This window comes from Hemicordylus capensis, chromosome 2 (genome assembly GCF_027244095.1).
Source record: "Hemicordylus capensis ecotype Gifberg chromosome 2, rHemCap1.1.pri, whole genome shotgun sequence".
In the NCBI taxonomy this organism is placed as follows: Eukaryota; Metazoa; Chordata; class Lepidosauria; order Squamata; family Cordylidae; genus Hemicordylus; species Hemicordylus capensis.
Genome location: NC_069658.1, coordinates 20,808 through 82,455, shown reverse-complemented (window position 1 = coordinate 82,455; position 61,648 = coordinate 20,808). Strand labels below are relative to the sequence as shown.

The following is a 61,648-nucleotide window of genomic DNA, read 5'->3' as shown; positions in this document are numbered from 1 at the left end:
ATCTGTTGAGCGAGAATCGATACTGTCCAGGAGGGGGTCACGCTGCCCGAGCCAGGCCTCAGCATCCTGGAGGTCCTGGACCTCTTCCAGGGTGGCCAGGCGCCCCCCTCCCTGGTAGACACCCATCTGTGCGGCAAAATGGCTCGCCCGCTGCTGGGCCCTCCTCATCTGTGCGCTCTCCCTGTAGCGGGGCCTGTGGGGGGGCTCCTTCTGCCTCCTGCTCCCTCCTCTCTTTCTCCCTTCTCCCCTTCTTCCTCCTCCAGGATCGCTTGCCTGTGTATCCAGTTATCCAGGGCGCTCTCCCCCAGGTCGAGCGGGTAGCCCCCGGGTCCCCCACATCGGTGCCGCTGCCGCTCCTCCCGTTGCTGATGCTGATGCTGTTGATGCCGGGGTTGCCGGCCCTGGTGCCCCCGGCTGCCTTCTGTCTTCTTCCCGCCCACAGACTTGCACATAAGTCCTCCCTCTTGGGGCGCTCTGGCCCGCCCCCGCCGGCCCCTCGGCCGTGCCCCCCATCTCTACCTCCTGCTCTTCACCTGTGCCCGCCCTCCTTCGTGCCGTTCGTGTGGCTCTTGCCACTGCCCCTGCAGCGGTGAAGGCCTCCGCTCCCGGGCCAAGCTCTGGGGCCAAACCTCCGAGGGAGGTGCCCGCCGTGGAGCGGTCTCTCCCCCCACCCCCGTCTGCCTGAAGGTGCGCCTGCAGCCTGGCTGCCGTCACGGCCTGGACCTCTTTCTGGCGGCGAATCGCCTCATCAAAGTGCTCCTCAGCCTGTGAGCCCTGCAGCCAGGACCCCAACAACATCGGAGCTGCCTGCCCCACACTGTGCCCCTCAGTTCTAATGGACCAACGGACGCCATCCATGGCTGCCGACCGCCTGCCCTGAAATCCTCTTTCGGAGGGACCCCCGCCTCTTCCCTGGCGCCCTCTGCCACCGCCGCCACCAGGGGCAGGGGCGGGGCTGTCCCTGGCTCCCCGGTGACTTGCATGGGCTCCTCCTGGTCCGTTCCTGCCCGCCCATCACTGTCACTTGCACTGCCATCCACCGGAACCTCTTGTGCTCCCTGCTCCTCCCGGTCTTGCCCTGCACTGCTTGGCCAGGGCGCCCTGTGGACTGCCACGGCCCCTCTCAGGGAGACCTCCATGGGCACCTGCGGCTCTGCGGCGCCCTGGGCCTGCCTCTGGGCGTGCTTCTGCCGCTCCTGAAGCTGCAACTGTTGACTCTGTGTCAGCTTATATTTCCGGGAGGGGCGCTGCGGGAGCGGCTGGCGGTCTTTCGGCCATGCTCCCTGAAGCGTCCCCAACAACACCCCTTCCACGCTCTCGGCCGCAGCCAATGCTGCGATGACCCGGGGGGGGGGGGCTGCGCCCGCTGCTGCTGTTTCTGCTGCAGCTTCTGCTGCTGATCCGCTCGGACCACCTCCGCCATCCTCTCCGCTTGCCGTGCCACTTCTCTCTCATGTTCCCTCCTCTGCAACTGCCTCTCCTGTTCCCGTTCTCCATCCCTGTCTCGGCCTTTGCTCTGCTGCTCTGCCCTTCCTCTTCCTCTTCCTCCTCTCCCTGCCCCCTCGGGCATCCTGCAGACTTCTGCTGCCCTCGGAGGGAGCTCTTCCGATGAAGGCCACCGCGTGGGGGCTGTTCTCCCTAAGCCCGGGGCCGGCTCCTGTGAGGGCCCTCCCACAGGGACCGGAAGCTCTGGGGACCCCTCTTCAATCACGGGCTGTGCCTCCTGTTCTTCCCGCATATAGCGGCGCAGGCACAGGAATCCCTTCTGCGCTCGCAACCAGTCCACCCAATAACCCGCCGTCCAACATTCCCGCACCTGTGCCCCCACGGCCACCAGCGGTGCCGCCACCGGGGCCGGCAGGGGGTCTGCCCAGTGCTTGCCCCTCGCATGGCACTCCATCTTGGCCCGCCAGCTACGCTCAATCTGTCCCAGAAGGTCTGCAAAATGCCCCTCATCAGCCAGCCAGAGCGGCATGCGCATGTCTCTGGCCTGCAGGCAGGACTGCGGGCGGCCCTTCTTGGGGGGTGGTCCTGGGGCCCCTCCTGGGTATAGCCTAGCTCCTCCAGCTCGGCCTCGAGTGCTCCTGCCCCTGCTTGTCCTCTTCTCGCTGCCCCCTCGGTCATCAAACGCTCTGTGATGTCTAGAGTGGAGACTATGGATCAACTTAGAAGCCGTCATCGCCAATTTGTTATTCAAGATCTTAGCAAAAATTCTATAATCAATGTTTGTCAAAGTAATAGGCCTCCAGTTTTTCGGGAATGACGTATCCCCCTTTTTCAGGAAGAAAATCAAAAGCCCATCTGCAAAAGCCCCAATTATACCCGAGGCCAAAGCCTCCCAAGTCTGCACACACAATTCAGGCCATCGGAAGAGTACACCCACTTTTCGCCATACTTTCCTCAATCCTTTAGAAAATGAGCGTGAGTTTCTAAAAAAGGTACTTCCAAAGCGGAAGTGTTATAGGTCTCCAAAAGGTACTTCCTGCTTGCGGCTCCTTCCTCACACTTTCCTTCCAAGACCTCTGTGCTGCCCGCCCCCAGTTGTAGAAGGCCTCGTCGCACTGCCAGTAGACGTGGCCTTCCTCCATGCATAGATTGCAACGGATATTCTGTTGGCTATGTGGTCAACCTCCCTGCAGCGCGAGCAGTGGGCTCCCTGGCAGGAGGCCTTGAAATGCTTGTAGCTGCCGCACTGGTAACAGGCCAGCAGCTGGCCGCTGTAGCGGGTGGTCGCCCTTTCCACCACCAAGCAGAAGTACTTGGGCCGCCCCGGGCCCGGACGGCATGATCTGGGCGTTCTACAAGGAGACTGGCGTTCATGGTCCACGCGGACGAATACACTCTTATTCGTGTTTAATTGGGAACCCGATACTTTCCCATATTCGGTGAAAAGTTCCACCACGACTCCAATTTCTTTTTTATCAGACAGCAAAAGTGTGATGTTGTCTGCATGGGCCACAAACTTTGCCGTCTGGTAGGTCTTTCCAGAAGAAGTCGCATCCTTTTTCCCCGATTTGGACAGCGGCACTGTGATACCCGTGAGTCTAGGTTCCCTCTGGATCCTGGCCAGGATGGGATCTAGGCCCAGGACATAGAGTAGAGGTCTAAGGGGACAATCATGTCTTACCCCCGATCGAAGAGCAATTGGGTTGCCTCGCCAACCATTCACCTGGGGCGTAGCAGTCGCTGTAGCGTAAAGCAACTGAATCCAAGAGACGAGACGGGAGGGAATGCCTCTCGTTCTCAGAACTTGCCATAAGAAGTCGTGGTGGATCCTATCGAAAGCTTTCATTTGGTCAATTAGGAGGAGGGGGCCCTTCCATCTCTTCGTCTGTAGTGAGCGAAAACACTCCCTCAGAAGACAGAGAGAGTCTGTCATCTTGCGTCCCGGCACAGCGCTCGTCTGGAACCCGTGGATCAGTTTATGTGCCACGGGTGCCAGCCTTTCATTGAGTGTCTTGGCTAGTATCCTATAATCGAGTGTTATAGGCCTCCAATTTTCAGGTAGGGTGGTGTCACCCTTCTTTGGGAAAAACAACAACAAACCTTCTCCAAAAGATTGGCCCAAACAGCCAGTCTCTAAACAGAAATTATACAGTTTCACCAAAGCCGGGATCAGAATTTCTGCGAAATCCTTATCAAAAATCCATGGTAGCCCATCGGGCCCCGGGGCCGATGTCGCCTTGCCACCGGATATTACTTTCTTTAGTTCTTCCAGGATGATCGTCCGAATCAGAGCCTCGCATTCCGCTTCTGACAAGGCCTGGGATATTCTCATTCCTCCCGCCCTGCTCTCACTTTCCAAGTAAGCCTCAACTTCCTCCCCGGAAATGTCCTTCCTAGCATTTAGCTGTTCATAGAAGATGGTCATGATTCGCAACATATCCTTAGGGTCAGACTTTAGGGGGGCCCCTTCCTTCTCTCTCAGTCCTTGAAAAAGCAGGTGCGTTCTAGGCGCACCACCGTGCGGTACTCCCCTGTCCAGTACCCTTTCTCGTCTCTCACCTTCTGCGGGGTGACCAACACCTCTGCCTCCCTTTCTAGGCGCATCTCCACATCTTGCGCCGGGATGCTGGTGGTCCTCCAGGCGACCACCAGGACCCTGGTGTCCTCCTGGTGGAGGGGAATCAGCTGGGACCCCTCCAGGAGGTCGGGCCTGCAGTAGTCGACCACTTTTGTCCTTGCCCAGAAGGCATCATAGGCCTTCTGGCCCTTGAGGCTCACGTCTAGTTCCGCAGAGCCGGACTGTTGGATGATGCCAGCCACCTTCTTGGGGGCGCAGCGCCTCTTCCACCCACTGATCTCGCACGTATTCTCTAAGGAAAGGCAGGCGGCTGGGCGCCTTGGGGGTGTAGCGGAAACGTATCACCCGCCTGGCGTCCTCCTTCCGCTTGGCTCGCCTTCTGCGCCTCCTTTCCTGTTCCCCCATGTGCTCCCGATGTGGTGCCCTGCTCCTTCTCTTCCTACGCCCCTCACAGTCCTCCTCCTCCATCTCACTCTCCGAGCCCATGCCTCCCCTCTCAGAACTCTCTCCACCCGATTCCGACCCGCCACTGCTGCTGCTACTGCTGTTGTCGCTGTCTGTTGAGTGGGAATCAATACTGTCCAGGAGGGGGTCGCGCTGCCCCAGCCAGGCCTTCCCTCCTTCTGTGGGTGTTCCTGGCCCGCCCCCGACTGCCTCCTGTCTCCTTCCCACCCACAAACTTGCACATAAGTCCTCCCTCTCTGGGCGCTCCCGCCCCTGCTAGTGCTTTCGGCGCTGGCCCCGCGGCCGTGGCGCCCGTCTCCGCCTCTCGCTCTCCATCCGTGCCCGCCCTCCTCTGCGCCGTTCGTGCCGCTCTTGCTGCTGCCCCTGCAGCGGCGAAGGCCCCCGCTCCTGGGGCAAGCTCTGGGGCTAAACCCCCCAGGGACGTGCCCACAGTGGAGCGGTCTCGCCCCCCCCCCCACCTGAAGGCGCGCCTGCAGCCTGGCTGCCGTCACGGCCTGGACCTCTTTCTGTTGGCGGATCGCCTCATCGAAGCGCTCCTCCGCTTGTGAGCCGTGTAACCAAGAGCCTAGCAACATTGGTGCTGCTTCCTCCCACACCGTGCCCCTCAGTTCTCATGGGCAAAGGGACGCTGTGAAAGCTTGCTTCAGAGGGACTCCCGCCCCCTCCCCGGAGCCCTCTGCTGCCAGCTCTGGGGGCGCGGGGCCGTCCCTGTCTCCATCTCTCCAGTGACCTGCATGGGCTCCTCTCGGCCGTTCCTGCCCGCCCCTCACTGTCACTCCTGCTGCTATCCACCCGGATCCCCCCCCCCACTGCTCTTGCTCTGCACTGCTCGGCCTGGGCGCTCTGTGGATGGCCACTGCCCCTCCATGGGCACCTGCGGCTCCACGGTGCCCTGGGCCTGCCTCTGGCCCTGCTGCTGCTGCTGCTCCTGAATCTGCAACCGTTGGCTTGGCGTCAGCTTCTCTTTCGGGGGGGGGGGTGTCACTGCGGGAGCTGCTGGTGCTGGGCCGCTCGGACCGCCTTCGCCATCCTCTCCGCCTGCCTGGCCGCCTCTCTCTCAACCCCTCTCTTCTGCCCGTCCTTGTCCTCCATCTCTGTCTCTGTCTCTGCTCCGCTGCTGTTCCTCTGCCCCTCCGCCCCCTCCCTTCTCCCCCCTCCCCTCGGGTGGCGTCTTGCAGGCTTCTGCTACCCTCGGAGGGGGCGCATCCGGTGAGGGCGTCCACAAGGGGCACCCCTCTTCTGTCAGGGTCTGTGCCTCTTGCTCGTCCTGCGCGTGACGGCGCAGGCGCAGGGACCCCTGCTGCGCCCGCAGCCAGTCCACCCAGTACTCCGCTGTCCAACATTCCCGCACCTTCACTCCCACGGCCACCGGCTCAGCCAGCAGGGGGTTCTCCCGATGCAATGCGTGCCTCCCGCATGGCGCTCCAACTTAGCCCGCCAGCTACGCTCAGTCTGCCCGGAAAGGTCTGCCAGATGCCCCTCATCGGCCAGCCAGAGCGGCATGCGCACATTTCTGGCCCACAGGCGGGGCTGCGGACGACTCGTCTGGGGGGGGGTGTGTGTGTCCTGGGGCCCCTCCTGGGTGTAACCCGGCTCCCCCAACCCTGTTCCACGTCCTCCTGTCCCCGTCTGCCTCCGTTTCGCCACCCCCTCGGTCATCAGACGCTCTGCTGAGGGGGCACATCAGTGTCCCACCAGGAATCTGAAAAGCACCCGTGTGGCAGCAACCCACCCTGCCCCTCCTCGAGGAGCCCCGCCCAGCAGGGTTTCCGGAAGATCTTGCTACGGCTTCCGTGTCGTTGCTCATGCTCAGTCCCCATTTGTAGCCACTCCGTTGCCCATACCTTGAAGATGTCAACTAATTGCAACACTGCGGAGCACACAACTCTCCTCGCTAGTTCTGAAGTTCTGAACGAGCCTAAGAGCTCCTGACAGGTTTCCGAGAGAGAGTGAGCATTCTTGCCAGCACTCAAGATGTAGGAGGTAAGGGCACTGGCTTCCGCTGAAAAGATGGCGCCTCGTTTGACCGTACTGAGCATGCTCCTAGGCTTATGAGCATGCTCAGATGCACCGGGCAGGGCTCCTCGAGGGGCAGGGCAGACTGATGCCACACCGGCTCTCCGAGGCCAGGCTTAGTCCGCGCGCTGGCAGTTGGGCCCAGAGCCAGTCTGCAGGCTAGGCAGGCTAGGCGGGGAGCGGCTGGGCTGGGCTGGGCTGGGGAGCCGAGAGGGGCTGGGAGGCACAACTGCGCTCCCTTCAGTCTCCAGACCGGACCCCAGAGGAGGCTCCGCCCGCCCGCCCGCCCGCCCGCAGATGCCGGCTTGAGCCCCGGGAGGAGGCGTCTGAGCGCCCCGGCCCCTCCCACGGGCTGTGAGGCTGCCTCAAAGAGAGCAAAGAGGCCTGGGGGTGGGGTGGGGCGCTTGGCGGGAGCCCTCTTGAGACGCCTGGGTTGTCGCAAAGGCCTTCCGGGAAGATGCCTCTGGTTTTATGCCACCTGGCTGAAAAAGAAGAGACCCTCCGTGGAGACCAGGACTCGTGGCTGTGAGGGGTCTTGAAAGCAGATGGCTGCTGCCACCCCGCCTGATCCGGGGGCCCCGGCCTGGTAAGGAGCAGCACAACTTCATTCTGGCCACCTCCCGTTTCCTGCTTTCCTACAGTCTTTTCTGTGTTAGAAATCTTTTCCAAAACCCAAGACTCTTCCGTTGATGCTCCAAGGCCTTGATTAAATGAGACTCACGTGTACGTTGGGTGCTCGGGCTTCTGAAACGTCTCCTGTTCTTTAGGCTCACTGCCCATGCCTGGATCTATTCTATTCCACTCCCTGCACAGGACCTCCAGTGACTGTTGCTGGTGTGTGTCTTACGTTTCTTTTTAGAACGTGAGCCCTTGGGGGACAGGGAGCCATCTTATTGTTTGTTATTTCTCTTTGTAAACCGCCCTGAGCCATTTTTGGAAGGGCGGTATAGAAATCGAATTAATAATAATAATAATAATAATATTTCACCTCCTGTGGACACGTCAGTGTGGGGATTTCTGGGTCACCCAGGGTTGTTCTTCCCCTGAGAGTTTCAGAAGTGGGCAGCAGTCCTTCCTGAAAGCCAAACTGCTGTTACTCGCAAGTTGAGCCTTGGCAGAATGTCTTCTGGCTGTACCAGGGGTGTGCCCTGTGGCCGCCATGCACATCCCAAAGTGCCGTGTTCACGTCCCTAGTGCTCTTATACCTTCAGAGTGGTGGCACGCTGTTCTCCCTATCTCTGTCTCCTTTCTGTCTCTCTCTTACGAAAGACACACACACCTGGGGAAAGCGGGCAACCCTCAGTGAAATACCGACTGCTTCATTGAGGGGACCTGTCCTGAGTGTCATGGTGCTGATCCTTGCAGGTGGTATTGCTTTTTCCTCTACGATGGCTCAAAGGTGAAGGAAGAAGGGGACCCCACACAAGCTGGGATTTGCTATTTCAACCCCTCTCAGGTAAGGCCTCCTGTGCTGATCTGTGTGCTGCCCTCCATGGCTCATTCTGGCAGGGCCCGGCAGCTGGAGCAAACAAACACTTCTTCGCTTGGCTAGCGAACGTGTCCAGGTTAAAAAACCAAATGCTCCAGTATGGCCTGGATACAATTGCCCACTGACTGCCTCGCTGGATCTTGGGGAGGGTTCCGCCCCACCCCCGCCGCCTGCCCCAGTGAATGAATCTGCCAGTGCCCTCAGGGTGGTTTGTGCCCCTCAGGGTGAGAGGGGACTCCCCTCTCTCAGCCCTGCTCCGAGCTGGTGACTCTTGCTCCAGAGCACTTCAGTCACTGCATCACAGGGAGACTGCTGGGAGGGCAGGGGGCTGAGCTTGCGTTTGGGGAGAGAGCACACGGGAGGGAGGGGTCAACCAATGCCGGCTGCTCACACGAGCTGATCCCTGTATCTGAGGGCAAGATGAACCTCATCTGGCATGTTAACACTCGGACCTCTGGACCTCTTCCCCTCACAGACTCCTCCGGACCAGCAGGAGCTGCTGTGTGGACAGATAGCCGGCGTGGCCCGCTGCGTGGCCGAGATCTCTGGCTCACCGCCAGGCCTCATCCGGCTGAGGAAGCTCAAATTTGCCGTGAAAGTGGATGGAAGCTATCTCTGGGTGAGAGGGGGAACTGGCCGCCCAGGTAGCCACAGGGGCGAGCCTGAATGAGGTGCAGGCAGTTTCTGGCCAGAGCTCAGCAACCTGGGTGGGGCTGGTGGTGGAGCAGCTGCTCCTTAAGCCCTGTCGACAGCACACTGGCAACACATTCCTGAAAGGGGAGGCCTCTCAGTGGCTGCTGGTCATTCTCACGAAACCATTATACACTGCCTTGTTTCTATTTTAACTTCTTGATGATTATTAGTAGTAGTATTTATTATTTATTCAATTTCTAAACCACCCTTCCAAAAATGGCTCAGGGCGGTTTACACAGAGAAATAATAAATAAGATAAGATGGATCCTTGTCCCCAAAGGGCTCACAGTCTAAAAGCAACATAAGATAGACACCAACAGTAGTCACTGGAGGGGTCCTGTGCTGGGGCTGAATTGGGCCAGTTACACTCCCCCTGCTAAATAAAGAGAATCACCACGTTAAAAGGTGCCTCTCTGATTGTGCAATTGTTTCTTAACTGATCATTATGTCTCTGTTCTAATTCATTGTGATTCGCCCAGAGCTAACAGATGGGGCAGTATAAAAAGAGAATGAATAAATAAACAGAGCCTCCAGCTTCAGATATTCCTCTGATACACCAGTTGCGGGGGGCGGGGGGGTTGGCTTCACACTTTGTTCAGAGGCATCTGGCTGGCCACGTGGGGGAAGGCAGGAGGCTGGACTGGGGGTTCTCACCAAGAGGTTCTGCTGAGGAAGCCAGGCCCCCACTCAGGTGCTTAATGCTCCTTTCCGCCGCAGGTGCTGGGCTGCACTCCTGACCTCCCAGATGTCAGCTGTCGGCGGTTCCTGGAGCAGCTGATGGGGCTCTTCTATTTCTACAATGGGCCGGCCCATCAGGCTTACATGGTGATTGCTGGCTAAAAGCAAGGGGCAGTGGGGGGGGGTTCAGCTGCTTCTTGTGAGCCGGGGGTCAGCCCCAGACGAGCCTCTCTCTTTCTCCCAGGCCTCAACCCTTCCCCCACCACCCTCAGCCAGCTGAGTCCCCCCCCCCCCCCGATTCCTGGTGGGTCTGGCGCAATTTAGTCTTGAGGAGAAAATACTCTGCAAGTTCCTAGAGGCATTTCCGTCTTGGGATTGCTGCTTTATTTGTAGTTCAGAGCGGAGCCCTGGCATTCCCAGCAGCTTCCGGGACTGAGTCCTCGGCCCTCCTGCCTGGGAGAGCCCTCTCAGGTCTGGGGCCGGCTTCCCTTCTGAACAGGCACCTTCAGCCAAAGGGCAGGCCAGCAAGCCCGGTTGGGATGTGCCCACATCTGGAATAAACTCCTACCCAGAGTCCCTGCTTTGATGCACACACACACAGCCCTTGCATCTTCCAAGGTGCTGAGCCGGTCTCTCTGTCCCTCCCAGGGGCATCTGCAGGAAGTGCTGGGCCAGAAGTGGGAGATGTACGTGACTCACTTGCAGCGGAGCACCAGCAGTCTGCACCGGATTTTCAACTCCCTTTGGACTTTAGACAAAACCAAAGTAACTCCTCCTCACTGCAGCACTGCCTTGTCTCTGGCCCTTCTCTGCTGGTGGGAGGGTCCGCCCTCATACGCTGGGTTCAGTCTGGCCTGGGGCGGGGGGCCTCCACGGGAGAGGGCTGTGGTTCAGTCCCTGGCAGCACCGCCAGTTGAAGGGACGGGAGCAGAGGAAGCCGCCGCCACCGCCGCCTCCTTACGCGGAGCCAGGCGCTTGGTCCCTCGTGCTCAGGGCAGCCTAGCCTGAGGGGCAGCAGTGGCCCTCCCAGGTTCCAGGCAGAGAAGGGTCTTTCTTTCCCAGCTGCCAGGGCTTGGAGCAGGAAGCTTCCTCCTGCCAAGTGGATGCTCTGCCATGGAGCTATGGCGCATCCCCAATGCAGGGAGCTGGGAAAGGCTCTTTCCAGCCCCAGCAATTCAGGGCTTGATGGACCGGACATCTGCAGAGCCTTCGTGCAAGGCATGGAGAGCGCCATCTTGTGTCTCATGGCCGCCCTCCTCCTCCACTGCAGGTAGATCCTTTGCTCTTGCTGAAAGCGGCCCTGATCCTGCAGACCTGCCAGCGCACTCTGTACGTGCTGGCCGGGTGCATCCTCTACAAGGGGCTGTGAGTATCTGGGGTGGAGCTATCTGGACGTTGAGGGCTTCGCTGTGGTCTTCCTGCCCCATAGCCCCAAACATGCCCTTGGAAGGATTGGGCCATAGTCTATGGGCTCTTCAAGCCACCTCCTTGGTTGCGGGCTAGGCGGATCGTGGGCATTTCTGTCCTTCTCATCCTTCTCTCTCCCTCTCCTGCCCCGCCCCACCCCACCCACCCACTGCAGGATTGTGAGCACCCAGCTGCCGCCCGACCTCACCGCCAGGGTCCTGCTGCAGGAAGTGGAGCTGGAGGTAGGCTTCAGCTCAGCAGGGGCGGGTGGGCTTGGGAGACGCAGACTCCTCCCCGGGGGAAGAAATGGCACCTCTGTGCTCTGATCGTGAGTGTGGAATCATCATCATTAAATAACAATTTTTTTAAAGAGTCAGGTTTCTGATTCTCATGATGGCCGAAGGAGCCATGGAAGGTCTAATGAAAACTAACGAGCCAGCAGAGAGCAGGCCAGAGACTGGCTCGCCTGGACTCCTACCTGGCAGTCACGGGCACTGCTAGGCACCCCCCCACCCCCGTCTCTGTGGCTCCCCGCAGACAGCCAGTTCTTGGGCAATAGCACTCCGCTTCCATTTCAGGGCAGGCCGGAAAGTGAAGCTGTGCTGCAGGACCATGGTAAGCCATGTGGGGGTGGGGGCCAGGGCTGCATTCTGGGTGGATGTTGCCTCGGCAGGCGGCCTGATCCACAGGCGGAGCCCTGGCAAGAGACCTCTTTGTGGCTGAGGCCCCCTCCTTCTTGGGATCCTCCCCACAGCAGCCCCTTCCCCTCACTCCAGCTGTGCAGGAGCAGAGGATGCTTGCTCAGCAGTGAGGAGGAAATGGACTCTGTGAATGCTCAGAGGCACTTGCTTCATTCTGGTGAATTGTGCTCTGGGGCAGACAGCAAGGCTAACCCCTCACCATGGACAAGGGCTTAGACACATTCATGGAAGACAGGCCTGTCAGTAGCTGCTGTTCTAGATGGCGCTAGGCTGCCTCCAAGCTCAGAGGCGAGATGCCTCCGGATCCCAGATGCAGGGAGAGGGGGCATCTGGTGGGCCACTGGGGGAAGCAGCCCTGGAGCAGAGGAGCCACCCTGGGCCTGCTCCAACAGCCTGGCTTTCCTGACCTCCTCCTGGGGAGCTGGAGGCAGGCCTGGTCTCCAGGCATGGTTGCCTCGCCTCCTCCTCCTCCTCTTGGGCCTCTTCCTGCCTTGCTGGCCTCTGCTTCTGGGCAGAGAGGAGCTTTTCTCATCACAGGCCCATGGGGCACGGGGGCGGGGGGAGGATTGCCAGCCGCTTTCATCCCGAGGCGTGCTGCGGTTGAGGATATCCCTCTTGGACACTCTGCCCCCCCCCACACACACACTTGGTTGTGCCTGTCTGCCAGCGGAGCAGCTGCTGCGGTGCCCTTTTTAGGGATCCCTTCATGTCAGCGTCCTTCCTTACGAATGAGCATCCCTATTCGGCGCCATCCCCCACCTCCCTCCTGGAACTGCTTCGTCCCACAATGCACCAGGAAGGACGTGTCACCCCCGGTGCCTAAGGAAAGCAGCCAGCCCCAGAAGCCGGGAGGCCTGAATTCCCCCTCTCCCTTGGAAGGCATCGTGGTGGGGCGCATCCTGCCTTGCTGTGGGGCTCCAGCTCCTCCTCCCAGGCTGGTGGCTCCTCCGCACCCCTCGGCCTGGAGGGGCCTCAGCTAGAGGGCTCTGGGCCTGCTGCTGGCAGCCACTGGGCTTCCTTGGCCCCTGGGGAACACCCTCCTGCTTGGCCACCCTCTGAGCATCAGCAGCACCCCTGAAGGGGCTCTGTGGAGTGACAGAGAGCCAGAGGGTGGCTCCACCAGAGTGGTGCTTAACACGGGAAGGGAAGGACAGGCTGCTTCAGCCCCCCCCCCCCCCCGCTGATGGTCTGGGGGTGTCTATGACACGTGGGCTTCACCCCAGCGCGGACTGCAGCGGAATCTGCAGAATCCAGGCTGGACGGGGCCGGTGGAGAGCCGGGCTGGAGGCCTTCCTGCCATGTTCCCTAGGCTGCTTTTATGCTGCGTGTGTGTGTGTGTGTGTGTGTGAAACCATGTGCACTGCCCAGCGCGATGCGGATCAGGCGGTCTATGAGAAGCAAATGCCAGACTGGGCAGCTGCCTTGTGGCTCCTTCCCCCAGGAAGTGCTCTGCCAACTTCTGCAGGATCCCCCTTACCTCGGGGGGTCCAGATCACCCCTGTTTACCTCTCGGAAGATGAAGCCGCCGCCCTCCGGGACTTCCCTGTGGAGTGGATGCCCAGGTAAGAGGCAAAGGGGTCGGGCAGGGGGTCTTGCCGGTCTGAGCTTGTGGCTTCTTCTCAGCCGGGGCCGGGGCCACGTTCTACTCAGCGTCTTTGCTGCTGCTGCATCCTGTCAGCTGCTTGACCTTCATACGGTACCATCAGGGTGCTGCAGAAAAGATGGCGTCCGTGCCCCAGAGAGGGCAGTAAGTGTAGGCCCGCCAAATTCAGTATTTTCACACTCCAGGCTATGTTCGTCGTGAATAAGCAGCACTGAACCAAGTAAGAGACAAGTGTGATGGGGAGGGGCCCATCGCTCAGTGGCGGAGGAGCATCCGTTGGGCATGCCGAAGGTCCCAGGGCCACTCCCTGGCAAACCTCTCCCGGTAGGGCTGGGAGAGACTCCAGCCTGAGAACCTTGGTGAAGTGGCTGCCGGCCAGTGTAGATAGGACTGCCTTAGAGAGACCAAGGGCTTGACTCTGTTGCAGGCAGCTTCCCGAATTAGTTTTCTTTGACTAATTCAAGCTCCGGGAATTTCAGTGGGACTTAAACTTTTCCTTAACGTCCTGAGTCCAGAAGTTCTTTTTGTCTCCTCAGTCCCAGGGGGTTTCCTTGTATGGCCCTGAGTTCTCTAGTGCTCTTAGAAAGCAGCAGGGAGGAGGTGACTGAGGGGAGACAGGATATAGAACTAGGCATGGTGTGGAGAGACGGGCAGAGGGAGAACCTTTGCCTTCTCCCAACGCGACAACCAGAGGCCATCCCATGAAACTGCGGGCAACGGAGGGTCGACAGAAGGAAGTACTTACCCACACTACACTACGATCTATGGAACTCTCTGCCCTGGGATGTGGTGATGGCCATTGGCTTGGAGGGCTTTAAGCTGGGCTCAAAACAAATCCGTGGAGGGAAAGTCTATCCATGGCTACTGGCCCTGATGGCTATAGGCCACCTCCCGGTTCAGAGGCAGGAGGCCTGAATCCCAGTCGCAAGGGAGCAAAGGCAGGCGCGGGGAGTGGGGCGCCTTCATCTCTTGCCTGGGGGCCCCAGTGGGAAGTGGGCTGCTGGGCCTCCTTGGGCCTGGTCCAGCAGGGCTGCTCTTGTGTGCTGATGTCAAGGGAGGAATCCGTCTCTCTGCCCACAGCCGGCGTCAGGGGGGCCCTGCCGGCAGCCCAGAGGGCCCGTCGTGCTTGGGCAGGGCCAACGGGCCGGCCAGTGACGTGCCCGTGAGGATGGTCTTGTACACCCACCGCGTCCGAGGCTTGGTCCTTTGCCTTCTGGGCGAAGAGCAGTTGGCCGACAGCAGAGGCTCCGTGGAGGACGTGGTAAGGGGCTCTTGCTCTTCTCGCTCGCCCCCAGGTCAGCGTCTCAGAGGCCCTGGCTGGGCAGGGCACGCAGCCTCTGTGGCCGACCTGCCATTGGGGGGCCTTCTTCCCCACACGATGGCTTCCCTAGGTTGGCGGGGAGGGGTTGGCCGAGGGCCCCACCAGCATGCGCTCTGGGCTGGCCCTTGCAAGGTGTGGAGGCATCCTGCAGGGGTGCTCCGTGGCCCTGCTCCTCTGCCCATGCCCCCGGTGGGTGCCGCTGTCACCCGCTTGCAGTATCACAGCAGCCTGGCCTCTCTGAATGGCTTGGAAGTCCACCTGACGGAGACCCTCCCAAAGGACAGCCTCTCCTCGGCCAAGACCAGCTACGGCTTCGCCCACCACGATTCCATCCAGAACGTTCTCACCAGTGAGTGGAGGAGGGGGAGGGTTCTGCTCTGGGGACTCCTGTGACTGTGAAGTGCCAAGGCTGAGTGGAGCCTCCTTGTGCCAAGGTAGCATACCTTGGAGTGCCAAGTGCTGGAGGCAAACCGCTGAAGTATGCGTGGCCTCCACGGCTTGGAGGGCCGATCAGGCTGACCTGACCCCTGACACTTGTTGGGAAAGGTGAGGGCGAGTCGGGAGCTCTTGAGCTGCCTTGGACCGGGACGCGGCCCAGCACCAGTGGCCAGCGTGAGGCGTAGTGGCGAAGAGGCAGTGCTGGGAGTCTAGACTAGGTCCCCCGTCCCAATCTCCCCTCTGCTGCAGCCTCACCTAGTGCTCTTGGGCAAACCTCTCGCTGCTGTCCTCTGCACCATGGGGGTAATCATACAACAGCCCTCACAGGTAGGCCAAAAGGAAGAGGAGGGATTTGGGGATGCTACACAGCCCAAACAAAAATGGATCTGCAGCAGTGGCCAAGCTGCTTATCTGACCCCACACGTTACCACCTTCGAAGAGGCTGGGGGATGCAATGGGTGTGTATGTGTGCAGCTACTACAACCCCGGGGGACGGAGTGCAAGGGAGTGGCAGAGGGGCTTTTGCCCCACTCCCACTCCCTCGCCAGCAGCCGCTCTACTTGGGACCCCCCCTGGTCCGTCCCCCCCCCGGCCTCCTTGTGCTGCTTGCTCAATCAACTGGTGCCGCTCTCCCGCCTTCCCTCCCTCCAGCCAACTTCCTGCCCACCAGCAGCCCCCCGGACCGGCCCTTCCTGAGAGCAGCCAGCCTGATCCATGCCAGCTTTGACCAGCTGCCCACCGCATCGGAATTCACTGTCCGGTAAGGGGTGGCAGCCGGGGGTGACCTGCTGAGTGTGTGCGTGCTTGTCCTGAGCCTCCCCGCCCCCCTCCCGCCCCAGACCCTGAGCCTGGCCTGGAGAAACCCGTAGCGTTTGGGTGCCCCAGCATTTCTTGGTTTGTTTATGTATTTATTCACATTTTATCTCCCGCTCTTCCTCCAAGGAGCCCAGAGCGGTGTACTCCATACTTAACGTTTCTCTTTCACAACAACCCTGTGAAGTAGGCTAGGCTGAGAGAGAAGGGACTGGCCCAGAGTCACCCCGCTAGTCTCCTGGCTGAAGGGGGAGCTGAACTCGGGTCTCCCTGCTCCCAGTCCAGCACTCTCACCACGACCCCACGCTGGCTCTTTGGGACTTCTGTGGCCAGGCAGCGAGCTCATCTCACCCGCTGGGAGCCCGCAAGAGCCCGAGTGGCCGGGGAGGCCCCGCTTCCTCCCTGCCTGCTCACTGGGGCAGGGCAAGCCGCTGGCAGCGCTGCAGGAGGCAGAGGAAGCAGGCGGGCCTCACCTTCGCTCGGGGGGGGGGGGGGAGGCGCCTGCCGAGGGCCATGGTGTGTGAGTCCGGGCTGCCCCGGCCCCCAGCTCCAGGGGCGTGGTGGCCATGGCCCAGGAAACGCCCCTTGGACAGAGGAATGGGTGTGCTGGCTCACCTTGCCCTGCAGGCCAGGCCAGAGAGAAGCCCGGGGGCTTCAGCCCCAGCACCCCCCACCCCCCTTCTCCTGCAATGGGCATGTCCGTGTTGGAGGCGGCCGCTTTCCCCAGGCATCCTCTACCTCCCTGCAGCAGCGATGGGGCTAGCGCAGAGGCGCGCCGGCTCCCTCCCGGTGGGCCTTTGGGCTTTCATTGCTGGCACAGCATCCCCGCAGCCTGTCCTGCCTGCGGGGCCAGGAGGAAGGCCTGCCCCTCTGCTCCCCACACCTGCCCTGGCAACGAAGCCTCGGTTCATGCCACGCAAATCATGGCGTCTCTCCCCCCCCCCGCCCCCAGAAATGCCTCCACAGCCGTGTACGCCTGCCGGAATGCCATCCAGGAGACCTACTTCCAGCAGGGGGGCTCCCCGCTCCGCAACTCGGGCGTGCCCAACCCTCACGACAGCGCCTTTGGATTGCCCAGCAAGGCCAAGCAGAAGCTGCTCAAGCACGGCCTCAACCTCCTGTGATGAGCCAGCTGGGGAAGCGACACACCGCCGGGACACTGCGGGATGTGCTGCGGGCAAAGTGCCCCTCCCTCCTGGGGGGGGTGGGGTTCCTCCTGCGCTGCATCATGGGCCCTGACCGATGTCTGGCAGGGCAGAAGGAGTGGGGGCTGTGGGCATCACTGTGCCTCCTCGGGTACGTTCACTCCTTGGCCCAGCAAGACACTCTCTCTGCACGCCTGGCTCCCTTCCGAGCACAGAGAAGGGGGAGGAGCACCTGGTGATGGGTGCTGGCCGGCCAGCCCCCCACAGCAGCGGGGCAGATGGCAGCTCCCTTCCTCCGGGGCCTCCCACCTGGTGCGGTCCTCTGGGCACTCTCCAGGGACTCCCTGCCTCTGGGAGCAGAGCAAAGAGGAGAACTCTGGCTTGGCCTCCTTGCTGGGCTTCTTGTCTCTGCGTGACCGGCTTGGAAGTGGCAGAGCCCCGGCACCCATCGCTTCTGGCCAGCAGCCCCGGCAGAGCCAGGGGGGGCAGCCGGGACGGCTCTCGCCCTGCTTCAGGAAGTGCCGGCCTCCCCCCCAGCCGGCCCTGCCTTGGAACCCCCCCCCGCCCCCCGCAGCGAGCTGTGTCTCTTCCGCTCTGACTGGTCTTCTTGCCCGGCTCTCCGGCCGTGCCGCTGGGCCTCTCTGGCTCGGACGAGCAGGAGGGCATGTCTTCTCAGCCCAAAGGTGCTCCCAACCCTTGTCGTCGTCCCTTCTGCGGAGGGGTGAGCTGGGCAGGGGTGCTCCAGGGCCCCCTTCCAGACTCCTTGAGCTCCCAGCCTCTGACCGGGGTGGAGCCGGTGGCTGCCTCCGCTCCCCCGGCTCTAGGCCACCCCCGTGTCCTTTCCTGCAAACTGCAGTTCAGTCCGAAATCCGCAGAGAGGGCAAGGAGGGCGAGGGCCTGGCAGCAGGCGGCGGGGCCGGAGGGGAGACCATCGCGGGGCCGGCTCAGACCTTCCGTGGGGCCTGGCCCAGCCCCGCTCAGCCCCTCCCTTCCGTGGAAGCAGCCACTGCCCAGCCTGGACCCAGAAATGGGCTTTCCCCGCTCACCCCCGGGCCCCAGGGGAGTCGGAGGAAAGGGGCCCTGAAGGTGGCGGCCGTGACAGCAGGCACACGGGCGGGCGGCTTGTTTTTGGAGCCAGGCCGGGGTGTTTGCCTGGCAACCAAGGCAGGGAACCAAAACACCCGCTAGGGCTGCCGCTGCTGCCTCCATCAAAGGCCTGGCTGCTGGCGGCACCAGAAGGAGTGTGCGCACACACACCCACACACACACTGGTGGAAACCGGCTGGGAGGAGCCCTGGGGGGCGGTGGAGTAGACAGAGCCCCCCCCCAACGCCCCTCTGGGAGGGCAAGATGTGATCCCAGGGCCTCCTCCTCATTCCGTCTCTTCCCGTCGCCTTGCCCCTTGCTTTCCAGAGGGCGGCCTGGCTGAGGGTGTGGGCTCGGGACCAGGCAGCCAGGGCTTGATGGGATTCCAGAAGGCAGAGGCCGGCTCCTCCAGGCGTCCCGGAGTGAGAGCAGGAAAGCCCCCCCCGCCCCCCCCGCCACAGTGCAACCGTGTGGCATGGAGCATGCACGTTTGGGGGGGTGTACCTCAAAGTGCATCTTTGGAGGTGTGTAAAAGTAAAAGGGCGTTTCCACCTGTTGCTGCTGCTTCTCTTTCCTGTTGTGACGGAAACTTCTGCGCTGCCCCAAACCCTCCCGCAGAAGCCTCCTGGGGCCCCAGGCTGGTGTGCCTGTCCCGCATGGCCACGGATCGTGGCCTCCCCCACCCCGCCCCCCAGAGCCTCGCACACAGCTCGGTCTTTGAGCACAACTGCTTTATTGGAGAGCCTTGGCTGTCGCTGGCACAAATGTTACGGAGCCATCACACGCTTCACGGGGCTGTCTTGCTTGGGTGCAGGACTCCTTCCAGCCACTCAGTCGGGCGGGGGGGTGAAAAGTCATGCATGGCCGTCTCCCCCCCCCCCCCTGCTCTGTCCTCCACAAAGAGGGTGAGTATGAAAGCTAGTCCTGGCAGTAGAAGGCCAGATGCCTCAGCCGCCAGTGGCTCCCAGAAAGAGGGCACAAGTGGGCGCCCAGCAGCCCCCCCCCGCTGGTAACCCAGCATGCCCAACGCCATCCTCCCTCCCCCAGTAAGCACTGCAGCTGCTGGACACCCTGATGCAAGAGCAGAAAGCAGGGGGCTGGAGCCACAGAGACAGAAGGCACAAAGCAAGCCGGTGCAAAGCTGAATAAAAGGGCTCAGCCGGGGAGGGTCCTGCATCTCTCGTTCTGCACTCGAAAGGCTCTTCCCCCCCACAAGCAGCGTGGAGACACTGGACAAGGCCTCTGCTGCACTGCAGCCATGGGGGGGGGGGGGTTGCTGGGCTGTCCTGAGCACCAGCCAGTAAGGAGCTGGGTCCTACCCACCCCCCAATCTCCTCCTTCTGTGAGTTCTTCTTGCCGGGGGCGGGGGGTGCCACAGGAAAGGTGACATGGCTACATTCATTGAGAAGAAACCCCGAGGGTTGTTCTCAGACTTGAAGCTCTGGACACTGCAAAACACAGGGAGCAACACCACACACACACACACACAACAGTGGCACTGTGCCTTTAACCACAGAGTGAAAGGGGGGCAGGGTGGGGAATGGTGGTGCCCCCCAAGCCCCTCCCTCCCTCCCCCTGAGCAAAGGATGGAAAGAAGACTGCAGATGGGGTGGGGACATTTCCATGTACAAAAATGTACATATTCCTGTACCAAAGTCAGGTGCAAGGAGCAAGCCCCACACCCTGTGTGTGTGTATGCGCGCACATGGCTGCACCAGGACGGGCAGGTTCAGGGGGTCCCGCTGGGCCAACGGCCTGCCCCCCAGCCTGCTACGCCAGGGAGATCACCTCATCGTCCTGGAGCGAAGATAAAATCCAGGGCCTGGCGCTCAGCAGCAGCCACGTTGGGGTGCCACAGGTCCACCATGAAGACAGCGCGGGGGCCTTCCTCAGTCACACCTGGGGGAGCAGAGCAGCAAGGAGGGGGTGAGCCCCCAATCCCAAGGGGCTCCTGGGCAGCCCTACCAAGGGGAGCCCACCGGCAAGGAGGACCCTCCCACCGCGGGCATGGCTTGCTGAGGACGAGATGTCCAGGAGCTGCTGCCAACATGGAGGAGCATTTGGCAGCCACTGCCAGCTGGGCACCAGCTAGGCCTTTCCAGCCGGGGGGTGGGGTGGGGTGGGGTGGGGGGCATGCAGCAGGACTTGCCTCCGTGGAAGGCCGTGTGCAGGAAGGAGTCGTCGAAGAGGAGGCAGCGCCCTTCGGCCCAGCACTGGGGCTCCCCGCCCACCACCAGCTCACAGTTGCTGGGCGTCTTCAGGCCTGAAGAAGAGAAGGAAGAGACCCCTCAGGAGCGAGGAGAGGAGGGCCGGGCCGGCCCCTCCGCACCTCTGGAACCCCTGCAGCTCAGAGGGGCTGCTCTTCTGGAGCCGGCCCCTCTCAGCCAGCCCCCGCTTCCCACCGTGGTCAGCTGGTGGCTTCCAGGCAGCTGAGAGAGCAACTGCTCTCTCTTGCCCTCTCCAGGTAGCCTGCCTTGGAACAGGGAGGCTCCGGAGCTCGGTAGATTGTTTTAGTCCTTTGAAAACCAGAAGCCACCTGAGCTCATGACCTCGCAACCTCAGGGGCAGCCAGGCCCCCTTCGGAGCGGCCCTGAGGGAAGGCAGGTGCGCAAGCAGCAGCAGCAGCAGCTCCAGGCGGCAAGCAAGGCCTCCTCGATGGCTGCCATGGCGGCGGCAGCAGCAGCCCAGCAAGCGGCACAAGCTGGCCTGAGCATGCAAGGAGAGTGACTCTCCTCTCCAAGGAAAGCAGCTCCTTGGCCTGCAGAGAAGGAGCACACTTCCCTGCAAGGGGGTGCAGGCAACGGAGGAGGAAGGACACGTGGGCCGGGAGCCCTATGGGGAGCCACAAGCCACCCAAGCTGGGCTGACAGCAAGGCTTCCCGGCACTGGCCACCAGCCCTCCTCTTTGCTCAGCTGGATGGGCGACCCACAAGCCAGCTGTGCCAGGTGGGGAGGAGCCGGGCAGCACCGCTTCCGCCTGGGGAGGGAAGGGCTCCAAGAGAGCCGCCTGGAGGCAACCGAGCTGCTTAGAAAACACCACTTCAGCTCCCACAAGACCATGAGAAGAGCCAGGCTCGACCAGACCCAAGAAGGCCACTCGAGTGCAGGCCCCCCCTGCATTTCTCACAGGGAGCCCCCCCCCCCGCAGCTGTGCCTAGGGAGCCCTCAAGCAGGAGATGAAGGCAACTGCCCTCCACTGCGGTTGCTCCCCGACAGGTAGACTGCCCCTGAACATGGAACTCTGTAATGGCTAACGGACGCCTCCTCCTTCCCAGATTTGTCTCGTCCCCTCCCCTGCCCCGGCACAAAAGCCACCAAAGTCACTGGCCATCACAACTCCTACCACTACGATTATTGATCTAGCACTCGTCAATAACCATTCATAGTGATTTCCATAGGGAAATAATACATGAAGCTGCTTCCCTGTTCCCTAAAAGCTCACAATCTAAAAAGAAACACCAGGGAGATAGCAGCAACAGCCACGGGAGGCATGCTGTGCTGGGGGTGGCTAGGGACAGTTGCTCTCCTCCTGCTAAATACGAGAGACTCGCCACTCGAAAAGCTGCTTCTTGGCTTAGTTTGCCAAGAACGGCTAATTACCCATTGCTACATCTGGCGGCAGTGAGTTCCGTACATTCATGCATGCTGCATCGCGCGAAGGAGTCCTTGACTTTGGGCTGCCCTGAATCTTCTGTTCATCAGTGTCACAGAGTGACTGCTATTATGAGAAAATTCATGTTTCTCTCTATCTGCGTTCTTCATGCCACACAAGACTGTGTTAATGAACTGCCGGAAGAGCCAACACAGAGGGCGCGAGGGAGCTCCAGAAACGGGGCACCTACCCAAGTGGCAGCGGAGGCGGATGTTGGTCGGGCCGTAGTGCTCTGTGATGACAGTGCCGGGGGTCAGCACGGAGATGCAGGCGTTCCCAAAGACGTTGTTGCCGATGCAGGTGCGGAGGCTGCCCAGCAGGCGGTAGGTCCGCGGGCACTTGCGGCAGTTCCGGGGCACACAGGCCCCCTGGTTGACCAGGTAGAAGGTCAGCCACTCCCCGCTGGGCGTGCTGTTGACCTTCCAGCCCTGGGGCAAGCTGCAGTTGGAGAAGGCCTTGTAGAGGGCCTCGAACTCGCCCAGGATGGTCTGGAAGTTGTGTTCCAGCAGCTCCACGTCGTGCTTCTGGGCCTCCCGGGAGAAGTAGGGGGTGGTTGGCAGGTCGGGCAGGAAGAAGACCTCTGGCTTCTGGATGGAGGGGCGGCCATTCAGGTAGCGGCCCTGCTCGCGGATGCCCTTGTGGATGCGGCCCATGCCCGCCCAGGAGTAGCGCTTGGCGTACTCCTGCAGGTTGTGATACAGCTTCTGGTTCAGGCCGTCGCTGTGGGCGCAGCGCACGCACTCTGGGGAGTGGCAGTGGGCGTAGCCGTTCTGCAGGCCGTTGGCGTCGGAGCCCTGGATGAGCGAGTTCACCATGACAAACGGGCGGGGCTGCTCTCGCCCAACGTGGTAACAGTACCACACAAAGAGGGTGAGGAGGAAGGCCACCGTGCCCAGTGCCGTCGTGTCGCAGTCCCGCACGGACTGGATCCCCGTGCCGATCAAGTCCCGCAGCCCGTCGAGGGACCCGCCCCAGCTCATCAGCCACTCCAGAGGCATCGTGGGGACGCTCCTGTTCTCGGGCAGCCAAAGAAGAGCCGAGTGGTCAGTCCTGGAGTCCTCCACGGGCACCCGTCCAGCACAGGGGAGCCGGGGCCTGCGAGGAGAAGCCGGCCATTGGCCAGCACTGGCAGGGAATCCCGGAAGGTGGCGTCAGTGGAGACAGTTGTGGCTACTGCGCTTCACCCCCGATGTGTGCCGCTGGGGGAATCGGAGACATGCACACAAAGGCTTCGGGGCGATCATCCTGCAAGATGGGTTCTGGGGAAAGAAGAACCCAGAAGCGCCGGTGGGATGCTATGTTCAGGCCAATGCGTCCACACTGCACATTCAAACCACTTCCAAGCCCATGACTGTGGCTCCCCACGAGGACACCTCTGGAAACCGAAGCCCAGTGAAGCCGATTCACTTTTGTGATGTGGGGTTCAAGGCCAGTGTCTTCGGCTCTTGGGGAGTTTCTTTCCACAGAGCAGCATATTTTGTCTTTTTGGGGCCACAGACGGAATCGGGCCACATCCAGGCCAGGCCAGGCTCAGGAGAAGCCAGCTCAGTGGCTGGCCTGCTGTCTGTTCCCGTTAGAGGTTCTGAAAGGAAAACAGGAAGGCGGACTGAGCTGAGGGAACTGTCTTTTGGGCATGCCTCCCTCTTCCCATTCTGAGCTCAACAGGGCCGACCTGCCGCAGAAGGGAGGCAGCCGGGGTAGGCAGAGGAGTCGGCCTCTGGTCCCCCGGCAGAGGAACAGAGGGTGTCCCAAGCAGGCCCTGCCAGTCACACTTGGGTAACTGGTTACAACCAATGCCCACAGAGGCTGGGAATTTGCTCAGGGTCGGGGAAGAGAATGAGTGACTTCCGGGGCTGCCTGCTGGGAAGCTGGGCCCAAGATGAGGGCTCTGGTGCTGCCCTCCTGCACCCAGGAAGGCCTCTGAAGCCAGAGCGCCCAGGATGGACAGAGAAGCGTCACGCCAACCCTGCTCTGAAAGGCCATTGTGACTGGGGGTGATGGGAGTTGTAGTCTGGGGCTTCAGGCTTGGGAATCCGTGCCTTGGAGGACACACAAGCAAAACCCTTCCCCATCGTGTGTCCTGCATTCAGGAAGGCTCAGCTCAGGCATAAGTGGCGGACGGGCGGGGGGGGGGGGCAGCAAAGATAGTCAGCTGGAGCTCCACACCGATCCTGCTGCCTCCCCTTCCCTGCTGCGGGGGGGCAGGTTTGGTTCTTGGGCAAAAACGGCCCCCCAACCCTAACTGGCAGCTCCCTTGTCCCCTCTGGAGCCCTTGTGCCTCTGTGGAAAGGCTCTTGGCCAACGGGGCTCCCTGCCAACACCGGCCGAAGCAGGAGGAGGTGCGGAGCTGGTGGCTGCCTAGAGGACCAGAGTCACAATCATGAGGAGGGTTGCATCTGAGCTCATCTGGGCACCCCATCTGGATGCCCTGCCTGGCCTCTCTGTCTGCTTTGGGCCGCCTCTGCTCCCAGCAGAGAGAGAGGAGGAAAGAAGCCCCCCCCCCCAACTGCACGGGAGTTGCTGGGCACGAGAGGCAGCCCTGGTGACTGGCGAGGAAGCTCCCAGTGGCAGCCAAGGGTGTTATGTAAGGAGGGGGGGGCGAGCAAGGAGGAGGCGCAGATGCTGCTGAGTGTCACCGGAGGGAGGGAGGGAGGGAGGGAGGGAGGGAGTGCCAAAGCAAGGCTGTCCTGCTCTCCAGGAAACCGTGTGGCGGCGGCGGCGGCGAGAGCCTCTGGCAATCAGCAAAGAGTGCTGGGGTCAGGCAAGCAGACAGTTCCTGGAGCACTGGAAGAGAGCCAAGCCTCTGCCTGCAAGGCCCGTGGAGGAGGAGCGTGGACACCCCCGGCTCAAGCGATCCTGGCCACAGAGAGCCAGGGACAGGCTGCAGCAGGCAAGAAGCAGAAGAAGAGTGTGCCTCTGAGCATGTGTAGGGAGCCGGCGTGATTCCCCAGCAGGCCTGAGCCCCACTCATGCCCAAGCAAAACAGTCACCTCACCCCCACCAGAAGCCACCTCTGTGGTCTGCCTGCCCTCACATCCCTGGTCCAGAACCAGTGCCCGGCACATGTGCTCAACATTGAAGCAATGCGCCTGAGCATGAGGAGTGGAGTGCTCTCCTAACCCATCAAGTATTCAGGATGGAAGAAAAGGGGGTTGGGAGTTCCTAGCAGACCTGACAACGATTCCATCTGGCCCTGTTGCTTGGACAACCTGGAGGGTCCTCTAGCATGGCTTGCATGCCTTCAAGGCAGGGCCAGATCAGTTCCTTGGGCACCCCAGATTGAAGGTGCCTGCTTCACCCTCCTGAGGGGGGCCATGGGGGTTTCTCCCCAGCCCCCTGGCAGGCCACTACTGGTGAAGGATGCCTGCCGCCCCACCAGCAGGAGCAACCAGCCTGCAAGGGCCGGGACGCCCCAAGGCCCAGCCCTAGGTCCTGGGAGCCTCTGAGAACGTGCAGAGCGCCTTCCCGTGCTTCCAACTGGCCTGGGCCAAGAACTCTTCAACAAGGGGAAGGCGCTACCTCCCAGGGTAACCTTACCCCACCCCCAGCCCTCCGCTTCCTATTTAAGCACTTGAAATGCGGAGCCTAGCCTCCGTTTTCTGCTCGGATGCGCGTGGCAGGATGCGGCCAGAGGTTTTGCCGAGCAGCGCCCAGCAGGCCACCAAACTGCCCTCCTCTGCCCCCAGTGCCTGCCGCCACTGGGGCGGGGGTCGCTGCTGCCTTGCCCAGGCCAATCGATGAGGCCCACGGAATCTGGGGCGGCTCTCGCAGGGCGGGGACTCCTCCTCCAGTCCTCCAAGGAGCCACCCAGCCCCTCCTGCCCGCGCGCCCATCTCAGGACCAACCAACCTGCTGCGCGGGGGCTGCTCGCCCGCCCGGCCCTCCTCCTTTTTCCTGCACAGGGCACCGCTGCCTGCGCGGCACGACGGCTGAGCTCTCCTCGGTGGCTCCTGCTCGGCAGCAGCGCGGACCGCAACTCCCAGCGGCCCGCCCGTCCGCCGAAGGCGCGGGAGGGGCTGGCAGAGCCAGGGGCCCGCCACGGAGAGCGAGCGCTGCGCGAGCCGAGTCGTCTTGCGCGCCGGGCGGGCTAGCGGTGTCGCGGCACTGCTGCTCGCCTTGCGGCCAGGGCGCCCGCCCGCCTTGGAGAGGTCCCCCCACCCCCGCCGCCAAGAGCGCCCTACACACAGCCCTGCCCGTTGCGGGGCTCCTTTGGGACTCCGGCACATCCTCTCGCTCACCCCGCAAGGGCTGGGCAGGATGAAGGTGGGGGGGGGAAGGCTCAGTCTCTGGAAGGCCTGTTTTCCAAAGAGGTGTGGGGCTGCTGTTGGCGGGGTGCTGCGGGGAGGCACGGACCCAGCTCGGTTTCCCAAAAGGGAGAGAGGCCGAAGCCTGCGCGGGGAACCCTTGGGAAGGCGTCCTGCTTTTCCATGCGGGGGGGGGGGGATAATCTGCTGCTGCCCAGGGCTAAATGATAGGCGCTCTGCTCATGCTCAGAGGTGCTTTTTCATGCAATGCTGCTTTGCATCAGTTTCTTTAAGAGAATGAGTGGGGGGGAACTGGTGGTAAGTGTGCGGTGGTCGGAGGAGAAAGAGCAGGGCAGGCAGGAACCTGGAAGGGCCTTGCTGTGGCTCGCCAAAGGTTCCTCTGGCTTCACAGCCAGTTTGGAAACGGACAGAAGCATGCCGGGCTGTGGACCCCCACCGCTGGTGTTGAGGGATTCTGCTGCCTTTTGTCCCTGGAGGCTCCCTGGAGCGCTCCTGCTTACAAGCCCGCCTTGACCGGCTTCTCCCTCACCCTCCCCAAGCATTGAGCCTCCCCTTTGAAGCCAAGGAAACCGGTGGCTCATCTGGTGGTGAGGGCACGGCAAGCTCCTTAAATGAACTGTGCAGCCAGAGGTTTTCTTTTGTAAATCCCACACGACCCCTAAGAGCCTGGTGATTGCTGCTGCTGCTGCATGTCTGTCTCTCTTCCATTCAGCTCCCCTTCACCTATGCCTGCCTGCCCCAACTTCTGGTAGCCTGCCTGGGGCTTGTGGCAAGCTGTGGTGCGTAATCTACATCTTCCTAGCTAGAAGGGGGGGGAGGGCATAGTTAGGGGAAAGAGGATTGTGTTCATCCCTCCCTCCGATGGCCCTTTGGGGTGAGGGAGATAATGAAGAAAACAGGGAGGGTTGGAGATGGGGGGGGACCCTCAGGGGCTGGGGTGGGGGTTTCTTTGAAACCATCCACTCAACTATAGCTTCACCCTACAGTGCAGGGGGTGTGCTCCTATACCTACGGGGTGGGGGTGCTCCTCTCAAGAGATTTCCCCCTTTGGGCTGTCCCCTTCTGTTCTCTCTGAACACTTAGGCCTCCACACCTGAAGGAAAGTCATTGGCTGAATCGGATACTGCTCCCATTGGCTATCCCCCAGACATCATTTTAAAAGCTGCTCTGCAGCCTTTTCTTTTCTTTTTGTGCTAGCAGCATGGTTCCATCTGGATTCAAGTGGCATTATTGCCCATTATTTTTCCTTAGAGAGCAGTCTGAAAGTCAGCCTCTATGGGAGAGAGAGTCTGGCTGCCAATGGTGGCAACTCCTCTTCTCCCCTTTGGACGTACTCTGGCCTTACTAAAGAGTAAGCAGAGCGGAGGGCCCCAGAACCTGTTCTCAATGCCAGGGATTCAGACCCAAACCATGCGAAGCCACAAGGAAGGGTGCCCCTAAGAACATGCAGAGTGCACTCCATCCAAGATTTCTGCCAGTGGTTTCTAGGTGTGTGGAGTGGCTTCCAGTTGCAGGACATAAGCAGGAAACCTGAAGCCTCGTTTCAGAAGGGTAAGCAGTGTGGGTGACGCGTGAGCCACGTGAAGGGCAGGAGCCCCTTTCCCGGGCGGGGGGGAGATGCCACACCTTCTGCCCCTCACAGATCCCCCCTCCAGTGAAGTCTGACACTCAGACTGCCCATACTTTGCCTTCAGATCGCAACCAGCAGTGAGTGAACATTCCCCAAAGGCTTCCAGCCCCTCTTCAAAACTGTTCCAAAGGATTGGGGCCGCTGTGCAGAAGGCGCTGTATGGACTCCCCACTGTCACACTACTAGCATGGAAAGGGCTCTACAGAAGCCCCCCTCCTCTGCATTCGTGGATGCTTAAAAAGTGACACACACCCCCCGCCCCTTGCGGGCTTGCTGTACTACAAGAGGAGAGCCCACTCTGTTGGCGGCAGCTGCCAAGGCCCAGAGGGAGCCAAGGGCAGGCAGGCAGACGCAGCCGCAGCAGCAGCGGGAGATCTTGCTAGGCCTGCCTGGTGCTGTGGGCAGCAGCAGCAGCAGCAGCCGCCACGTGGCAGGCTGGACTTGAGCTCTGATCCCGCTTTGGGGAGAGTCAGCCTCTCTGGCCAGGAGAGGAGTTAAGCACTCCCACCGACTGAGCCGCCTGCTGCTGCTGCTGCGGCTGCTGCTCCTCCTCTCGTCTTCCTGAGACGGGCAGCAGGGTGGCCGAAGCCCCCGCCCTCCTCCGCGGGAGGGGCTGCTGCTGGGGCCGGGGCTGCATCCTCACCTGGAAGGGGCCGTGAGCGGGAGGCTGCCGGGCAGCAGCAGTCGCCAGCCCCGCCTGGAGGGGCTCTTGCCGCCTGTCACGTCGTCTGTGCAGTGGATGGAGCCAGCGAAGGCAGCGTGGTGGAGTCGATGGAGGAAGGGTTGTCTCAGCTGCTCTCAGCCCCACCAATGGCCCCTGTAGTATCACTTTGTCATATTCATCAACGAGTGGGACACTGTAGGGTTTTCTGATAGGCTAGTTTGTTATTCTCCCCGACACCATCAGGTTTCAGTACTTCCTCCTCCTCTTTCCTGATAAACTTCCGTGTCACAGCTCATGCTCAGTCTCCTTCCTGCTCGCTTCTTGCCAGTTCTCTAGGCCTTTCACAGAAATTAACATTCATCCTTGAGATGCACCATTGTAGTCATTCTTCTTTAGGTTTCAGAGTAATTTTGTTACATAATTGCACATCCAATCACATGTGATTTTTTTTGCAGAATCTGGATTGCATCTCTTTGATATTTTAATCAGAAATGAAAATCTGATAGGGGTTTTTGGCAGAAAACGAAAAGGAGCTTCATTTAACCATACTAAGCATGCTCCAATGCTTTGGAGCATGCTCAGATGCATAGTGTACCACTCGTTGATGAATATGACAAAGTGATACTACACCGGGCCCGCCGCTGTCTCCGCTCTGCAAGCTGCGCAGTTCTGGGGGCCCCAAAAAAGACCAGGGGGGCTTCCCCCGTCCCTCGCTCTGGAGGAGGGCGCTGGAGCCCCGCGGCGGCGGCTGCAACAGTAGCTCCTTCAGCCCCCACTCCGGTTGTGTGTGCTGAGCATGAGCTGCCTCCACGGAGTGGGGGGAGGGGGAGCAGTTCCCTTGAATGAATGAAAGAGGGCAGAGCTCAGCCCGGCCTCTCTCCCTCTCCCCCTCTTACACTCACCTCCCCCTCTCCTCCCTCCCTCCCTCCCCCTTCCCTCCCCCTTCCCTCTCTCCCCCTTCCCTCCTCTCCCCCCTTCCCTCTCCCCCCTTCCCTCCCCTTCTCTCTCCCCCTTCCCTCCCCCTTCTCTCTCTCCCCCTTCTCTCTCTCCCCCTTCTCCCTCTCCCTTCCCTCCCCCTTCCCTCTCTCCCCCTTCCCTCCCCCTTCCCTCACTCCCCCTTCCCTCCCCCTTCTCTCTCTCCCCCTTCTCTCTCTCCCCCTTCTCCCTCTCCCTTCCCTCCCCTTCTCTCTCCCCCTTCCCTCTCTCCCCCTTCCCTCCCCCTTCCCTCTCTCCCCCTTCCCTCCCCCTTCTCTCTCTCCCCCTTCTCCCTCCCCCTTCCCTCCCCCTTCTCTCTCCCCCTTCCCTCTCCCTCCTTCCCTCCCCCTTCTCTCTCCCCCTTCCCTCCCCCTTCTCTCTCTCCCCCTTCCCTCTCCCCCTTTCCTCCCCCTTCTCTCTCTCCCGCCTTTCCTCTCCCCCCTTCTCTCTCTCCCCCTTCCCTCTCTCCCCCCCTTTCCTCCCCCCCGTTTCCTCCTTTCCCACCTTCATCTTATCCTCATCCCCCTCTTCCTTTCTCCCTTTCCTCCTCCCTCTCCTTATCCTCTTCTTCCTCCCTCCCCTCTCTCTTCCAGGTCAGTGACAGAGGAGAGAGCTGGCTGCTTTGCATCCATTGTGCTGGAGCCAGAGCAATTGCTCTTGGCCCTCTGGGCATCAGCTGCCTTCTCAAGAAGATCAGATCCATGGTTAGATGTCCCATTTTTCCCCCCCCTCGCCTTCTGGGGTGCTGCTGAGAGAGCTGGCATGGCCCAGTGGATGGGGTCCCAGCCCCTGCCTAGAGAGGGAGGCCCGAGGAGACGTCTTGGCCCAGCTACTGACTCTGCCGGCTGGTCCTGGGCAAGGCCCACCCCTGCTCTTCTTGCCTGAGAGCAGGGCTGTCGCTGTAGCAGAGGGAGGAGGACCCGAGTGCTGGCCCTGCCAGCCTGTGATGGCCCTGCAGAAGTCCTTCCCACGGAGTCTGTTACGCTTGCCCTGCTAGCAAGCACAGTCAGATGAGGATCTGGCAATGATGCTGGGTGATGTTAGGAGCACTAGATGCTAGTGCTGGAATCTAGATGATGCCAGATTATCAAGATTCCAGGTGATCAGATGCTTGAGATGATGCTAGCAAGCACGGTCAGTTGAGGACCAGAGTGCTTGCAGAAGGCCTTCCGTGCCGGCTGCAGGGCGCACATCCTCCCACGGGGGCTTCCTGCTAGTTTCTTGTGGCCGCGCTGCAGTGTGTGCCCCATGCTTTCCCCCACCCCTCTTTCCTTCATCGAGTGCCAACATGTCGTAGCTTGTTGGGATTGGGCAAGGCTGGCAGTGCCAAGCCTGTGGGGCAGCAGCCTGTTGTCCTGGCCTGGGGGTTGGCGTCAGGGATTGATGCTGGAACTTTGTCATGCAGCATGTCTGTGACTCAGGCCATGGAGTGGCTGATTGAGGAGAGAGACAACCGCACCGTGGATGCACCTCTGCCCGGCCAGCTTCTGCTGGGAAAGTCTGCAGAAGCGGGGACCTCCTCCTCCTCCTCCTCCTCCTCCTCCTCCTCCTCCTCCTCCTCCACCACCACCAAGGCTGTTGCTGGGGCCAGCCTGGAAGCCAGCAGAGAGCAGCCGAAGGACGAGCTGATGGAAATCTTCAAGAAGACACGCAGGAAAAGAGAGTCCCGCCCTGATCCACAGGTACCTTGTGTGTCTTTGTGGAAGGAGGGGTGTGTGCAGAGCTGCCCCTGAGGTCCCACAGAGGCAGCTGGCAGTTGCCCCCTCTTGATCTCGGTCCTGTGGGTCTCTTTGCTCTCTGTCTACTTGTAAGTCGACCTCTGGGGCTTGCTGGAGTCCTGTGGCTCTTGCTTCCTGGCTCTCAGGCCGGGCTGGGCTGCAGTGGCCCCTCACCTGGGCTTGATGTGCCAACGGCATTGGCGGCCCGGGGGCTGATGTCGGGCTGGGGCAGAGATGCGTGGTCCCTACCCTGACTGGCACAAGGATGGCAGGCGCGTTTGTGCCATTCCCGAAGCCACCGTGTGCCTGGCCCACTTCTGCCCCCCCCCAATCCTGTGTGCTTAGAGCAGGCGCAGCATCGTGGTGCAGTGGTTAGAGTGCTGGACTAGGACTGGAGAGACCCGAGTTCAAATCCCCCTTCAGCCATGAGACTAGCTGGGTGACTCTGGGCCAGTCACTTCTCTCTCAGCCAAACCTACTTCACAGGGTTGTTGTGAGGAGAAACTCAAGTATGTAGTACACCGCTCCGGGCTCCCTGGAGGAAGAGCGGGATATAAATGTATAAATAAATAAATAAATTGTGATAGCTGAGCTATGAGCCAGACCACACATGGTAACAAGAGGTTTGGCAGACAGAAAATAGGACCCGAAGAGCAGCCTTGATCACGATAGCCACTCCGAATCCGTCTCAGACAAGGCCACACGGAAGGATCCAGGCGCAGGGTCTTGCCTGCTCGAGGCACACAGCAGAGTTCCAGCATGCACAAGGACACCGCACAAGCCAGGGGGGCCACTCAGCCCAGCGGGGCTGGGGAAGGGCTTCACACTGGCTGGGGCGGGGGCAAAGTCTGGGCTGATGTCCCGTTTCTCCTCCTCCCCCCAGTCCGATCCATTTGTAAACCTGCTTGCAATCGGCAATCCACACTTAGGGAGCCGGTGCTGGCCAGACTGTGTCTGCCATGAGTTTCTCGACCCGTCTGTGGATCCCTGGCGATGAGGGAGCGGGCAGGCGTTTCAGACGGGCTGAGTTTCCGACTGGCACGCCCTCACCTCCTGCCTGTGGCCTTCCCAAAGGCATCTGGTGGGCCCCTGTGCGAAAGAGGATGCTGGACTAGATGGGCCTCCTTGGGCCTGATCCCGCAGGGCTGTTCTTATGAGGGGCTGCTTTCCTGAGGGGATTAATTCCGCCCTTCTCAACTGCTGCTGATCCTTGTGGGTTGCAGGCCCTGGAGGGTGTGCTGGGAGGAAGTGCTTGGCCCCGCGGCCTGGCCCATGCCTCTGTCTGCCCTTCTGGTTTCAGGCGGTCATTGCCTTGATGGAGATGGGATATGACGAGAGGGAGGTGGTGGATGCGCTCCGAGGGAACAACCACCAGCAGAACGCAGTGCTGAGTCTCCCTCGTGGGGGCAGCGCCATCTTCTTTGCAGCATGACCTTTCCTAGGGATGTGCCCTCTTGATGTGTTCCATTTCTTTCTGGTTGACTGTACTGTGAGTGGCTGCTGGGAGACCGGAAGCCCACCCCAGAGGATGTAGACCAGGGCATTGACCCTTCCAGCCCTCTCTTCCAGGCCATCCTAGAAAACCCCGTGGTACAGTTGAGACTAACCAACCCAAAAACGCTACTTGGTAAGTGCTGCAGCTCTGTGGGAAAGGCATTCAGGGTTGCTGGCAAAGGTGCATTTCTGCAGCATCGTTCCCTGCCTTGCTGGACACGGAATAGGGCTTTGTGCTGCATCGAAGGATGTAAACGCGGCTGGGAAAGGCGGGGGCAGCAGCAGCAGCAGCCGCACATGGAGGCCTCTGGGCTCCTAAGCACTCCGCTGCAAAGTGGTTGGCACAGCGTCTCGGGCCAGTATTGGCAGGGGAATCTGTGGCCTCTCCAGTGGATAAGAATGTCTGCCCTTCATCAAACCAGGACAGGATCAGTTTAAGTTTTGCACGTAATGCGACAGGTTTAAGTGTGTTCGTTGCCTTTGCCATACTTGAGAAGCCCACCAGTGAAGAGACCTCTCTGGTTTGACGAGAAGGGAGAAATGCATCTGTGCCACTGCACTGGGCCCCAATCCCTCTTGCCGTTCGGAAGAGGTCTGTGGCCATGCCTCTGTCTCCCAGCAGGCAGCGGTGGTGAATGGGGTGTGTCTCAGGGTGTCCTTGGCCACCCTTCCAGGGATGGGGCCGTAGCTTGGCATGCGGAAGGGCCCAGCTCCCACCCCGGCAGCATCTCCCAGGCGGGCTGGGAAAGACCCATGGCCGAGGCCCTGCTAGTCAGTGAGACCCCGAAGAGCAGCTGCTGCTGCTGCTAGTCGTGTAGACTGAGCTGAATGCACCGAAATAGACCCCCGGGGGGGCGGGGTGGTGGTTTGGATTGGGGGCTCTTACCTGCTTTTCTGCCCAAAGGATCTGCCTTGCCCCAAGTTCTCCTTGATCTCCCTTTAGGAAGAGGTGAGAAGGGGTCCCACCACACAAGAGGGCCAGATCAAAGGTTTTGCCTTTTGCAGACCAGATTTGATTTTATTTTGGGCCGGGGTAAAATCTGCCTCTCAATATGTGTGTCTTTTCTGTTACTACTTTCTTAGCTACGGTGTGCATCCCTATAAATAATTCCCAGTGTAAATAAGTTTACATTTGAATTAATTAAATTTGCATTTGGAGCTGTATATTAAAAGATTTTCTTTGGGGTGAATGGTTGGTGGTTGTTTCCTGACCGATGTCAAATTGATAGGTTGGTTTCGGGGTGTCAGAGGTCCAGAAGCGTGAATTCCCTGCTGAGGGGAAAGGTGGCCATGAGCGCGCTTCTCTCTGCTGAGGCCTCGTTGACCCCTTTCCTCAATCCAGGGAGACCTGCTTGCAAAATCAGGCTTCCACGGGGGGAGCTGATGCAGAGCAAGGTGTGGATCTGCTGCTGCTACGGATACTTGTACACCACATCTCAACAAAAGTTTCCAAAGTGCTTTACATAGAGAAATATGAATAAAGTGGCTCCCTGTCCCCAAAGGGCTCACAATCTAAAAAAAGAAACATACGATAGACACCAGCAGCAGCCACGGGAGGGATGCTGTGTTGGGGATGGGCAGGGCCAGTGGCGCTTGAGGGATCCCGAAGGCATGGATCTGGATGATGGAGCTGCTTGAGTCTGCTGAACTGGCTGGAAGTGCCCTTGGAGGAGGACTGGGATGCCCTGTGCCCTTCTGTGGCCACCCGGTGCAGTGAGAACTGCACTTTGACCCCTGTAGGATCCTACCCTAACCCCTTAGAGCCTATGGAGTCAGGCGGCATATACATGAAATAATAGCATGGCCCCCGTAGGCTACAGCCATTAACTAAATATGACCCCCATGCCAAAACCCTTTGAACAGCACTCCAGAGACGGGGCCTGTAATGCTGCAAATTTCCCAAATCTTCCAGACACTGAACCGCACATAGGGCAAACCAATCCACCGTGCCGTTTTTATTATTAATTATTATTATTATTATTATTACGTTTATATCCCGCTCTTCCTCCAAGGAGCCCAGAGCGGTGTACTACATACTTAAGTTTCTCTTTCACAACAACCCTGTGAAGTAGGTTAGGCTGAGAGAGAAGTGACTGGCCCAGAGTCACCCAGCTAGTATCATGAGGCTGAATAGGGATTTGAACTCGGGTCAAATTTCTTAATGTTTCTTCACTTGTGTGCGGTGGGGTGGGGGATGGCAATCTCAAGAATCTGCTAACTAAACTGGGGAAGCGGGGGGGGGGTGAGCAGTGATCGAATGGCAGGTGGCCCTTGAGAACTATTTCACTTGGGACATCATCAGGCAAGTAAGCCTGGTTCATCTTCATCTCAGGGCACTGATTTCAGGCAGCAGATGTTGAAGTGAGCAGATAAATTCACCCCCAAAGCTTATTTTGGGCCTGTGTTCATCTCTGAAATCTTGCAGGCCACCTCTGTGGCCACCAGTTGCAAGTACTCTCTCACCTCTGCTCGCTCCTCAGCGTGCCTGGCACCCTAACCCTCCTCTTGCTCTCAGGAGACCAATTCCATCACTGCCTCATGGAGAAGTTAGCTGGGGGGTAACTTAATACCCACCCACCCCTTTTATCACAGAAACCACTATGCGCTATATAAGCAGTAATATCACCACCTTCATTGGCACATTGCATGCTTTTTAGAGCACTAGGTCACTAATGAGCACTAATTGGTGTTGGAAGATGGAAGCCGAGAGTATAGCTATACTGAAATGTAAGCGTCGCCCGCCTAGATCAGCCCAAAGTAGGCCCGTTGAGAGAGGTGATTCTGGGGTTGCCACTGGCTCTGCCTTATCTGCTGCTGCCCCCCCCCCCCGGGGCTTTGGGATGCGCAGCTCCCTGTTGAAAGAAGAGCCTCCCCTCTCTGGCATCTTTTTAAAAGGCACGGGAGACATTTGCTTCATTAGAGTTATACTTTTAATACTTTCAGTGTTGGGCTTAAAATTATTTTCATGTTTTAATCATTTTAGTTTTGTTTAATTTGTAATGTTTTTACTGTACACTGTCCAGAAACACAGGTTTTGGTTGTTATATAAATAAAAGTCACACAATCAAAACATGCACATTTTCCACATGCAGGAAGCCTTAAGGTGTACCTCCCTAGAGGGCAGCAAGTTTTGTTTCTGCATTTCGGGGCGGGGGGGGGCGGAGAGAGGCCGGCAGCTGCCCAGTCCCAAACCCTCCATGCTTCGCTCCCTGCTGTTGATGAAGAGCAGAGCCAAGTGGGACCTTCACGAGACGGGGGAGCGCTTGACCGGCGGAACTCCTTGCCAGGAGAGCACCACCTAGCAGCAGCAGCAGCACAGCAGCCCAAGGGGCGGGCAAAGCTGCTGGGGGCGGTTGTGGGGTGGAGTCGCCCTTTGCAAAGCCCCCAAAGCGTCGCTTCCAGGCCCACCCACCTCCCCCGGGAAGAAGTGCTGCCGCTCCAGGGCCCCCGCCCAAGGCAAAGCGGCGGCGGCGGCTGCTCTCCTTGCAGGTTCACACGAGGAGGAGGAGGACCAGGACCCTTCCTTTCCGGCGCTGCTGCTGCTGCTGCTGCCCCTCCGCGAACCCTTCCCTGAGCATCTGGGGAGGGGAGGATGAAGCCAGCAGCGTCTCAGGAAACCCTGCAGGGAAGAAGGGGGCGCAGGCAGGGGGGCCGGTCGCCACGGCGGCAGCCCAGAGCCTGGAAGCCACAGCGGGGTCCAGGCAGGGCTGCTTTCTGGGTCACGGACGGGCACCTGGAGGGACGCGCTCCTCCGCCTGCCGCTTGCTGCGCATGCTCAGCAGCCAGAGTCCACGAGAGGACTCCTGCAGCCCAGACTAGGCAAAACCTGGCCAGACATCCATGCTGCACGTGGGGACCCTCCTCCTGGGAACGGGTCCTCTTTCCTCCCAAGCTGCACGGAATGGGGGGGCGGGACACACCGGGGGCCCCTTGCAGTTTTCCCAGGCTCGGGCCGCCCTTCAGCGGTGCAAAGTCTCTTAGCCCCGAGATCGGGGACTGTCTTTGGCCAGCGGAGGAGGAGGAGGAGGGAAGGGCTGGAGAGGAGCCCGCCTGCCGCAGGGAGCCGCAGGAGCCAGCTGGCCCTCCAGACAGCCAATGGCTCCTTGCAGGCTGAGGGATACAGGTGCATGCGCACGCGCCGCGGTAAGAGATTCAATCAGGGGAGGGGGAATCCGCTCTGGGAGGAGCCCCCGCCCCCCCCCGCTTGCCTGCAGAAGGTCCCACGTTCCCTCCCTGGCAGCAGCATCGCCAAGACAAGGCTGGGAGAGACTCCTGCCTGCAGGGCAGCCTTGGAGAAGCCGCCGCTGCCCGTCTGGGTAGACGGCGCTGAGCTAGGTGGAGCAAGGGGCTGACTCGGTCGTCTACGGCAGCTGCCTCTGCTCTTAAAGATCCCTGCCCCGCACTCGCGAGCCTTAAGCACCTCCAGAGCTGCCTTCACGACGAGTCACTGGGAGGGTATCCTGCGGGTTGGGGGGGGGCGGAATCCATCATCCAGGCCAGTCCCAGAGGATTGGCAGCCCGAGCTGGCAGCAGCCAAAGATCCTTGCCCCCCCTCCGACTGCGACATGCTGCTGCCAGCTGAGTATAGACAATACGCAGCGAAGCGGACCAAGGGCCTGACTCGGCAGAAGGAACGTGCCTGCCATTGCTCGACTTTTAAAAAAGAACCACAACAGAAAAGCCTCAGGAGAATGTGCAACCCTTTATAGAATAACTGGAGCAGAGTGCAGAGCACGATACAGAGAAGGAGAGATCGTTTTTTTAAAAACCACACGCTCTCCCTTTGCACCCGCCCCCCACTTGGTGCCTTCATTCCTGGGGGCTCTCTTCTGCAGTGGGGTGGGGGGTGGGAGTTCGGAAGCTGCCAGGCTATCCAAAACGGCATAGAGGCTTCAGGGCGGGCCACTGGGCGTGCTCAGCCGCCGGTACAGACATGCGCAGAGCCGCAAAGCCTCGGCGGGGGAATTCTGGCGGGCTTTCTGCGCTCCTCCCCGCGTGCCCCTGGGAGCCGACCCCACTCCTCTGATTGGTTGGCGGGGTGACAGGCGCATCACTGATTGGCGAGCAGCTGGACAGCGGGCTCCGCCTCCCGCAGCTGAAGCTCGCGACGCCTTGAGCGCGCTACGTTTGATGGAGAAATAATTTGAGACGCCTGAGGCGGCAAGAGCCGCACGAGGAGGAAGACCAGCAGGGCCGAGAAGGAGAAGCTCACCTCAGGGAACCAGGGGGCCTCACGCCCCACACTGCAGCAGGGGGGCCAGGGCTGGGGAGGAGAGGCCCTCCTCAGGGAACTAGGGGGCTTCACGCCCCACATTGCCCCTACTTGGCTGCTGAGGAAGGCCAACCACAAGCCTCTAAGGGGCAGAGAAATGCTCTGAGGGAAGGATGTCTCCCAGACAGGGCAAGGAAGGGCTCTATGCCTAGCAGTGGCTTTTACCTCAGCAGTTTAGTGAGAATAATTAATAAATAGGCATGGAGAAAAAGCTGTCTCTAAGCTTGCTTCTAATCCTCTGGGGGAAGGGCTCTGTGCCCACCTTTAGCTCACAGGCAAAAATTCTCTGAGGGGAGGCTCTCTCCAGGACAGGGCAAGGAAGGGCTCTATGCCCAGCCTTGGCTTTTACCTCACCAAAATAATGATAATAAATCTCTGTTGCTTCAGAAAAAGGAGGAGGAAACCACTCCAGCCATGCTACTCAGCCAGGATATAGCTTTTTAAAAGAATGCTTTGTGGGAGAGTGGTGGGATTACGCTCTTCAAGACCCCTGCCAAAAACCAGTTTCTGAAGGGAAGGGAAGTTTCTGAGTGGGGAGTTCATCTCTCTGCTTTGGCTTCATCTTGTGCACACACACAAAAAAAAAACCTGAGGGGAAAGGAAGTTTCTGAGTGGGGAGTTCATCTCCTAGCTTTGGCTTCATCTTGTGCAAAAAAAAAAAAAAACCTGAGGGGAAAGGAAGTTTCTGAGTGGGGAGTTCATCTCTCTGCTTTGGCTTCATTTTGCCAAAAAAACTCAAACCCCTTTGGAGGATGCTGCAGCCGTGCTGACGTGTGCAAAAGCCCTGCCACCTCACTGCCCACATTTGTAGCATTTGTCTGCAGAGGGCAACATGCCACAGATTCTCCCCGTCCTCAGAACACTGGGGCGCCACAGTCTTCTGCATCACGGTGAAAATCTGTCCACTCTTAGACCGTTCTTTCTCTGTGCAGACAAATGCTAGAACTATGGACCGCGTAGGGCAGGACTTCTGAGCGCAACGGCACAGGGGCTGTAGCAGAAAATTCCCTGAAGCCAGGGGCTGCTGTGTAACTACAGACTGGCCCTTTTAGTCTGAGAAAACGGTGCGACTTGAGGCTGTCCAAAGAAACCTGAGGCTCCTTTATTCTCCCAACAGCTGTGTATGGCAGCATAATTCCTAAGAGAGTGGCTGGCTTGAATGGAACACCCTCCCTGCGCATTAAAAGTCTTAGTCTTCTAGATACTCAGAACACTTTTCTGAGGCAGCATAATCTCTAATTTTCAGGCAGGCTTGTATGGAACATGCTTCAGGCTTCTTAATTCTCTCAAGAGAAGAGAGGGTTCTCTTTATATTTTCTCAAATCCTTTTTAATGAGTTCTAGCTTTTCATATTTGTGAATGGCATAGAGCTATCTGGATGAGGGGTATAGACACTTAATGAAAGAATGAATAAATAAAACAGCTGTGGGAGTCAGCATAATCTCTAAAATGGGGGCTGGCTTGTATACATGATAGAAGCACCAGGATGCTTTATAACTGCCAACTTTATAGGGAAGGATAATCTCAAATTTAGCACCTATCTTTAGCTGAACATTGTTCATGTGTGTTCTATCCCCACAACATTGCTTGGAGGACAATTTAGCAAAAAGAAATGGAGTTGGTGCATGTGTCCCTACGACCCACAGGCTGGAGTGCTGCTCTTGGAGCATTTTTTCCTCCCAAGGGGCCAACGTGGCAGGTAAGGCTCCAGTAAGAGAATGCTAATTGTACAAGAGAAAATCTACCAGAATAGAATCCCTAGCTGTATCATTACATTTAGGGATGAGGCTTTTCCTCAGAGGACTGAAGAAAGTGTACCTCAAATGTTCCTCCGATATATATGATGGATTATTTTATTTTTTCCATTTTATATCCCGCTCTTCCTCCAAGGAGCCCAGAGCGGTGTACTACATACTTAGGTTTCTTTCTCACAACAACCCTGTGAAGTAGGTTAGGCGGAGAGAGAAGTGACTGGCCCAGAGTCACCCAGCAAGTCTCATGGCTGAATGGGGATTTGAACTCCTGTCCCCCCGGTCCTAGTCCAGCACTCAAAACACTACATCATGCTGGCTCTCAATCCTTTGGCCAAATCCTCATAAGATTAAGAAATGCCATATTGCTCCCACTTCGGAATAAGTGGCACAATTTGCTCTTTTCCAACAGATTTCAAGAAACAACCGACAGAGGCGACATCACAGAAGCCAAGAAGACGTGAAAGGAGCCAACGACACAGACACACAGGGCAAGCCAAACCAAACCACAACCCAGGGGCTGCGTAGAAGCTTCAGGCTTCTCTCTTGTCGCAAACATCATCATCATCACGCACTTTATTTGTGAGCCACCCCATAACAAATAGTCCTCTGGGCAGCTCACAACACAACATTGAAAAACTTCCAATAAGAGCACATACAACACGACAAACACATCACAACACGAAACGGCAGCATCTCTAAAATGGTGGCTGCCTTGAATGGAAGGGGCTTCATGCCTCTTCAAGCAGCTTTGGGGGAATTGCCAAGAACAGACACAATACCATATAGATGTTGTATTCTGCCATTTAGAGAACACGCTTCACGCGTGTTGAGAGCTTCAAGCTTCTTTAGTCCCGCAACACTTTTCTTGGGCTGCATACACTCTAAGATGGTGGCTGCCTTGAATGGAATTGTGTCCCCTCGACAACCCTGCGTGGCAAAGTGGGCCAGAAGAAACGGAGTCGGCGCGTGTGTCCCTACGATCTCCAGGCCGGAGTGCAGCTCTTGGAGCATTTGTTCCTCCCCAGGGGCCAACGTGGCAGGTAAGGCTCCAAAAAGAGAATGCTAATTGTACAGGAGAAAATCTACCAGAATAGAATCCCCAGCTGTATCATTGCCTTTTGGGATGAGGCTTTCCTCAGAGGACTGAAGAAAGTGTACCTCAAATGTTCCTCCGATATATATGATGGATTATGGATTATTTTATTTTTTCCATTTTATATCCCGCTCTCCTTCCAAGGAGCCAGAGTGGTTTACTACAGACCTAGGTTTCTTTCTCACAACAACCCTTTACAGACCCAGGTTTTTTTCTCACAACAACCCTGTGAAGTAGGTTATGCTGAGAGAGAAGTGACTGGCCCAGAGTCACCCAGCAAGTCTCATGGCTGAAGGGGGATTTGAACTCCGGTCTCCCCAGTCCTAGTCCAGCTCTCTAACCACTACATCATGCTGGTTCTCAATCCTTTGGCCAAACCCTCATAAGATTAAAAATGCCACATTGCCCCCACTTTAGATATATATTTTTTATAGCCCATTCTTCCTCCAAGGAGCCCAGAGCAGTGTACTACATACTTAGCTTTCTTTCTCACAACAGCTTTGGGGGAATTGCCAAGAAGAGACACAATACCATATACAGGTTGTATTCTGCCATTTAGAGAACACGCTTCACACACTACACCACGCTGGCTCTCAATCCTTTGGCAAAATCCTCATAATATTAAAAAAATCCCACTTCGGAATAAGTTGCACAATTTGCTCTTTCCCAACAGATTTCAAGAAACAACCGATGGAGGCGACCACAAACCACAAACCAGGGGCTGCGTAGAAACTTCAGGCTTCTTTCTTGTCGCAAACATCATCATCATCATGACACACTTTATTTGTGAGCCACCCCGTAACAAATAGTCCTCTGGGAGGCTCGCAACACAAAATTGAAAAACGTCCAATAAGAGCACATACAACACGACAAACACATCACAACACAAAACAGCAGCATCTCTAAAATGGTGGCTGCCTTGAATGGAAGAGGCTTCATGCCTCTTCAAGCAGCTTTGGGGGAATTGCCAAGAACAGACACAATACCATATAGAGGTTGTATTCTGCCATTTAGAGAACACGCTTCACGCGTGTTGGGAGCTTCAAGCTTCGCAACTCTTTTCTTGGGCTGCATACACTCTAAGATGGTGGCTGCCTTGAATGGAAGAGGCTTCATGCCTCTTCCATTGTGTCCCCTTGACAATCCTGCGTGGCAAACCGGGCCAGAAGAAACGGAGTCGGCGCGTGTGTCCCTATGATCCCTCTTGGAGCATTTGTCCCTCTTGGAGCATTTTCTCCTACCAAAGGGCCAACGTGGCAGGTAAGGCTCAAAGATACTGACTGGACCAATCTAAAGAGAAAACCATATATGAAAAAAAGAATTGTCAGCATGTGAGACCATATAACAGAAAAAATCTCGAGCTCTACCAGCACCTTTTAAGATAAGGCCCTTCATCAGGACCGGCGAATATATACACAAAACACATTGATAGTCGCAAGATAATATAAAAGTGAAACAACTGTTTAAAGTATGTTATTCCAGAACTCTTATATGTTCTTATTAGGCCATCTTTACATATTATAAGATAAACATGTAATATTGCCAACACTTCAAAATAAAAGACCTAGCTTCTTTCCCAACAGAATTCACAAAAGGCGGCAACCACACACAAGCCAAGGAAGGAGGAAAAGAGTCTCATGGAAGAACCAAGAGGCAGCGACACACAAGCCACAAAGGAATTAAAAGAGCCGACGACGATGCACAAGATAGCCAAAGCAAGGGCTGTGTTCCTCACTGCCCTGAATGCTCTGTCAATCCAGGGGCCATCAGTAGAAACTTCAGGCTGCTTTGTTCTCTCACCACCTGTGGAAGGCAGCATGATCTCTCATTCTGTGGCTGCCTGGAATGAAACACGCTTCATGTATGTTACAAGCTTCAGGCATCTTCATTCTCCCAACAGCCTTGTCAAGCTGGATATCCTCTAAGATGGTGACTGCCTTTAACAGGACACACTTCATGTGTGCTGCATGCTCAGCAGCCCTTTGTGGCATGTTTGGAAAGAAGAAACAGAGTTGGCACACATTTGCAATGACCTCCATGCCGGAGTGGTGATTTTGGAATGTTTTCTCCTCCCAAGAGACCTGTGTGGGAGGTAGGATCAAAGACAGGAACTGGACCCAAGGTAAAGGGATCCCACCCTCGTCAAAAATAGAACTCCCAGGGTGGCGTAAGAGACAATCGAAGAGGAACAAGACTAATGCCTGCTATGATGAGCAGAGCACTGAAGAATCTATACCAAATAGGTATTGTTATGGCTGACAAGCAGACTAGGTTTCTCAGTAGTTATCCCTCAATGGTTACTCTAAAGGAGGACTCAATTTCAATAGGGGTTGCATTGGGTAATTTGGCCAGGATGTCAGCCGGTATTCATTATGCATTGATTTTTGCAAGATGAGATGAAACAGCTGTGAAACTAGTTACCAAGAAAATGTATTACTCAGGAAATCTAAGGTGTCATCCTTCATAAATGTCTCATACTCTAACATCACGTGGATTTGCTCACACTTCAAATAAATTATGTAACTTGTTCTTTTCCAAAAGATTTCAAAAACAGACCAGTGGAGGCAACAAAAGACAAGCCATGCCAAGCAAAACTGCATTACCCTTTTAGGTCTTGTTTTCAGAAGATTAGTCTCAAAACCAGTGGCTGGCTGCTGCAAATAGAGGCTTCAAGCGTGAGCTGATTTTATCCTTGGCCCTGTGAGGTAAGTTAGCCTGGAATATTCTGTGCTGGCTTCAAGGGTTCATGCCTAAAAAATAAGAATACGTTTGTTTAAATTGTTTGTATCCTGCCTATTCAAGAGCCTTAAACAACCATCTCTTCAGCCTGGCTTTTAATGATATCTTGTTTTAATCTTAATTTTAATTAGATTTAATCTGGTTTAAATGTTTCTTGATTTTAATTGCTTTATTCTGTGTTTTTTTTTAATTTTAATGTAAACCAGCCTGAGCCAATGAATGAATGGAAATAATAAATATTCAACAAAATGCTATTCAGGGCCGCTTGCCCTCTCTTAAATGAAAACAACCACCACCCCCTACTAAATGCAAAACAACAACAAAACCCACTATTAAATGCAAGCCCCCACACTATTAAATTTTAAAAAAACACTACTAAATGCAACAACCCCCCCCCAAAGCCCACTACTAAATGGGGGGGGGGGAACCTACCACTAAATGCACACACTCCACTAATAAATGAAAAAAAAAATCACTACTAAATGCAATAAAACAAGATAAAATAGACAAGAAAAAGGAGCATTCACAACTAAAAACTGAGTATTCTAAACAAGAGTTTAAAAAAACAACCACCAGCTCTGTTCACCAGCCATTCTCATTGAGCTCTGTTGGTACATTACTCGTCAGGTTTTTTCACCTGTCAGGCATCCTTTTTCATTTGTCACAGATGGGTAGACTAGTGGATTTTCTGAGCCCTGATTCTAAACTTGGATTGGAGAACAATGGAATTTTTCTTGGTGCAGATCTCCTGACCTAGCTGCTTTGCATGAGTATTTGTTCAGTGAATCTGAAAAAACTATTATAGCAATAGCACTTACATTTATATACCGCTCTATAGCCAGAGCTCTCTAAGCGGTTTACAATGATTTTAGCATATTGCCCCCAACATTCTGGGTACTCATTTTACCGACCTCGGAAGGATGGAAGGCTGAGTCAACCTTGAGCCCCTGGTCAGGATCGAACTTGTAACCTTCTGATTACAGGGCGGCAGTTTTACCACTGCACCACCAGGGGCTCTTATCATGATGTTTGAAACTAGCATTTAACACATTTGTTAAAGATTTGTGGTAATGTTTTATTTTGAAACATGAATTATTTGAAATGATGAAAGAATGTTAATATGCCTATATATTCTCTTTTTACCCAGCAGGTTGACTTGTATACAGTTCCATGTGGATTGTGGATAAATCCCTACAAAGAAGGATATTGCAAGAAATCGGAAATTTATAAAAGTGGCTACTGTCAGAGAGGTATATATTAACCTATGTCTAGATATGCTTTTGATTTTCTTTTCCCCTAGCAATCAATCAATGTATCGCGATCCATAGACCAGAAAATTTTCCCCTAGCAGACTGATTTACATAGACGGCCATGTGGATTGTGGGTAAATCCCTACTTAGGAGGTTATTTGAAGAAATCCAAAGTGTATAAAAGTGACTAATATCAAAGAGGTATGTATCAACTCCTATTTAGATGTTTTTACTCCCTTATTAGGATGTTAGATATACAGTTAAGGTGACTCTATTTAAAAGTCTTCTGTCTGGAAGATTTTCCTCTCAAAAGAGACTTGTGCAGACAGGTTGAAAGTTGCTCTTACAATAAGTGATGTAGGGACATAGGAGCTGAAGTCCTATGGTCAGGGTGAAGTGCTGGTAACCTCTCCCCTGTAGCCTCCAAAGAAAGAGGAGAACTTTCTGCAACTGGAAGAAAAAAGATGAAGTCTGAAGAAAAGATTCACTGTGGAAGGAGCGGTCCGCTTGCCATGGACTGTGATGTTTTCTTGCTCCACGTTATTGATAGCCAGTTTAGTTTATTGTTACCTTTAAATTATTGTTCTGTGTGTGAGCATTCTGTGCATTCAGTATTTCTGTAAAGCCTTTGTGTAGAACCCGGGTTCTTATTTTTGTAATGTATTTTAAATGTCTGGAAAATTTTTGTTGTAGCTGCTACACTTCTGATCAAACCTACGATGTTGAAGAGCAATTCTGACAAGATGCAAAACAAGGGAGCCTTCTTCCTTAGAAACCTGTGGTAAATCCACGGGGGCTGTTCCAAGGACAGCAATATCTGACATTTTGTTTGACAGAGAATTCCACAAGTGGATGATGCGTTGTGTGAAAAAGTGTTTGTTTGTTGGTTGGTTCTAGATTTCCTGCCAATCAATTGCATGGGATGACCCCTGGTTCTAGTGTGATGTGAGAGGGAGAAGAATTTCTCTCCATCCACTTTCTCCATCCTATGCCTGATTTTATAGACCTCTATCATGTCTCCCCGCAGTTGTCTATTTTCTAAACTAAAAAGCCCCAGGTGTTGTAGCCTTGCCTCATACGAAAGGTGCTCTAGGCCCCTGATCATCTTGGTTGCCCTCTTCCGCACCTTTTCCAATTCTACTATGTCCTTTTTTAGATGATGTAACCAGAATTGTACACAGTATTCCAGGTGTGGCTGTACCATAGTTTTTGAATAAGGGCATTATAATATTAGCTGTTTTATTTTCAGTCCCCTTCCTCATGATCCCTAGCATGGAATTGCCCTTTTCCACAGCTGCTGCACATTGAGTCGACACGTTCAACGAGCTGTCCACCACCACCCCAAGATCCCTCTCCTGGTCAGTCACCAACAGCTCAGATCCCATCAGCATAGACTTGAATTTGGGGGTTTTCATCCCAATGTGCATCACTTTACACTTGTCAGCATTGGAGCTCCTCACAACCTGTTTTGGATTTCACTACCCAAAAGAGTTTGGTAAGCTGCAAATTTGGCCACCTCGCTGCTTCCCCCTGCTTCTAGATCATTTCTAGGGCAGGGTCTTCCCTTGGGGGCCAGAGAACCAACCAAGCCCTCTTCAGTGCAGCACCCTCCCCCTGCCCTCACCTTTCCCACCCCGAGGAGCATCTCTGGGTTCCTTCCAAGCACTCCATCCTCCCCCTCTTGATTGGGGCCTCACAGACCAAGGGCAGGTGTGGGGTTCTTCTGGTGGGCCTTTCCACTCTGACACATCCAAGACCAAGATGCCAGCCTTAGGAAGCACCTGTGAGAGAACAGCTTCTGTTTTCTCCCAGTGTGAGAACTTCTGGCTGTCATGGGGTGTAGCACTTGCTGTGAAGGTGGGAGAGGAAAGAAGGAAAGCCTTCCAGCACCAGGGCAAGGTGGAATTAAACGGCTCTCCTTCACTTAAGCTGCCTCCATTGAGGTGGGAGACCATTTGAGAGGCCTCATCCTTGGTCCCCCCCTTGCCCTTTTTATCTTGAACAGCCTGGTAAGGCAGGCTCAGCTGAGAGAGAGCGGGGAGCCCAGAGCCAGCTGTGTGACTTAGTGGGGATTTGAAGCGGGGTGTGTCTTTGTCTCTAACCACTACCCCACCCTGTGCTGCCAGCATAAGGCTCAGCATGCAAAGAGAGCCAGCAGGGGGAGGCAGCCTCCAGCATCCCGATGTTCCTGAACTACAACTCCCAGCATTCCCAGACACAAGGCATGATGGCTGCGGATCCTGGGAATTGCAGAGCAGCCATATCCGGAGTCCTGCTTGTCCTGAAATGGTCAACTGTCCAAAAAGGCAGAATAAGACGGAGGGTGTGATTCCCGGCAGCAGGGAACACAGAGCTAGGGAAGGATGGGAAAGGGAATGGTGCAGGAAAGAGCCAGAGGAAGGTGCCTTGTGCTGCTGAGTCAGGACCTTGGGCCATCTGGCTCAGGACTGTCTGCACTGATTGGCAGCAGCTCTCCAAGGTTTCAGGCAGGACTCACTCCCAGCCCCAAGTTACCTGGAGAGGCTGCCAGGCACTGCCGCCTGGAGAGGAGAGCTGATCTTGTGGTAGCAAGCATGCCTTGTCCCCATAGCTAAGCAGGGTCTGCCCTGGTTGCATAGGAATGGGAGACTTGATGTGTGAGCACTGCAAGATATTCCCCTCAGGGGATGAAGCCGCTCTGGGAAGAGCAGGAGGTTTCAGGTTCCCTCCCTGGCTTCTCCAAGATAGGACAAGATTTTTTTTTTTAATAGGACAAGATTTTTTTATTGAACCAACTACCAAAGCATACAGTACGATGCCAAAGCACAATTATATACAAAGTGGTTGTTTGTACATGATATATCTACAAAGATTTACACACAAGGATTTGGAAACACACAAGGTTATGAAGTATATGCAGGTAGTACTGTAACTCGGGGGTGGGGGATTACAAGGCACATCAGGTAATCGGGCGGGTTACGTCCGATGTCTATTTCCACAATTTGTCCCATTGCTGTTTAGAAGTGATACTCTTGTCTTTTTGCACATATCCATACAAACTTTTCCAGAAGAGAGATTCCTGCCTGCAACCTTGGAGATGCCGCTGCCAGTCTGTGAAGACAATACTGAGCTAGATAGACCAATGGCCTGACTCAGTATGTGGCAGTTTCCTATGTTCCTATGCTTGTGACAGGAAGGGGCAGATTACCATGACTTCTTAGTCTGGCAGGGGCTGGTTTTGGCCCTGGCAGAACTTGGCAGGGGGTGCGCGCTCTCTCTCTCTCCCTCCCTCCCCATCCCCCCCCCCCGGCAGTCTGCCATTCAAATGCAAAGCAGAGCTGGCAGGGGGAAAGAGCCAGGAAGAGAGCAGCAGAGTAGGGGTGTGGGGGGCTTCACCCAAGGAAAGCTCTTCAAGAAACCTGCACGGCTGCTGCTGTGCTTGCATGCAAAGCGTGGGAAGCAGGCTGCACGCGCAGCTCAGGGTCTAGGCAGGGTTGATGTCCTGATCACGGGCTGGACCCGATCCGTCTGGCGCCTGCAAAGCAGAAAGGCTGCCTGCTGCGCATGCTCAGCAGCCAGAGTCCACCACGAGACTCCTTCTGCAGCTCAGAGGCAAGACCTTGACAGACATGCTGCACATGGGGACCCTTCTGGGAACGGGTCCTGTTTCCTCCCAAGCTGCATGGATGGGGGGGGGACATATCAGGGGCCCTTTGCAGTTTTTCCATGCTCGGGGCTGCACTTCAGCCGTGCAAAGTCTCTTAGCCCCGAGATCGGGGACTGTCTTTAGCCGGATGAGGAGAAGAGACAGGGTGGAGTGAAGATTTGGGAAGGGCTGGAGAAGGAGCCAGCCTGCCATAAAGAGGGAGTTGTATTCGCTGCAGAAGCCTGCTGGCCAGACAGCTAATGGCTCCTTGCTGGCTGAGGGATACAGGTACATGCACGCATGCACCACTGTAAGAGACTCAGGGGATGGGGCCGCTCTGGGAGGAGCACCCGCCCGCCTGCTTGCAGAAGTTCCCTTCCCACGTTCCTTCCCTGGCAGCAGCATCTCCAAGACAAGTCTGGGGGAGCCTGCAGTGCAGCCTTGGAGAAGCCGCTGCTGCCAGTCTGGGTAGACAACATTGACTCGGTAGTCTATGGCAGCTGCCTATGCTCTCAAAGATCCCTCCCCTGCACTCTTGAGCCCTTAAGCATCTCCAGAGCTGCCTTCATGACAAGTCACTGGGAGGGTATCCTGGGGCGTCCATCCAGGCCAGTCCCAGAGGACTGGCAGCAGCCAAAGATCCTTGCCCCCCAGGCCCTGAGACTGTGACATGCTGCTGCCAGCTGAGTAGACAATACGCAGCGAAAGGGACCAAGGACCTGACTTGGTAGAAGGAACGTGCCTGCCATTGCTTGACTTTAAAAAAAGAACCACAACAAAAAAGCCTCAGAATAATGTGCAACCCTTTATAGAATAATTGGAGCAGAGTGCAAAGCACGATACAGAGAAGGAGAGATCATTTTTTTAAAAATCATGTGCTCTCCCTTTGCACCCGCCCCCCACTTGGTGCCTTCATTCCTGGGGGCTCCATTCTGCAGTGGAGTGGCGGGGGGGGGGGAGTTCGGAAGCTGCCAGGCTATTCAAACCAACACGGAGGCTTCAGGGTGGGCCACTGGGCATGCAGCCAGATTGAAAATCCGAAAGATAGCCAAAACAAGACAAATAAAGCCCCCCCCCCAAAAGCCAGAATGGGGGTGAGCTCCTCTGTTCTCTTCTTTGTTCAACTTTGAGCACGGCAGGAAAAAAAGAGGGAGAGGCGCGAGACACTTGGAGTTGCTCTGTGTCTCTGTGTGTCACGTTGATGACAAGATGATGACGTCAGGGAGGCACTCTGAGACATGATGCACGTGGTGACTAAAAAAAAAGTGGTCTGGCTTATTTGGCTTTTTCATGGCCTAGTGAAAAAAGCCAGAAATGTGCCAGTTTGGCTTATTTGGATTTTCATGGCTGGTGAAAAAGCCAGAAATAAGCCGAATGGCCAAACCATGTTTTTTAAGCCAAACAACTTTGAGATAGACCAGTTTGGCTTAAAATTAGCCAATCTGCCACACATGTTCAGTAGGCCGCTATTGCGCCTGTGCACTGCTTGGCTTCGGGCGGGAAATCCTGGAGGGCGCAAGGCATGCTTTGGCCAGTGGCGGCGCTGCTCAGGTTTTGAGGGCACTTGTTCTTCCCTGGCGGCGCGCCGGCAACAGCCTCGCTAGAAGCCACTCTGCTACACTTCTAGTTCCCTCTTGTCACTTCCGTAGCATTACATCCCGTCACTTCCGCCAGAGGCCAGACGCAGCAACGCAAGCCGCTCTATACTTGCGCTTCCTTTTCATCACTTCCACGAGGAACCAGTAGTTGAGCGTCTGTGTTTCCAGTTCGGTGTTCACGGCTTCCTGTGCCACAGGCAACTATGGAGACTGAGAGTCCCTGCCTGGCCTAGGCAGGGACTGCCCCTTGCTTAGGCCGAACAGCCGGAGGCCTGCCTCCCTCCCTTCCCCCGTTTCTAGGGGGCTGCCCAGGCCGGGCCCGCAGCTGTCTCCGCTCTGCAAGCTGGGCAGTTCTGGGGCCCCGAAAAAGACCAGGGGGGCTTCCCCCATCCATTGCTCTGGAGCAGGGTGCTAGAGCCCCGCAGGGGCGCCTGCAACAGCAGCTCCTGCAGCACCCACTCTGGTTGTGTTTGCTGAGCATGAGCTGCCTCCATGGAGCTGCTTTCGGTGATGGTGGGGAGGGGGAAGAAGTCCCCATCCCTAACAAACAGGAAGTCCCAATCCCTAACAAACAGGAAATGCCCATCCCTAACAAACAGGAAGTCCCCATCCCTGACAAAAAGGAAGTTCGTTAGGGATGGGAACTTCCTGTTCGTTAGGGATGGGGACTTCCTGTTTTTTAGGGATTGGGACTTCCTGTTTGTTAGGGATGGGAACTTCCTGTTTGTTAGGGATTGGGACTTCCTGTTTGTTAGGGATGGGAACTTCCTGTTGTTAGGGATGGGGACTTACTGTTTGATAGGGATTGGGACTTCGTGTTTGTTAGGGATGGGGACTTCCTGTTTGTCAGGGATGGGAACTTCCTTTTAGGAATGGAGACTTCCAGTTTGTTAGGGATGGGGACTTCCGGCTTGTTAGGGATGGGGACTTCCTGCTTGTTAGGGACGGGACTTCCTGTTTGTTAGGGAATGGGACTTCCTGTTTGTCAGCGATTAGGACTTCCTGTTTGTCAGCGATTGGGACTTCCTGTTTTTTCCTGTTTGTTAGGGATGGGGACTTCCTGTTTGTTAGGGACTGGGACTTCCTGTTTTTTAGGGATGGGGACTTCCAGTTTCTTAGGGATGGGGACTTCCTGTTTGTCAGAGATGGGGACTTCCTGTTTGTCAGGGATGGGGACTTCCTGTTTGTCAGAGATGGGGACTTCCTGTTTGTCAGGGATTGGGACTTCCTGTTTGTTAGGGAATGGAAGTTCCGGTTTGTTAGGGATTTGGACTTCCTGTTTGTTAGAGATTGGTACTATTTATTTGTAAGGGACGGGGACTTCCTGTTTGTTAGGGATGGGGACTTCCTATTTGTTAGAGATTTGGACTTCCTGTTTGTTAGGGACTGCGACTTCCTGTTTGTTTGTTATTGGGACTTCCTGTTTGTTAGGGAATGGGATTTCCTGTTTCTTAGTGATGGGGACTTCCAGATTGTTAGGGATGGGGACTTCCTTTTAGGAATGGAGACTTCCAGTTTGTTAGGGATGGGGACTTCCTGTTTGTCAGAGATGGGGACTTCCTGTTTGTTAGGGATGGGGACTTCCTGTTTGTTAGGGACTGGGACTTCCTGTTTTTTAGGGATGGGGACTTCCAGTTTCTTAGGGATGGGGACTTCCTGTTTGTTAGGGATGGGGACTTCCTGTTTGTCAGGGATGGGGACTTCCTGTTTGTTAGGGATGGTTACTTCCTGTTTGTTATAGACGGGGACTTCCTGTTTGTTAGGGACGGGGACTTCCTGTTTCTGAGGGACGGGGACTTCCTGTTTTTCAGGGAATGGGACTTCGTGTTTGTCAGGGATTGGGACTTCCTGTTTGTTAGCGTTGGGGACTTCTTGTGTGTTAGGGACTGGGACTTCCTGTTTGTTAGGGACTGGAACTTCCTCTTTGTTAGGGACTGGGACCTCCTGTTTGTTAGGGCATGGTTTTCCTTTTGTAAGGGATGGGCACTTCCTGTTTGTTAATTATAGGGACTTCCTGTTTGTTAGTGATTGGGACTTCCTGTTTCAAGGGATGGGGACTTCCTGTTGGTTAGAGACGTAGACTTCCTGTTTGTTAGGGGAGGGGAATTCCTGTATGTTAGGGAATGGGACTTCCTATTTCTTAGGGACTGGGATTTCCTGTTTCTGAGGGACGGGGACTTCCTGTTTCTGAGGGACAGTGACTTCCTGTTTGTTAGGGAATGGGACTTCCTGTTTGTCAGGGAATGTGACTTCCTGTTTGTTAAGGATGGGGACTTCCTGTTTGTTTTGGATGGGGACTTCCTATTTGGTAGGGAATGGGACTTCCTGTTTGTTAGGAATGGGGATTTCCAGTTTGTTAGGGATGGGGACTTCCTGTTTCTTCGGGAAAGTGACTTCCTATTTGTCAGGGAATGGGACTTCCTGTTTGTTACGGACTGGGACTTCCTGTTATTTAGGGGCTGGGATTTCCTGTTTCTTAGGGAGAGGGACTTCCTCGTTGTTAATGATGGTGACTTCCTGTTTGTTAGGGACTGGTACTTCCTGTTTGTTGGGGACAGGGACTTCCTGTTTCTTAGGGAAAGGGACTTCCTGTTTGTTAGGGATAGGGACTTCCTGTTTGTTAGGGACTTTGACTTCCTGTTTGTCAGGGAATAGGACTTCCTTTTTGTCAGGGACAGGGAGTTCCTGTTTCTCAGGGACAAGGACTTCCTGTTTGTAAGGGACGGGGACTTCCTGTTTGTTAGGGACTTTGACTTCCTGTTTGTTAGGGCATGGGACTTCCTGTTTGTCAGCGACAGGGAGTTCCTGTTTATCAGGGACAGGGACTTCCTGTTTGTTAGGGATGGGGACTTCCTGTTGGTTAGGGACGTGGACTTCCTGTTTGTTCGGGATGGGAACTTCCTGTATGTTAGGGACTGGGACTTCCTGTTTGTTTGGGATGGGGACTTCCTGTTTCTGAGGGACGGGGACCTCCTGTTTCTGAGGTAAGGGGACTTCCTGTTTGTTCGGTCTGGGGACTTCCTTTTTGTAAGGGATGGGGACTTCCTGTTTGCTAGGGACTTTGACTTCCTGTTTGTTAGGGCATGGGACTTCCTGTTTGTTATTGATGGGGACTTCCTGTTTGTTAGGGATTGGGACTTCCTGTTTGTTAGGGATGGGGACTTCCTGTTTGTTAGGGATGGGGACTTCCTGTTTGTTCGGGATGGGGACTTCCTGTTTGTTCGGGACTGGGACTTCCTGTTTGTTTGGGATGGGGACGTCCTGTTTCTGAGGGACGGGGACCTCCTGTTTCTGAGGGAAAGGGACTTCCTGTTTATTAAGGATGGGGACTTCCTGTTTGTTAGGGACTGGGACTGCCTGTTTGTTAGGGACTGGGACTTCCTCTTTGTTAGGGACTGGGACTTCCTGTTTGTTAGTGACAGGGACTTCCTGTTTTTTAGGTACTGGGACTTCCTGTTTGTCAGGGAATGGGACTTCCTGTTTGTCAGGGACAGGGAGTTCCTGTTTATCAGGGACGGGGACTTCCTGTTGGTTAGGGATGGGGACTTCCTGTTGGTTAGGGACGTGGACTTCATGTTTGTTCGGGATGGGAACTTCCTGTATGTTAGGGACTGGGAATTCCTGTTTGTTTGGGATGGGGACTTCCTGTTTGTTAGGGACTTTGACTTCCTGTTTGTTAGGGCATGGGGCTTCCTGATTGTTATTGATAGGGACTTCCTGTTTGTTAGTTATAGGGACTTCCTGTTTGTTAGTGATTGGGACTTCCTGTTTGTTAGGGATGGGGACTTCCTGTTTGTTACGGATGGGGACTTCCTGTTTGTTACGGATGGGGACTTCCTGTTTGTTATGGATGGGGACTTCCTGTTTGTAAGGGACAGGGACTTCCTGTTTGTTAGGGAAAGGGACTTCCTGTTTTTCAGTGACAGGGACTTCCTGTTTTTTAGGTACTGGGACTTCCTGTTTGTCAGGGAATGGGACTTCCTGTTTGTCAGGGACAGGGAGTTCCTGTTTATCAGGGATGGGAACTTCCTGTTGGTTAGGGACGTGGACTTCCTGTTTGTTCGGGATGGGGACTTCCTGTATGTTAGGGAGTGGGACTTCCTGTTTGTTTGGGATGGGGACTTCCTGTTTCTGAGGGACGGGGACCTCCTGTTTCTGAGGGAAGGGGACTTCCTGTTTATTAAGGATGGGGACTTCCTGTTTGTTAGGGACTAGGACTGCCTGTTTGTTATGGACTGGAACTTCCTGTTTGTTAGGGTCTGGGACTTCGTGTTTGTTAGGGACTGGGACTTCCTCTTTGTTAGGGACATGACTTCCTGTTATTTAGTGACAGGGACTTCCTGTTTGTAAGGTACTGGGACTTCCTGTTTGTCAGGGAATGGGACTTCCTGTTTGTCAGGGAAAGGGAGTTCCTGTTTGTCAGGGACAGGGACTTCCTGTTTGTTAGGGATGGGGAGTTCCTGTTTGTTAGTTATTGGGACTTCCTGTTTGTTCGTGATTGGGACTTCCTGTGTGTTAGGGATGGGGACTTCCTGTTGGCTAGGGACGTGAACTTCCTGTTTGTTCGGGATGGGGACTTCCTGTATGTTAGGAACTGGGACTTCCTGTTTATTAGGGTTGGGGACTTCCTGTATGTTAGGAACTGGGACTTCCTGTTTGTTAGGGTTGGGGACTTCCTCTTGGCTAGTGACGTGAACTTCCTGTTTGTTCGGGATGGGGACTTCCTGTATGTTAGGAACTGGGACTTACTGTTTGTTAGGGTTGGGGACTTCCTGTTTCTGAGGGACGGGGACCTACTGTTTCTGAGGGAAGGGGACTTCCTTTTTGTTAGGGAATGGGACTTCCTGTTTGTCAGGGAATGGGACTTCCTGTTTGTTAGGGACTGGGACTTCCTCTTTGTTAGGGACAGGGACTTCCTGTTTGTTAGGTACTGGGACTTCCTGTTTGTCAGGGACAGGGACTTCCTGTTTGTCTGGGACAGGGACTTCCTGTTTGTTAGGGATTGGGACTTCCTGTTTGTTCGGGATGGGGACTTCCTGTTTGTATGGGACTGGGACTTCCTGTTTGTTCGGGACAGGGACTTCCTGTTTGTTAGGGATTGGGACTTCCTGTTTTTTAGTGATAGGTACTTCCTGTTTATTAGAGACTGGGAATTCAATTTGTTAGATATGGTGACTTCCTCTTTGTTAGGGAATGGGACTTCCTGTTTGTAAGGGATGGGGACTTCCTCTTTGTTTGCGACTGGGACTTCCTGTTTGTAAGGGACTGGGACTTCCTGTTTGTTAGGGAGTGGAACTTCCTGTTTTTTAGTGACAGGGACCCACTGTTTGTTAGCTACTGGGACTTCCTGTTTGTTAGGGGGTGGGACTTCCTGTTTGTCATGGAAAGGGAGTTCCTGTTTGTCAGGGACAGGGACTTCCTGTTTGTTAGGGATTGGGATTTCCTGTTTGTTAGGGACTTTGACTTCCTTTTTTTAGGGCATGGGACTCCCTGTTTGTTATTGATCGGTACTTCCTGTTTGTTAGGGACTGGGACTTCCTGTTTGTTAGGGACTGGGACTTCCTCTTTGTTAGAGACAGGGACTTCCTATTGGTTTGGCACTGGGACATCCTGTTTGTCAGGGAATTGGACTTCCTGTTTGTCTGGGACAGGGACTTCCTGTTTGTTAGGGCATGGGACTTCCTGTTTGTTAGGGATGGTGACTTCCTGTTTGTTAGTTACTGGGACTTCCTGTTTGTTAGGAATGGGGACTTCCTGTTGGTTAGGGAGATGGACTTCCTGTTTGTTCGGGATGGGGACTTCCTGTTTGTTCGGGATGGGGACATCCTGTTTGTTGGGGATGGTTACTTCCTGTTGGTTAGGGACGTGGACTTCCTGTTTGTTTGGGATGGGGACTTCCTGTATGTTAGGAACAGGGACTTCCTGTTTGCTTGGGATGGGGAGTTCCTGTTTCTGAGGGACAGAGACCTCCTGTTTATGAGGTAAGGGGACTTCCTGTTTGTTAGGAACTGGGACTTCCTGTTTGTTAGCAAAAGGGACTTCCTGTTTTTAGGGACTGCTACTTCCTGTTTGTTAGGGACTGGGACTTCCTCTTTGTTAGGGAGGGGAACTTCCTGTTTCTAAGGGAAAGTGACTTCCTGTTTGTCAGGGAATGGGACTTCCTGTTTGTCAGGGAATGGCACTTCCTGTTTGTCAGGGATGGGACTTCCTGTTTGTTAGGGACTTTGACTTTCTGTTTTTTAGGGCATGGGACTTCCTGTTTCTTAGGGATGGGGACTTCCTGTTTTTTAGGTATGGGGACTTCCTGTTTGTTAGGGTCTGGGACTTCCTGTTTGTTAGGAACTGGGACTTCCTCTTTGTTAGGGACTGGGACTTCCTGTTTTTTAGGGATAGGGACTTCCTGTTTTTTAGTGACAGGGACTTTCTTTTTGTTAGATACAGGTACTTCCTGTTTATCAGGAACAGGGACTTCCTGTTTGTCAGGGACAGGGACTTCCTGTTTGTTAGGGATGGGTACTTCCTGTTTGTTAGGGACTTTGACTTCCTGTTTTTTAGGGCATGGGACTTCCTGTTTTTTAGGGATGGGGACTTCCTGTTTGTTAGTTAATGTGACTTCCTGTTTGTTAGGGATGGGGACTTCCTGTTTGTTAGGGACGTGGACTTCCTGTTTGTTCGGGATGGGGACTTCCTGTATGTTAGGGACTGGGACTTCCTATTTGTTAGTGACAGGGACTTTCTCTTTGTTATGGACAGGGACTTCCTGTTTTTTAGTGACAGGGACTTCCTGTTTGTCAGGGACAGTTAGTTCCTGTTTGTCAGGGACAGGGACGTCCTGTTTGTGAGGGATGGGGACTTCCTGTTTGTTAGGGACTTTGACTTTCTGTTTTTTAAGGGCATGGGACTTCCTGTTTTTTAGGTACTGGGACTTCCTGTTTGTTTGGGATGGGGACTTCCTGTTTGTTAGGGACTTTGACTTCCTGTTTGTTAGGGCATGGGACTTCCTGATTGTTATTGATGGGGACTTCCTGTTTGTTAGTGATTGTGACTTCCTGTTTGTTAGGGATGGGGACTTCCTGTTTCTTACGGATGGGGACTTCCTGTTTGTTATGGATGGGGACTTCCTGTTTGTAAGGGAAAGGGTCTTCCTGTTTGTCAGGGAATGGGACTTCCTGTTTGTCAGGGAGAGGGAGTTCCGGTTTATCAGGGATGGGGACTTCCTGTATGTTAGGGACTGGGACTTCCTGTTTGTTTGGGATGGGGACTTCCTGTTTCTGAGGGACGGGGACCTCCTGTTTCTGAGGGAAGGGGACTTCCTGTTTATTAAGGATGGGGACTTCCTGTTTGTTAGGGACTGGGACTGCCTGTTTGTTATGGACTGGAACTTCCTGTTTGTTAGGGTCTGGGACTTCGTGTTTGTTAGGGACTGGGATTTCCTCTTTGTTAGGGACTGGGACTTCCTCTTTGTTAGGGACATGACTTCCTGTTTTTTAAAGACAGGGACTTCCTGTTTGTTAGTTATAGGGACTTCCTGTTTGTTAGTGATTGGGACTTCCTGTTTTTCAGTGACAGGGACTTCCTGTTTTTTAGGTACTGGGACTTCCTGTTTGTCAGGGAATGGGACTTCCTGTTTGTCAGGGACAGGGAGTTCCTGTTATCAGGGACAGGGACTTCCTGTTTGTTAGGGATGGGCAGTTCCTGTTTGTTAGTTATTAGGACTTCCTGTTTGTTCGTGATTGGGACTTCCTGTTTGTTAGGGATGGGGACTTCCTGTTGGCTAGGGACGTGAACTTCCTGTTTGTTCAGGATGGGGACTTCCTGTGTGTTAGGAACTGGGACTTCCTGTTTGTTAGGGTTTGGGACTTCCTGTTTCTGAGGGACGGGGACCTACTGTTTCTGAGGGAAGGGGACTTCCTTTTTGTTAGGGAATGGGACTTCCTGTTTGTCAGGGAATGGGACTTCCTGTTTGTTAGGGACTGGGACTTCCTCTTTGTTAGGGACAGGGACTTCCTGTTTGTTAGGTACTGGGACTTCCTGTTTGTCAGGGACAGGGACTTCCTGTTTGTCTGGGACAGGGACTTCCTGTTTGTTAGGGGATGGGACTTTCTATTTGTTAGGGATGGTGACTTCCTGTTTGTTAGTTATTGGGACTTCCTGTTTGTTAGGAATAGGGACTTCCTGTTGTTTAGGGACGTGGACTTCCTGTTTGTTCGGGATGGGGACTTCCTGTTTGTTAGGGATTGGGACTTCCTGTTTGTTAGGAATGGGGACTTCCTGTTGTTTAGGGACGTGGACTTCCTGTTTGTTCGGGATGGGTACTTCCTGTTTGTTAGTTATTGGGACTTCCTGTTTGTTAGGGATGTTTACTTCCTGTTGGTTAGGGATTGGGACTTCCTGTTTGTTCGGGATGGGGACTTCCTGTTTCTATGGGACAGGGACTTCCTGTTTGTTCGGGACAGGGACTTCCTGTTTGTTAGGGATGGGGACTTCCTGTTTTTTAGTGATATGTACTTCCTGTTTATTAGAGACTGGGAATTCAATTTGTTAGAGATGGGGACTTCCTCTTTGTTAGGGAATGGGACTTCCTGTTTGTAATGGATGGGGACTTCCTGTTTGTTTGGGACTGGGACTTCCTGTTTGTAAGGGACTGGGACTTCCTGTTTGTTAGGGAGTGGAACTTCCTGTTTTTTAATGACAGGGACCCACTGTTTGTTAGCTACTGGGACTTCCTGTTTGTTAGGGGGTAGGACTTCCTGTTTGTCATGGAAGGGGAGTTCCTGTTTGTCAGGGACAGGGACTTCCTGTTTGTTAGGGATTGGGATTTCCTGTTTGTTAGGGACTTTGACTTACTTTTTTAGGGCATGGGACTCCCTGTTTGTTATTGATCGGTACTTCCTGTTTGTTAGGGACTGGGACTTCCTGTTTGTTAGGGACTGGGACTTCCTTTTTATTAGAGACAGGGACTTCCTGTTGGTTTGGTACTGGGACTTCCTGTTTGTCAGGGAATTGGACTTCCTGTTTGTCTGGGACAGGGACTTCCTGTTTGTTAGGGCATGGGACTTCCTGTTTTTTAGGGATGGTGACTTCCTGTTTGTTAGTTATTGGGACTTCCTGTTTGTTAGTTACTGGGACTTCCTGTTTGTTAGGAATGGGGACTTCCTGTTGGTTAGGGAGATGGACTTCCTGTTTGTTCGGGATGAGGACATCCTGTTTGTTAGGGATGGTTACTTCCTGTTGGTTATGGACGTGGACTTCCTGTTTGTTTGGGATGGGGACTTCCTGTATGTTAGGAACAGGGACTTCCTGTTTGCTTGGGATGGGGAGTTCCTGTTTCTGAGGGACAGAGACCTCCTGTTTATGAGGTAAGGGGACTTCCTGTTTGTTAGGAACTGGGACTTCCTGTTTGTTAGCAAAAGGGATTTCCTGTTTTTAGGGACTGCTACTTCCTGTTTGTTAGGGACTGGGACTTCCTCTTTGTTAGGGAGGGGAACTTCCTGTTTCTTAGGGAAAGTGACTTCCTGTTTGTCAGGGAATGGGACTTCCTGTTTGTCAGGGAATGGAACTTCCTGTTTGTCAGGGACGGGACTTCCTGTTTGTTAGGGACTTTGACTTTCTGTTTTTTAGGGCATGGGACTTCCTGTTTCTTAGGGATGGGGACTTCCTGTTTGTTAGGTATGGGGACTTCCTGTTTGTTAGGGTCTGGGACTTCCTGTTTGTTAGGAACTGGGACTTCCTCTTTGTTAGGGACTGGGACTTCCTGTTTTTTAGGGATAGGGACTTCCTGTTTTTTAGTGACAGGGACTTCCTTTTTGTTAGATACAGGTACTTCCTGTTTATCTGGGACAGGGACTTCCTGTTTGTCAGGGACAGGGACTTCCTGTTTGTTAGGGATGGGTACTTCCTGTTTGTTAGGAACTTTGACTTCCTGTTTTTTAGGGCATGGGACTTCCTGTTTTTAGGGATGGGGACTTCCTGTATGTTAGGAACAGGGACTTCCTGTTTGCTTGGGATGGGGAGTTCCTGTTTCTGAGGGACAGAGACCTCCTGTTTATGAGGTAAGGGGACTTCCTGTTTGTTAGGAACTGGGACTTCCTGTTTGTTAGCAAAAGGGATTTCCTGTTTTTAGGGACTGCTACTTCCTGTTTGTTAGGGACTGGGACTTCCTCTTTGTTAGGGAGGGGAACTTCCTGTTTCTTAGGGAAAGTGACTTCCTGTTTGTCAGGGAATGGGACTTCCTGTTTGTCAGGGAATGGAACTTCCTGTTTGTCAGGGACGGGACTTCCTGTTTGTTAGGGACTTTGACTTTCTGTTTTTTAGGGCATGGGACTTCCTGTTTCTTAGGGATGGGGACTTCCTGTTTGTTAGGTATGGGGACTTCCTGTTTGTTAGGGTCTGGGACTTCCTGTTTGTTAGGAACTGGGACTTCCTCTTTGTTAGGGACTGGGACTTCCTGTTTTTTAGGGATAGGGACTTCCTGTTTTTTAGTGACAGGGACTTCCTTTTTGTTAGATACAGGTACTTCCTGTTTATCTGGGACAGGGACTTCCTGTTTGTCAGGGACAGGGACTTCCTGTTTGTTAGGGATGGGTACTTCCTGTTTGTTAGGAACTTTGACTTCCTGTTTTTTAGGGCATGGGACTTCCTGTTTTTTAGGGATGGGGACTTCCTGTTTGTTAGTTAATGTGACTTCCTGTTTGTTAGGGATAGGGACTTCCTGTTTGTTAGGGACGTGGACTTCCTGTTTGTTCGGGATGGGGACTTCCTGTATGTTAGAGACTGGGACTTCCTATTTGTTAGTGACAGGGACTTTCTCTTTGTTATGGACAGGGACTTCCTGTTTTTTAGTGACAGGGACTTCCTGTTTGTCAGGGACAGTTAGTTCCTGTTTGTCAGGGACAGGGACTTCCTGTTTGTTAGGGATGGGGACTTCCTGTTTGTTAGGGACTTTGACTTCCTGTTTTTTAAGGGCATGGGACTTCCTGTTTTTTAGGGACTGGGACTTCCTGTTTGTTTGGGATGGGGACTTCCTGTTTGTTAGGGACTTTGACTTCCTGTTTGTTAGGGCATGGGACTTCCTGATTGTTATTGATGGGGACTTCCTGTTTGTTAGTTATAGGGACTTCCTGTTTGTTAGTGATTGTGACTTCCTGTTTGTTACGGATGGGGACTTCCTGTTTGTTACGGATGGGGACATCCTGTTTGTTATGGATGGGGACTTCCTGTTTGTAAGGGACAGGGACTTCCTGTTTGTCAGGGAATGGGACTTCCTGTTTGTCAGGGACAGGGAGTTCCGGTTTATCAGGGATGGGGACTTCCTGTTTGTTAGGGATAGGGACTTCCTGTTGGTTAGTGATTGGGACTTCCTGTTTGTTAGTGATGGGGACTTCCTGTTTGTTAGGGATGGGGACTTCCTGTTTGTTAGGGATGGGAACTTCCTGTTGGTTAGGGACGTGGACTTCCTGCTTATTCGGGATAGGGACTTCCTTTTTTTTAGTGACAGGGACTTCCTTTTTGTTAGGTAGTGGTACTTCCTGTTTGTCAGGGACAGGGACTTCCTGTTTGTCAGGGAATTGTACTTCCTGTTTGTTAGGGACTGGGACTTCCTCTTTGTTAGGGACAGGGACTTCCTGTTTGTTAGGTACTGGGATTTCCTGTTTGTCAGGGACAGGGACTTCCTGTTTGTCTGGGACAGGGACTTCCTGTTTGTTAGGGCATGGGACTTCCTGTTTGTTAAGGATGGTGACTTCCTGTTTGTTAATTATTGGGACTTCCTGTTTGTTAGGGATAGAGACTTCCTGTTTGTTAGGGATGGGGACTTCCTGTTTGTTAGGGATGGTTACTTCCTGTTGGTTAGGGATTGGGACTTCCTGTTTGTTCGGGATGGGAACTTCCTGTTTCTGAGGGACGGGGAACTCCTGTTTCTGAGGGAAAGTGACTTCCTGTTTGTCAGGGAATGGGACTTCCTGTTTGTCAGGGAATGGGACTTCCTGTTTGTCAGGGACGGAGACGTCCTGTTTGTTAGGGACATGGACTTCCTGTTTGA

General features: G+C 55.3%; 3 protein-coding genes across 14 annotated transcripts; 2 read left to right on the top strand and 1 right to left on the bottom strand.

Moving 5' to 3' along the window:
- The first annotated feature begins 6,562 nt into the window (after positions 1-6,562).
- HPS4 (HPS4 biogenesis of lysosomal organelles complex 3 subunit 2) lies at positions 6,563-16,923 on the top strand. 2 transcript variants are annotated; one of them, XM_053298981.1, is made up of 13 exons: positions 6,563-7,091; positions 7,871-7,961; positions 8,470-8,613; positions 9,405-9,512; positions 10,026-10,130; positions 10,636-10,730; positions 10,948-11,014; positions 11,351-11,387; positions 12,915-13,035; positions 14,157-14,337; positions 14,614-14,746; positions 15,487-15,595; positions 16,601-16,923. In XM_053298981.1, exons 1-13 carry the CDS (start codon positions 7,051-7,053, stop codon positions 16,770-16,772), a joined length of 1,404 nt encoding a protein of 467 aa, XP_053154956.1. In that variant the 5' UTR covers positions 6,563-7,050; the 3' UTR covers positions 16,773-16,923. The 2 variants fall into 2 exon arrangements, with proteins under 2 accessions (XP_053154956.1, XP_053154955.1); XM_053298980.1 differs by having other exon boundaries at positions 10,014-10,130.
- Positions 16,924-18,592: 1,669 nt separating this feature from the next.
- Positions 18,593-28,973, bottom strand: ASPHD2 (aspartate beta-hydroxylase domain containing 2). Its single transcript, XM_053298982.1, has 4 exons — positions 28,070-28,973; positions 21,722-23,113; positions 20,029-20,142; positions 18,593-19,778 (listed from the first exon to the last, which is right to left on the bottom strand). Exons 2-4 carry the CDS (start codon positions 22,527-22,529, stop codon positions 19,669-19,671), a joined length of 1,032 nt encoding a protein of 343 aa, XP_053154957.1. The 5' UTR covers positions 22,530-23,113; positions 28,070-28,973; the 3' UTR covers positions 18,593-19,668.
- Positions 28,974-29,559: 586 nt separating this feature from the next.
- Positions 29,560-45,068, top strand: LOC128347813 (ubiquitin-associated domain-containing protein 1-like). Of its 11 annotated transcripts, none has more exons than XR_008317738.1 (6): positions 36,481-39,248; positions 39,713-40,343; positions 41,070-41,656; positions 41,980-42,639; positions 42,938-43,101; positions 44,283-45,068. XR_008317738.1 is itself a non-coding variant. In XM_053302964.1 (2 exons), exons 1-2 carry the CDS (start codon positions 30,472-30,474, stop codon positions 32,213-32,215), a joined length of 408 nt encoding a protein of 135 aa, XP_053158939.1. In that variant the 5' UTR covers positions 29,560-30,471; the 3' UTR covers positions 32,216-33,467. The 11 variants fall into 11 exon arrangements, 1 of the variants encoding a protein (XP_053158939.1); XR_008317740.1 differs by having other exon boundaries at positions 36,482-39,248; positions 41,980-42,518; XR_008317743.1 differs by having other exon boundaries at positions 36,482-39,248; positions 41,980-43,101; positions 44,283-44,385; positions 44,699-45,068.
- The last annotated feature ends 16,580 nt before the right edge of the window (positions 45,069-61,648 follow it).

What these genes read in the sequence shown, in the direction of transcription:
- HPS4 (XM_053298980.1), top strand. Translation starts at nt 7,051, where the DNA reads ATGGCTGCTGCCACCCCGCCTGATCCGGGGGCCCCGGCCTG. An exon ending in CGGCCCATCAGGCTTACATG is followed by an intron (nt 9,513 to 10,013) that starts GTGATTGCTGGC and finishes TGTCCCTCCCAG; the next exon opens with GGGCATCTGCAGGAAGTGCT. An exon ending in TGCATCCTCTACAAGGGGCT is followed by an intron (nt 10,731 to 10,947) that starts GTGAGTATCTGG and finishes CACCCACTGCAG; the next exon opens with GATTGTGAGCACCCAGCTGC.
- ASPHD2 (XM_053298982.1), bottom strand. Translation starts at nt 22,529, where the DNA reads ATGCCTCTGGAGTGGCTGATGAGCTGGGGCGGGTCCCTCGACGGGCTG. An exon ending in CCGCCTCCGCTGCCACTTGG is followed by an intron (nt 20,143 to 21,721) that starts GTAGGTGCCCCG and finishes TCTCTTCTTCAG; the next exon opens with GCCTGAAGACGCCCAGCAAC. An exon ending in GCACACGGCCTTCCACGGAG is followed by an intron (nt 19,779 to 20,028) that starts GCAAGTCCTGCT and finishes CTGCTCCCCCAG; the next exon opens with GTGTGACTGAGGAAGGCCCC.
- LOC128347813 (XM_053302964.1), top strand. Translation starts at nt 30,472, where the DNA reads ATGTCTGTGACTCAGGCCATGGAGTGGCTGATTGAGGAGAGAGACAAC. An exon ending in AGTCCCGCCCTGATCCACAG is followed by an intron (nt 30,748 to 32,083) that starts GTACCTTGTGTG and finishes TTCTGGTTTCAG; the next exon opens with GCGGTCATTGCCTTGATGGA.